General features: G+C 36.5%; 2 protein-coding genes across 2 annotated transcripts; one reads left to right on the top strand and one right to left on the bottom strand.

Moving 5' to 3' along the window:
• Positions 1–16,717: 16,717 nt before the first annotated feature.
• Positions 16,718–26,655, bottom strand: LOC114288419 (transcription factor MYB17). Its single transcript, XM_028231921.2, has 2 exons — positions 26,312–26,655; positions 16,718–17,425 (listed from the first exon to the last, which is right to left on the bottom strand). Exons 1-2 carry the CDS (start codon positions 26,572–26,574, stop codon positions 16,849–16,851), a joined length of 840 nt encoding a protein of 279 aa, XP_028087722.2. The 5' UTR covers positions 26,575–26,655; the 3' UTR covers positions 16,718–16,848.
• Positions 26,656–67,831: 41,176 nt separating this feature from the next.
• Positions 67,832–68,575, top strand: LOC145804642 (uncharacterized). Its single transcript, XM_082899338.1, has 2 exons — positions 67,832–68,380; positions 68,498–68,575. The coding sequence occupies exons 1-2, from the start codon at positions 67,832–67,834 to the stop codon at positions 68,573–68,575; spliced, it is 627 nt and encodes a 208-aa protein (XP_082755464.1).
• Positions 68,576–72,089: the final 3,514 nt, after the last annotated feature.

Below are 72,089 nucleotides of genomic sequence, written 5' to 3' on the forward strand. Positions count from 1 at the left end.
GAGTCATTGGCCCAATGCTTGTTACATGGGTTGATTAGAAAGCTTAATGGATCAAGACATTGCATAGTCTTTCCAAAAAAAAAAAAAAAAAAAAGCTTTTGAGAATCTTGGCTGCAACAGTTTAGTTTTTCTGTATATGTTGGATGTTATTATGAGTTACACTGGGTTATTATAGTGAACAGCTAACTAGTATGGAGATTGCACTTTACACTAAGGGTGCTAACGATGTGTCTACTAGCATTCACAAGTACAGGGGACTTCACTTGTGTATTAATTGAATTGTGGTTTTGGCTCGATAAATTCCTTTATGCTTGTCCACTGTGCCTTCGATGACTCATCATGTCTTAATATCACATTGTAGTGGCACATAAGTTGATTGCTAGGTAGAGTAGTGTGGTTAATTGTTGTTAGGCAGATATGAATATGTTGATGTATGTGGGTGTCATTTCTGGAAACCCTTACAAGATTATACTCGTCCACTTGGGGTAACCTTGTGGTTTACAGGCTTGTTGCATACGCTAAATGCAATCGTGATCCCTACTGTGGGAGCCAGAAAAAAAAATATATCAATTTATGGGGGTTAACCTAAACAAGGCCTACAATGGGTCCAGCCCAAACAAATATCACACCCCGCCATCTATATAAAAAGGGGGCATCCCAGAAGAATGGTGTGTTCTCTTTCCCTACACTACACACCAAGTACTCTACACTTTCTACACTTTCATTCGGCTTAACAGGTGACTGACTTCACCATCGGAGTGCCTCTGGCCGGCAACCCCGGTTGGGTGGCGCCGATCATGCTTATCTTTGCAGGTATACAAGAACCAAGTTCATCTCTTCGTTGGATCTCTACAATCCATGTGAGAGGATATTTCATGGCCTCACAATTGGCACCGTCTGTGGGAAAGACTGAATAAGATCAACGAAGAACACAACAAACATGTTACTGTAAGTAAACACTCTACAACACTTTGATGGTTATCACGAGCCACAGCTAAGCTTTGAATTTTCTCTCTGATGAAACTTATTATAAAATTACTGTAAAATCGATTCTTGAATTGTATACATATATCTTTGTGTACTGACGAACTCCATGGAATCTCTTTTCTTTTTTCATGGTAAATCTTGATGAAAAGTGTTATAATAAAATAGTGCTCATGGATTTACTTTTGCATCTTCATTTTCTCTCTCTAAAAATGGGTTTTAGATTATGTTTGTGGGAGCTTTGTTTCGGCATTATCAAAAACGTTGCTCAGCTAAACCCACCCCAAGATTGTTTATTTAGTTTTTGCCTCAAAGGAGTTTATTTTATAATTAATTCTTGAGATATACATATGTCTATACTAGTAATTTTTTATAGAATCCACAGTTGGGTCTTAACTTTCTCTCTCTAAAAGTTTATTAATCAGGATATTCGGCATCACTATCTTCTCAGCGGGATCGAAATGAGATCAGAGTAAGCTGTTAAAACTGAAAGGCTCATTTAATTCGGCACTTTATTTGGCTTGTCTATCAACCAACTCAGCAACAGTAACTCTTTATTGGGTTGTTTGTCAACTCTCTTATTATTCTAAAATCTCATTTCTGAATTTATGCTTATAGATTTGGTCCACTATATATTGATGCTCATAGATTTGGTCCAAACATTTGTTTAATATCTATCTCGACATTCTGAGAAGAGTAGTCAGCACATATTATGTGGATCTACTTTTACATTTTCATTCTCTCTAAAAGTGGATTTCATACTTTTCTTGATGATAGCATCTTTTCGGCATTACAAATGGGACTGCTCGGCCAAATTCATATGTAGTCTACCATTTATCTATTTATTCTTTGTTTCTCAACACTTGCCTTACAATTGATTGTTAGCGTAGCTGTGTACCTATGTTAAAAGCAAAATTGGTCTTCACTTTTTTACTTTTTCTTTCTCTAGATGAAACTAACATCAACAGGGCTGTGAGTTATTACAAAACAATTTTTAAGGTTTTTACTTCATAATTTGTGCTAGTCTGAGGCAATCTCTCTCTCTCTCTCTATATATATATATATGTATACATAAGAATTCATTTGTCATGAACGACTCATTTTGCTGCTGACCAAAATCTCGGCAAAACTGAACAAGTTGCATGCGTAAAGAAGTCTTGCCGACAGCCGGGTTGACACTAGAATCACTAGTATTCCAACAAAGGTTGTTTAGCAAACCATGTTCGGCAGCTCTTCCACCTTTCTCGGTATCACTACACTCCCTAAGTTGCCCATCGCTGCAACACAACTCGGCATCTCTTCAACCCAGTCTAGCCAAAGCGAACTTTGCAGAAGGCTACTCGGCATGACCACACATGGATCCTTGTACTAAACCATTCTGTGTTCACCGGCCGTTCCAATTAGATGTCCCTTTGTACGACGCCCTTTTGAACAACAATGCTGAGAAGACAACACCGAACACGCACCGCCAAACTCACGTAAAACTGGCACTTACACATCCTATCTGCTCGGCAACGCTGCCATCTCCATACCACGGCTTAAAGGCAACGTGCACCTCATGATTACAGTGGGTCTTTATTTCATCTATTAGCAAGGTTTTTGGCAAAGTAAAGCACCAAGAAATTACCCACCAAGATCGGGCCCCTCCACTTCGTTGAATGCAACAAGTTCGGCGCTGACGGAATTATAAGGGCCGACCCATACTTCAAACCAAACCCAAATTTTTGTCTCCTCGACATCGAGTTTTCTAAAAATGATGGGCCCATCAACTTGCTAGTTCATCTCTGCCTTCGAAGTTCGGCGTTAGCACTCCAATTAAATTATTTGGCAACATCAAATAGCCAATCGACCACGTTGCAAAAATAAAGAGACCAAGGTATAAAGAAATATTTTTAGCATGAGCAAAGAGCCAATGAGTGATCATTGCCAGCCAAGCTCTCGGCAAAGACAAAGAAGACAAGGCGACCAAATCATTTCAGCAAGAGTTATTCGGCATTTAAGCCATTGCATATGCACTTCGCCAATGTCAAGATTCATAGCAAATTTCCCGGCAATGCGACAAAGTTGCTCCGTGGTGCCATACCTCATACAAGGCTACTCGGCAATTCTTCAACCCTCTCAACATCACTCCAGCTCGGCTCAGTGGATCTGGTCACGAATACGGCCCGAATATTATGAGTTGTGCATATGCAACAACCGTACATCTTGTCTTTAGTCCACTTTAGGCAGTCCAACGGCATCCAAGACATGGTAAATTGCAGCGAATGAGTGACGAAATGAATACTAGGCCGTAAGACGAATCCAACGTTGCAAAAATGAGACGAATCGGACTTACAACGAGGAAGCTACAACCGTTCAAAGTCAAGGGCTTGAATTTAAACCTCTACTCATGTGCCGTCGAAACTGTAATTTTCGAAGTCATCATAATCTCATTTTGTTTCCACAAATGTGAAGTACTCATCGAGACAAATCCAACGCAAAAAATCACGTCGAAATCGGAGCTAAAACGTAGTCATACGAGCCGGTCAAAGATTCGCTCACAAAGTCGACGATTTTGCTGAAGAAGACGATCCAACAAAACCATGCAAGAGAGTTGTTCAGTGCTTCGTGGAGCAAAACTCTCAACTAATTTGCGCTGTTAGATCCATTTTGGGTAAAGCGACGCCATCCTGAGTCCGATTACAATGATCCAATAGTTGTTTCCAACAATTTCACGTTTTTTGAATACATCCGTACGGTCCAATTCTGCAAATTCTGAGTCTCGTATTGGGATCAATAAGCCACCCAATTGGGAACATTAAATGATAATTCACCAGTCAAATCGTGTCTGATCAACGTGCAATTTTGACAGCAGGCTCCTAGAGCTAGGTCATAATCATCCATCTTCACCGATCACTCACCCCAACTTGAATTTCTTTTACATTCGGCTATCACAACTATGCATATTCAGAAACCACCAACGAACCAACTTACATCCACAGGCCCAACGAACGATTTGGCAACTTATTGACTTATTTGGCTCACTGCTTACTCAGCAACACTACTCGGCCGCAAGACTAGTCAGCCGCCCATACGTCAGCATTGGACAATCCCGCCCCGTTATCTACGTTATTCGGCTCAAAACATTATATGTCAACTTATTCGGCAATAGAATTCATCGGCATTATGAACGCTGTATGCATATGATCAACTCAGCTTATAACTTAGCAAAAATTACACCGCAACATTTCTTATTCGGCACATTCTTTGACAAGTTTACAATATTATTCGGCAACAATATTCGGCAACTTTATGACTTATTTGGCACTAATAACTTGGCATAGAACTAGCATCTCGGCTCGCCGAAATCCACATCTGAACATACCACAGGATTCACATCGGCTCAAAGAGTCCAAACCCACCAACCCAAGAAGTCAAGAAGCAACCAAAGTATGCCGAAAAGTGTGATATGGCTCACATTTTTCGACAACTGAAATTTTTGAAGCAGTCAAACTCAAGTTTTGCCCATACCAACGTGAAACACTCATTGAGACGAGTCCAACGCAACAAACAGCATCAAAATTGGAGCTCAAACGAAGCCGTACGGGCCGCTCAAAGTTTGCCAGAAAATGAATTCTTTCGCTGGAGAAGACGATCCAACAAGATATGAAGAAATAATCATGTGCTTCGCGGTTGCATCACACCCTGTTGATCTGAGCCGTTAGATCCATTTTGGCTATAATTACGCCACCAGGAGTCTGATAATAGCGATCCAATAGTCCTTTCCAGCTATCTGACGCATTCTGGGTCCATCCGTACAATCAGAATTTGCAAATTCAGCTCCAAAAAAAAAAAACAAATATATAATAATAATAATAATAATAATAAATAAATAAATAAATTTGCAGATTTTATTCAAAAAATTGAGCGCAATGGCTCACTTCGCATATCACTAAGCACCCTACTTTGTCTCGACTTCATTCCAATTTCGCCACGGCACCAAACAGGGGCACGGAATCCGTTTCAAATTATTAATCGGCCTACTCGGCAATTTTGGCCCATGTCAATTTTATTCCTTCCTAATAAGCAATCTTATTCAAAAGCAATGGGGCAAATATACGTTGGACAAGAATCTCAACTTCAATAAATTGGCAACCATTGCCAACCAAGTTCTTAGCAAATCCAACTCCGAAGTGATGCCGACACACCGCGAAGCTAAGAAAACTTGCCGACCAAAAGATCAACACAGTCACCGACCCAAGTGTAGCTGACCAACTTTTCGGCACAATCATATTATTTATGAATGACACCGATGTTTTAACACTAGTTACTCGACAGTGCATCACCTTTACTCGGTAGTTTTGTATAAAAAAAATGGACGGTGAAACAATTAACGGTTGATAAAAAACTATTTTGTTCACATAGCTATCGATATCCGATCAACGTGATTTTTTACAGGCATATAGTACTCGACGAGTTCTACACATTGAACGGTTCAGATTATCAAAATGGGACCCGTGGTAGGCCCCCACGGGCCCAACAGCACGGTCCAGTCCGATCTTGGACTAGACCAAAGCCACTGCCATAGAAATAAGGGAGAAGAAGGGTGCTAGCAAAAGGGGTATTTTAGTCTCATTATAAATATAAAAAAAAAACATTTAGTTAAGACAACTTTTAATATTATGTTATTTTATATACAAATTGAAATAAATATATTCATTTAATTTTTAGGGCACATGTTAACAAAAGCCATTGAGTTCAAATTTTATATAAGTAATGCTAAAATGGTGTGTATCATATAGGGATGGCAATATCAACTTGGCCCGATGGGGACCCGGACCACCTCGTCCCGATAAATAGGTTTTTTCCCGAAAATTATTCCCCATAGGGCTGGGGCTAGTATTAAAAAAAATATCCCCGATGATTTTCGGACCGGGGACGAGGATTAGTTTCCCGGCCCCGGCCCCGGCCCCGCCTCGCCCCGACATTTCCCCGAAGCTTTCCCGCGTATATATACTACCTATTAGTTGTATTATAATTATATATCTTTTTCATACATCTCACACTCTCTCTCATCTCACTCTTTCACTCTCTAGTTCGTCTCTCTCTCACTCTCAACTCTCTCAGTCTCTCGTTCTTCTCTTCCTGACTCTCTCTCAACTCTCGTTATTCTCTCCGATACAGTGACACCACCACCACCGCTGGCCCCGACCCCCCTCTCTCTCTCTCTTATTCTCACCCCGATTTCTCTCTCTCTCTCTCTCTCTCTCTCTCCACTTCGTCTCTCTCTATTCCTTACGGCCACCGCTACCGCCACCGCCACCGCCGCAGAAGGTTTGTCTCTCTGTCACCACCACCGAACCCACTGCCACAGCCAGCCACTGTCGATCTCACGCCTGGTCACTGGCGTCGCTCAAATCTGCTAGATCTTGAGTCAGATCTGTTATGTGTGTGTGTGTGTGTGTGTACTCAGATCTGTCTCTCTGGTATTGTTGTTGAAATCAGATTTTTTTTTTCAGATTAATTTTTTTTTAAATTAAATCTGTGTGTGATCTGATGTGTACACATTGATTTATTGATGATGATGAAAACATATTGTTGTTAAAAACATATTATTATTTTTTTTAATTTTTTTTAATTTAAATCTGTGTATGATCTGATCTGTGTACACATTGATTTGTTGATGATGACAAAACATAGTGATATATATATGTGGATTTGTTGTTGTGTTGAACAAAATTCAAAAAAAAGCTTCGGGGATTTTTCGGATTTGGGGAAACCCGATCCCCGTTAGGGGACGGGGAGTTGACGGGTTCCCCCGCCAGGGATTGGGGGCGGGGACGGGGATTTTTGACCCTTCGGGGATCAGGGACGGGGAGTGTAGTCCCCGGCCGGTTGCCATTCCTAGTATCATATGCAAGTTATGACGCTTGTGGAGTTGATTACCACAAATGTCACCTCAATCTTGTGGGAGTAATAATTATAAAAAAGAAGAAGTTATAACCAAATATCACATAAGGTATAACTAAAGAATTTTTGGATCATAACTAATATCACAATAAATCATAACTAATATAGGAATGATAATGGGATGAACACTCAATACAAAGAACAACCATGAATTTGATTGAAAAAGAGATACTCTCTCTTGTATAATTTAATTTTCCAAAATAATCTGATTTTCCCTAAGGCTTATTATAACGCCCCAAAATAAATACAACATAGTGGGTGTTTGGGAAGTGGGTTTTTTTTTCGATTTTTTTAGTTGTAGGATATTATTAGAGAAATTTTTTTTTGTGTTTGGGAAGATAGTTGGGTTTTTTTGTAGTTGGATGTGATGTTTGTGAGAGAAAAAGTGAAATGATTATGGGGTTTGATGTGATATTTCGTTTGAATTTATTTATTTTTTTGCTTTTGTAAAACATTTGTCTTGTAGTGAAAAAAAAAAAAATCCCCAAAAACTAAGTTCCCAAACACCCCCATACTCATCTCATGAGCGAAAATATAATTAAATTAACATACCTTCATTCATTAGAGTTGATATACATGAGAGACATCACTACTACAAAAACAGATAAAGACCACACTTTTTTTGTGTGATGTATGCTATTTAATCACACCTTTTAAGTTTTATTAAAGTGTGATCAAAAGGGGTCATTTTTAATCACACCTTTTAAGTGTGATTAATAACATTTAGATCACACCTTTTAAGTGTAATTAAAAATATTTAAATCACACCTTTTAAGTGTGATTAAAAATATTTAGATCACAACTTTTAAGTGTGATTAAAAACATTTAGATATGAAAAAAAAAATATATATTACACTCACTAGCTCTTGTGGAGATTAGAACCATCAACCCTCTCACACCATAAACCTTATATAACACACTCTTTCCATTACACCTCTATAACACCATATGATTATATATGCAACATATATTATTTATATAGTACATAGACCCGTATTAATATAAAAGTATATATATAAAGATAATTATTTTTTATTGAACATAATTTATGTAAAAATAAATTATTTATTAGAAAAAAAAGAGACCACTTTTGGCGACTAAACATAATTTTAGTCGTCAATTCTATACTTTTGGCTACTAATTATTTTTTAGTCGTTAAAAAATTTAATTCTCAGGCTAAAATTACTACTTTTGGAGACTAAACTTCTTTTTAGTCGCCAAAAAGCCTCACTTTTGGCTACTAACCATCTTTTTAGTCTCCCAATGCCTCAGTTTTGGCTACTAAATTTTTTTTAATCACCAAAAAATCTCACTTTTGGCTACTAAAATTTTTTTAGTCGGTAAAAATCTCACTTTTGGCGACCAAACATCTTTTTAGTCACCCAATACCTCACTTTTGGCTACTAATTTTTTTTTAGTCGCCAAAAAGCCTTACTTTTGGCTACTAAAATTTTTTTAGTCGATAAAAGCCATATATGGGCAACCAAATAGATTTTTAGTCGCCAAAACCTATACTTTTGGCTACTAAATTTTTTTAGTCGCCAAAAATCTTTACTTTTGGCTACTAATGCTTTTTTAGTCGCCAAAACCTTACTTTTAGCGACCAAATGTGCTTTTTTAGTCGCCAAAGATGCTTTTTCTTATAGTGGAGTGTGATTAAATATATATATATATATATATAATTACACTTATTTAAAAAGTGTGATTAAAAAGTAGTAATGTATCTTATAGTGGAGTGTGATTAAATATATATATATATATATATATATAATTACACTTATTTAAAAAGTGTGATTAAAAAGTAGTAATGTATATATAATCACACTTTAATTAGAAGGTGTGATTAAAAAATATATAAATAATCACACTTTAATTAGAATGTGCGATTAAAAAATATATATATAATCACACTTATTCAAAAGTATGATTAAAAAGTAGTAATGTATATATAATCACACTTTAATTAGAAGGTGTGATTAAAAAATATATAAATAATCACACTTTAATTAGAATGTGTGATTAAAAAATATATATCTCATCACACTTATTTAAAAAGTGTGATTAAAAAGTAGTAGTGTATATATAATCACACTTTAATTAGAACGTGTGATTAAAAAAATATATATATAATCACACTTAATTGAAAAGTGACATAAAAAATGAATATTATCACACTCAATCAAATTAAGTGTGATTAAAATATCAATCTAATTTTTTTTAACACACTTCCAATAAAAGTGAGATTTTTTTTTTTTGTCAAAGTGTGATCTTTAACTATTTTTGTAGTAGTGCATATACGAGAAGGAATGAAAGTTATACATATAATCATTGCCTTAATGGCTTACATCGTTCCAAGTCACTGCTTGGTTACAACAAAAATGAGTTCAACTCAATCACAATTTAAAACCCTAGGCTATACAAAATACATACAACAAAAATAGAAACTCTCGCTCCAAATCCTTCCAAGCTACTGTCTTGTCGGAGGCATATCACCAACACTTGAAAATGGTTTTTCCCAAATAGGGTGAGCCAAAGTCCAGTAGAAATAATCTCGCACAATATATGAGGTTTAACAAAGATATAAGTAAAATGCACAGGTTCAATGCCAAACGACAAAATCTTTCACAACTCTTTTCCCAAAACCAAGTTATATCAAACTTACATCTTAATTCATTTTTATCCCAGTTCACTATTGTAACAACCCTCATACTGTTTACTGATTAATGACTGACCGATTACCGATAATCACCGATTACTGTTAAACGAAACTGATAATGACTGATAACTGACTGATAATCGAACTGAATGAAATACTGAACTGACTGACTGAAATTGAAACTGAATTGACTGAGTATATGTTAGTTAATTGCATTCTATCTGTTTGATTGTCTGATTATCTGTTCATGTTTATATGTTTAAACTGCTAATTGAAGGCCTTATCGGCGGCCGAACTAGAAACCGATTGATGTTCCGCGACCCTCATATTTAATGTGATTTTATGGTATAATTATCTGAAAATTGATTAGGTATGATTAAATTAGATTAAATAAGCTAATTGAAGAGTTGGACTTAATTACCGTTCCGCCACTTAGTGGCCACCACATCACACCTCTTGAGCCTTTTACACTCCACGTATGTGATCAAACCAAACATTTCTTCTCCTCTTCTTGCCTCAACCGACCTTAGAGAGAGAGAGACTTGAGGAGTTGGTTTTCATCTTGAATTGCTTGGAATTGTTTGAGAATTGAAGTGTGATTGCTACTTTGAGCTCCTAGACCTTGAATACAAGACTAAGGTAGGACATTCATCTTCTTGTTGTTGTTCTTGAGTTCATTCTTGCACAATTCATGCTTTAATTGTAGAGTTAAGCCATGTTTTGGTACATACATGTTGGATTGAAGCTCATCTCTTGCATGCATGTTAGTATTATTGCATTTTGAGGTTGATTACATGGACATTAGTACATGCATGCTCATATTGTTGTTATAGACCATGTTTTCATCTGGTTTTGGAAAGAAATGAGCTCATTTGAGCAAGCTTTGGAGCTTCAATTTGGTTTAAAACTCATTCATGCATGTTTGAATGTTGTTCTTGCAAATGGGTTTGAATGTGGGTCTAATTGACTCACCTTTGGGGCTTGAATTCACAAATTGAGCTTTGAAACTTGTTATACATTGAATTTAGTTATGTTTTCCAGAATTTGGGCCCAAGAGGTCGAGTTTGGAGTGGTAGAATGCTTGGTTTGAGCTTTGGAGGCGAATCTGGAAATTCCAGATTTGGCTTCCTCGCTCGAGCGAAGGATTCCCCGCTCGAGCGAGAACCTTTGTCCAGGGATCCGCTCGAGCGACCATCGAGCGACCATCGCGCGTAAAATCACAGCATCCAGTATTTTTACTGTTTTGCAGACCGCTCGAGCGAAGGATTCCTCGCTCGAGCGAAGCCTTTGATTTTGGACTTACGCTCGAGCGGAGAAAGTCTCGCTCGAGCGGAGCTCCTATTTTCAGCAAACTTTGCAAAATGTTTTCTAAGTGCATTTTTGCATCCTCATCCCATCCTAGGCATTCTTAGGCCTAGTTTAAGACATTTAGATGAGGATATCGTTGTAGAACACACCGAGGCAAATTAGGGATTAAGTTTTGAGATTTCCCAACTGTGTAGCTTAGTGTGTTCAACCTGTGAACTGTGTAGGGTTGGCAACTGGGGAGACACGCTCTAGCATACTGTAGCCCAGAACTCTGTGAGTAACGATTGTGTAAAGATATGTTCAACTGATATCTTTTGAATACTGAACTGAACTGTTTTACTGAACTGGTATTACTGAATGAATGTATGTCCTTTATTTCTGAACTGTACTGTGGCATCCTTAGTACTTACTGTTTACTGTTACTGTTACTGCGACAGAATTCTCTGTCGGTTCCCTCGTGGAACCACTACTGTTTACTGACTGATGGCCATCATTACTGTTCGGTCTTTTAAGACCTACTGTTACTGTTATGCTAATGGATGTACCACATATGACTGTTTACTGTACTGAACAACTGAAATACTGATTGAATTGAACTGTTTTCATTACTGTAAGGACATTCATTCTAAACCTCTTTATGCATTATGTTATTCACTGGGCTTTAGCTCACTGCTCATATATATATGTAGGTGTTCAGGCACCAGACCGCAGCTAGAGGCGTCAGGGTTACTCCAGTTTTGTCAAGCCAGCCTTTGTGCCTCACTGCGAGGTTCCGAGTTGCCATGCTATGGCTTGGGGGTGTTTTGTTTGTTTTTCCCCCTTCTGTACTGTTTTACTGTTCTGTATAGACCGAGTGTTACTGTACTGTTATCTAGGGTCGAGTCCCTAGTCTGAATGATTGTAAATATTGTGTGTACTGTTCTGTACTGTTTATGTATAAATGTATGAAAAGCCTTTTTGCATACAGACTGTCACAGCTCAATGGACACTATTTATTTACTGTATTGGCTTCCGCCAGGCCCTGTACTCTGTTTTACTGTATTACTGTTCTGCAGGCCTTCGGTAATCTCGGATTACTGGCCGGTTACGGTGCTAAACCCATAGGGCCGGGTTTGGGCTGTGACAACTATTTGTGCTCACTTCGCTTAATTAATCAAACAGAGGATACACCCCACAGGTCTCCAACCAGTATTAATATCATACAATTACATTCACTTGCCATTTTATGAAAATTTCATCCGCGGGAATCGACACACATGTATACGCGCGGTTTTCGGGACTTTCACCCTGGACACAGAGGCCAACTTAATTTAATGGAGTCCCATCCTATTTCTTCTCCCACATATGGAGTACATCTCATTTCTCCTCCCAAATATCATACATATACAATATATATAATTCATAATCATATTCAATGATAACGACCAAGAGATTAGTTTCAATACGCCTAATCCTCACTTAATTTCTACAATAATCATAGCTATCCTCTACCGATAGTCCAAACAGATATTTCTAAACAGATATATAATCTTTACAATAAATAAGTTATCCAAACTTCCATGGATGAGAGATTAAACAAATCCAACTACACCATTCATGTAAGCAACCTCTCAATTTCACACTTTCAATACCAATTTCATTATCTATACAAAATAATTATTCAAGACATTTTAGAGCAAAACTTCATTTTTCCTAACTTCATCCTAAACGCCAAAATCAATCATTTTAACACCACACAAGCTCATATCTACTCCCATAACCATTTCCAATACGTTCATTTGAAAACCCCTATTTCAATTTTGACCCAAAACCCTAAGTTTGTTCAAAATCACAACAAGTTCCAATATTTCTTACCCAACAACAAATAACTAAGTTAAAACTCATAGAAGAGTGTAGAAAATCCTTACCTCGAGTTTAGAAGACCAAAACAACAATGGAGTAACTTCGATGACGCCGAAATCAAATCTTGTTCGGACCAAAATGGAGCTCTAGAGACTCTCTTTCTTTTTAACAAAGGCACCCGAGTAGAGAACCCAATAGATCAAGGTAAAAAAGTAGAGAGAAGGTGAGTTCTAGAGAGAGAAGCTCAAGATCTCGGGTTTTGAAATATTTTAGAGAGAGAAAGAGATGAAAAAGTGATGAGAAATGTGGCTGTCACGAATTGATATACTCACAGTCCGCTCGAGTGTCAGACACAGTAAGTTGTTTCACTCGAGCGCAGAATACACACATCCAGTAGTTTTGCAGACAACAGACCAACACTCGAGCGCAAGAATGGCTGCTTGAGCGCGAAAAGAGCCGCATGAGCTTAGAATACACTCTCCCAATATTTTTGCAGACCTACATAAATACTGAGAGTTCGCAAAGCCCGCTCGAACGCAAGAAGTGCCGGTTGAACGGAAGAGCAAAAATCTGGGTAACAAAGATTTGAAAACTAAGCAACCAACTTGTTCCAAACTTGTTCCAACCAACTCAATAGCCAAACTCAAGTGAGAATAAAAGGGAAAAGTTATGAACAACATTTGGAAACCATAAAACCTGAGTCCGAAATATCAAATGGGTCAGATCAAAACTGGAATCGCTATAACTAAGCCGCTCTTATTTATAGAGAAATTAACCCTAATTACAATAGGAAATACGAGGCTTAGTCCATAAATTCATTTTGTGGACTTTTAAGGCTATAGAGTCAGGCGTGTTTTGTTTAGGTTCTTAAGGACACTATACGTTTATCTGTCATCTCCGTCTCCTCCTATGCACACTACTCTCTCTATCTCTCTTTCTCTCTCGTGTTTAAAGAAAGCTCAGACCTACAAATCCCCAATCTCCATCCGACGACGATTTAGGCTCTGAATTAGACTCTCCTCCCACAAATCCTCGCATCAAGCCTCTTGCTTCGAAACCCATGGAAAAAGATCCAAGGCTACTAAGAAACTTAGGTCTAAGTATGGTTCGGCAAAATCTGTCATGAAAGAAGAGCGAGAATAACAACAATTAGGCATCGAAGATGGTAAAAAAGAAGGCGGTGGATTCTGATTTGGTGAGGTTGAGGCTGAGGCTAAGATGAATGCAAGTTTCTCGGTGATGCATTGGCGAACTTTGAGAGCAATTTAGTAGGTGTTTGGCATGCACTAAAAAAGTGTACTTTTTTTTTTTTTTTTTTGCATATATACACTTATTTGGGTCACATCAATCAACATCTATCAACATTTCTTCTCTACTTTTCTACCCACTTTCTCTACTTTTCTACAATTTTTTTTATATAAAAAGTCAAAAAATGCACTTATTTAGAACATTCTAAACCACTCCTTAATCCATGGCGATAGTAGAGGTTAAAGAATGGTATGCGAATGTGATTTTGATTGTTTTGTGTATGCTTTTGATAATGGGTATTGTGAATTTTGATAGGTATGGTGGTGATGAAGATATATACATATATGGATATAGATGGGTTTACACGGACGAGGGGTGTGGAGATTAAAGTAGCCATTAATAGCGGTTGTGGAGAGAGAGAGAGAGAGAGAGTATGTGTGTTTGCACCGTATATGTCTATCTGTACAAATCCTATACAGATAATATAGATTGAATTTGTACAAATAAAAAAATTGGTATAGATAAAGAAAAAAATATTAGGACATATAGATTCGATTTGCACAGATAAGAAAAAAACCAGGACAAATATATTAAAATAATTGTAATAGATAAAAAAACTGGATAAAAAATTGTAACAAATATTTTGTAACAGATAAAATAAAAATTTGAACAGATATGTTAAAAAAAAAAATTGAACATATATGTGGCATTTATGAAACTAATTCTGTTAATAGACTTTTGACCAATAAATTCAAAAAAGTGGTCCTTATATCCTCAACAGATCCATCCCTTGTCCTCAATGACTTATAGGGTTGGGAATCTGGATTTATCAAGGATTTTTCCTAAGAAATAATTAGGAAAAGGTAAAACTTGCTTGTCAAAGCCTAAATCAAAGACAATACGAAATTTACCAAAAATAGAAATATTAGTTAAGCTGAAATCTAGAAACTAGAATAAAAATTACATATTCTAAAAAATCTAGCCTCAAATGGATTCTCCAAAACTAAGTAATTAGCAAAACAAATCTTTTCAAGAATGACAAAATCACAGATTTAGAGGCCTAAACAGTGAAGTTTAGATGAAATCCATCGTACACCATGGAAAAGCGATGGGTATTGATCGTGACGCCATTTTCCATGTCTCTACCAAATTCTACATCATTCCGAGCATGTGTTATCTCGTGTCTTTTGCCTTTGTTAGGAAATTAGGGAGCCCACAAGTGTACAACAACACTAAACTCCAAAGTCTACAAATGCCATATTAAGGCTCAACATATATTATTTAGAACTTGTCCTACTTAAAAGCTTAAGTGCTTAAGTCTATAAGTCGAGAGTCTATCTAATGTATATTAAGATACATTTCTTTTACTCTTTATCCGATGTACGACTTTACCTTCATATATGCTCCAACAATCTCTCTCTCACGTGCGAACAAAACATTGGCCTTTCCTTGCTATTCCTCGAGTCTTGATCTATCATCCGCAAGTTCATCATAGATCATATGCAGTCCCCCTTAGTCCTGACTTATAACTCTCCAACATCAAGTCCAATCCATGCCATCTATACATACTCAATCATAAGCCACCATACTTTATTAAGAGAGCCACATAGTCGCAGTCTAACCTCTATATATACCAGGAATTTTCTTTTTACTCCATCAAGAGTCACCATGGTTTTTTCTTACTTTATAAAGAGTTTTTGTGCAAGCCTAAGCCTAAGCCTAAGCCCAAGCCCACCAACTTCAATGGTCTAGAGGAGTCCATTAATAGATCATCTACTATCGACTCTGATACCATTTGTTAGGGAATTAGGAAGCTCACAAGCGCATAGCAACACTGACTCAATTCATTAGGAAGAAACTCCCAGAGTCCACTAATGCCCTATCAATGCTCAATCTATATTATTTGAAACTCACACCCACTTAAAAATTTAAGCCTACAAGTAGAGAGTCTATCTAATATATATTAAGATACATCTCTTTTACTCTTTATTCGATATGAGATTTTATATTCACACATATTCCAACAACCTTTGCCTTGTTTGTCCATGACTTCTAGAAACTTTACGGCCAAACACTCTACATCAATAACAAAAACCACAAAAATTGTAACTAAAGATGCATGCGTACCTTAAAATTTCCCTATTTATATGACCTTTGGCAATGAATAATTTTAGCCAAAAAAGTTAAAAAGTGACTATAAGTTATTATATCATTCTCTCTAATTTTCAACACGTCTTTTCTTAAAAAATCAAAAAGTCACTAAAATAGTCAATTCGTAAACGATTAATGTATTATAATAATATTGCGTACTTAAAAAAATATTGAAAAAGATATTTAAAATTTGAAGTAAATCAAATTTATTATAGGTGTAGCCCATCATACTAAATTTAAATTTACACTATAAATTTGGTTAATACATAACATATCTTTTATTTTATTTATCGTTTGGTGTCCAAAAGACATCCTTAATTACACGTTATCAACAACTTCTACAAATTTTGTTAATACATAACATATCTTTTACTTTATTTACCGTTTGGTGTCCTAAGACATCCTTAATTACACATTACCAACATCTTCTGCAACATCTTCACATGAGAAGGTACTACGATGCTATCATTGTAGTTTCCGTTAGGTGTCCAAAGACATCCTTAATTACACATTATTAACATCTTCTGCATCATCTTCACATGCGAAGGTACTACGATGTTATCAGAGTAGTTTCAACCACACATCTCTTTAGAGCGGGGTGGGCTTTTGGTACTTCATAATATACAACAAAATAGCTTCTGAACATTTCCAATGCTGAAGAGCTGTCACCTTCTTATTGGTTTATTGTGGGCTTAGTGATAAAGTGCAGGCTAATTAATGGTCGCATCCACTTCAAATGTGCTCATGTCTATGTTGAAACACTCCAAATCAAAATCAAAATCATTATAATCCAACAACCATGTAGAGTTACAATCCTCTGATGAAGATGAAGAAGAAGAAGAAGACAATCCAAACTCAGTGTAATCTTGATCTCCTCTCGAAGTATTAGCAAAGTTCCAGAATGCATCATCAAGAAATGTTTCAGATTGAATGCAACTCATTAATGGGTCGTCATCATCATCCTTTTGAGTTTCATAGCTGGTCAAATTTTTTCGCGGGAAGGTAAGGTTGTCATTGGAGGTTGTTTGGTTGTTGGCATTTTCAGGGGACTCCTGACCGGTACTGTAATTGAAATTTTCCGAATTCAGGCAATTATTATTATTATTATTAGAAGGTGAATGAGGCATTTGTTGAGAGATTATTATTGGGTCTGGTTCTTGATGGAGTGGTTCGTGTGTAATGGGATCAATGCCCATTTTAATGAGTTTTTTCTTTATGTGAGTGTTCCAGTGATTCTTGATCTCGTTATCTGTTCTTCCAGGCAACCTTGATGCTATCTTTGACCACCTAAAAAATAAACCCAAAATGTCATGTTATTTGTGGGAGAAAAATTTGAACATAGGGCAGGCCTAACCCAATTTGGGTTGGCATAACATAATTGGGTTAACTCAACTAAACTACCTACCAAAAAACTTTTTAATTAAAGCTTGGAAATACAGACCCTTAAAAAGAAGTATGTCTTAACTTTGCTCAGTTTTATTTTGCAGATCCATGCTGCATTACTACTCTTCACTTTGTTAAACACTTTATTATCGACTAGTTTTTCCCACCCATATTATTAAAAAATATAAATACTAATTAATCTAGTGCCATACTCAGAATTGCATCACTAAAAATAGTGAACATATATATACTCAATCCGTCCCAAAATATTAGTTATTTTTGGGGAATTCAACCTTTACAACTATTACATTTCAGAAATATTAACTTTACAAAATTATCCTTTGAACATCAATTATCATAATCAATGAATTTAAAAGAAAGGTAAAATAAGAAATTTGTATCATTTTAGTGCTTAATTTTTGAAAATGAACTAATATTTTTTTGGGACAACAAAAAATGAAACGATGGATTAATATTTTGGAATGGAAGAAGTACTCTTTACGTATCATCATCATTACCATCACCTCTATCAACAAATCGCCACCACTACTACCATCACTGTCAGCTTTGTTGCCACCAAACCACTTTTGCCACCGCTGCTACCACCTTCACCACTATCCCACCGCCACCACCATCTGACCACCTCCACCTTATTGCCATTACCACCGCCACCCCATCACCCCACTACCCCACTGCCTCCACCTTTACCTTGCCACCACCACACTACAAGAATTAACACTTTTGGCAGTAAAAAAATTGGTCGCTAAAAGTCAATTTTTGGTCAGCAAAAGTTATCCGTGACCAATTTTTTTGGTCGCTACTTTGGTCGCCAATTGAGGGTCGGCAAAATTAATTCGCGACCAAAATTTTGGTTGGTCGGCAAAAGTTGGATTTACCGACTAAATTTTTGGTCGCTAAATATTTAATTACCGCGACTAATTCATTTTGTCGCTAAAACACTTTGGTCGCGAAAAGTGATATTTTCCCGACCAAATTTCTTAGTCGCCAATTGTCACATTTCGCGACCAAAAAATTTGGTCGCCATTTGTTACTTTTCGCGACCAAAACTTTTGGTCGACAAAAGTAAGTTTCCACGACCAAGAGCTGTTTTGGTCGGCAATAGATGTATTTTTTGCGACCAAAACTCTTGGTCGGCAATTGTCATTTTTTGCGAAAAAAAATTATTTTTTTGTCGCGACTAATAAATTGGTCACCAAAGCAGGAAAACAATACACCTGTAATTCCTAATAATTCATTCAATCCATAACAAACCTATAATTTTAAAGTATCATTCAAATTAACTGAATCATTAACATTCGACACAATACATAATTCATTAACATTCGACACAATACAACTATTCTGAGTTTTCATTCACAAGTCACATCCATCTAGCATAACAATTTGAAATAATACATAATTCAGATTTACAGCATCAGGAAAATTGCTTAATTCACTAAGTTGCCTTGATAGCCAATCAAAAAGATCCTTGTGCCCTTCCGTGCCAAGCTTCGCATCCATCAAAGCAGTAGTAATGTAAGGCACCTAATAAAGAAACAGAATTGGAAAATTTATCAGAGAAGCATGATAAATATATAAAATTAATTAATGCATAAACGAAATAGAGAAATTGGAACCCAACCATTTTGTCGAGATGAACAGCAGCAAGCCAAGCATCTAAAGTAGTCAGAGTGCTTTCTCTCATATGTTTTTTATTGTCACCAAGGCATTTCAAAACATCTGATAGTATACACTTATTGGTTTTTCCTGTATCCCCTCCACCTGACAGGTTGATTTCCTGTATTCCCTCCACCTGCTCTTTAAGTGAGGCAATGGCTGCAACAACAATAGTCGGTGGACAATGCTCTTTACGTATGTGAATGTATTATAAATTTCTCACCTTTATTGGTTTTTCAAAACAATAGTCAAGGCAGGTTTTCTGGTACAGTACAGAACTCTCTGTGTCCATTTGGACTACCAGATGAGGTTCTACTGGTTCTGATCGATTCCCCTCTCCACATTGATCAACAAAAGAGAGATAATACCGGGAGCTGTTTGGTCTCACACAACCTTTTTTAACTTCTCTGCAGCAACTCTTAAACACTTGCACGGGTGGACAATACCGCTGACCAGGAACCTATTTAAAATGAATGTGAGGAAACTCCAATCAAATTTCATAAACCAAAGCAGATAACCAAGCTTAAATTCAAAAATATTATGATTGACTCATGAACACTATTAAATGATCTCAGGTATCACATAACAATTCAAGCTATCCCACTTGAAATTAATAAGAAAATGGCAAGAGCACAAAAGTTGTGCCACTTTCAGTATAATGCATTCTCTAAGTCAATTTTTACAATATAGAAAACCATCAATAAAGAATTGAAAACCCAAGCCATGGTTAACTCTCAATAAAAAATTAGAAAATCTAGAGAATCAAGATTTTTTTTATAAGCATTACCAGTAGCATTTTAACATATATACATGCATATATAAACAACAAACCCAAGGAACATGGTGAAGTCTTTATGTTGACCATCTTCATTAAGTTATTTTTGGGATTTCCAGCATCCTATATTTTGGGATTTCTAGCTAGATGCACTTCTAATTTAGTATATCATTTACTTTCTCAAAAGTGTGGAATGCACTTACCTCTTGTAACTCTGAGACCACAAAGAAGACAGAGCCAGTGTTAACCGTGTCATAAAGTCGAATTCGAACCAATTCTCTGCTACATGGTTCAGGCGAGTTCACAGATGGAGGGCCATGATCAACTCCCCTAGGAATAGAAAGTGTATCCTCCCAGTACCCTACATAACGCCGTTGGCTTGGTATTGAGACCTGTCCAATACATGTAGATCAATGAACTTCTAAACAAAATACTCATAACTACCGAAAGTCAAGACTGGCTAATGAATCCAATACCATCCTTTAATTTGTTCAATTTATTAACGTATAGATAGTTCAATATTAAGTAGCCCTAACCAAGCCAAGGTTTCTTGGTTTGATTCTGCTAGTTGCCCACCCAAACCAAACCGACCCATACACATCCCTGTTCCTTAGTGAAGCAATTTGTAAACTGAAAATGTGCAAACTGCTAAATTGCATTTCATTGTCATTTACTTCACAAAGTCCTACATGATAGCCTTTTATACATAATATGACTTACTCCTTCATTATTGGTAGTCCGTTTATGTCATACACTTGAAGAGCCTCCTCAGAATCCCAGTTTTGGCGCCATATGTATTCCAAATTCTTAGAGAAAGCCAGTTCCTTTTTCAAATCATAATGGGTCCTCTGTATAAGCACGTTCTCAAAGCCCATGCGACGAAGAAGATATGCCATGGTAGATGAATAACCAAACAGAAAATTAAGATTCTATGCACATGACAAATAGGAAACATCATCTGATTTCACATTCTGACATGGGTTATCAAATTTCCATGGAAGGCTCAATTTTCCATCAGAAGGGTAGAAGCACGAGGGTGCCCAAAAATGTTAGGAAAGATGATGTACTTAGTAACAAGGATCAAAAACCTTTGGTGAGACTACATACCAAACACAAGGTTAAAAAAAATATATATATATATCTCAACGTCATATACTCGTATACCACTTAAAAGCTTGTGTTTGGTATGTAAAGCAATCTACAATTCATATACTCGTCATATACTCGTATAGGGGACAATCAGACCAACATAATCATTTCTATTAATAATCTCCTCATGCAAAGCAATCTACATAGCCTACTTTAGTTAAAAGCACCATAAGGCCTTAGATCAAAAAACTATATGTAGATTGTTCAATGCATTAACTACTCAATTTAGATACCAAAAATTTTATGTCTATACAAAACCTATGAAGAGGGAGTTCAATACCTGTTCAATGATAGCAAAATAATGTGAATTAGCCTGCAAAAAGTTGTCTCAAATTTAGTAAGTCAAGCTTGTTCAATATACAATTGCCCAACAATCCTGAGAGAACAAATGAAAGATCAGTTCCTTTAGCCCTTGGCATAAGTCTAAGATTATGCAAATAACTTCATTCAATCTTAGTATTATGATTTTCAGATGTATAATTCCAGTCAGAGACAAAGACATTGAATAAAGTTTTCATAAATTGCAGTCAGAGCACTAGGAGTTAGTACATCAGAGAAAGAATATAGCACAATAGTGGCAATTTTTTAGTGCCCCACAAGCATGGCAATGCACATTCTCTGATTGATTTGAAGATGGTGATGAATTAGCTTGCACAAAACAATAGCCAATAGAACTGCATTTCATGAAATTGCATTCAAACCCACACCCTAAATAAATTTATAAGGAAGCCTAGAGGTGAAAAACGCAAGTTCAAACTATCCACATGTTTGCGGATTTTACCTCATCATTCATCACCCACCCACCTCAAACAATTTCTAACTCTGCATTCTTCACTAGATTGATGAAAGATTCTTTTTTAGTTTCTGAGGCATCCTTCCACCATCTTTCCAAATAAGACATCTCCTCCCATATAAATTTGCGGCGAGGATCCTACAAATCCAAGTTCAAAGAATGTTAATTAGTATAGCATTCAACATTAATAACTTTTTGCCATAGACTAGGCAAAGATAATATCAATAAACTAGCAATCCAACCCCAATTAAGTTCAAGGCAATTGACACACACCATAATTGAGAGAGAGAGAGAGAGAGAGAAAACCTGTTAGTGAGCATTTCACTTCTTAGGTTCATTAGTAGTTTTCAAAGCCAACAAGTATGCATATTTTCTCATCCAATAAACTAAATGCTTGAGTCCCCAAAAAATCATTTGTTAAACTACTAGATTGAACATTCTTGAGAGAGAGAGCATTTGGTAACGGAAACCTGCTAGTGAGCCTCTCACCTTTTAGTTCCATTAGTAGTTTTCAAAGCCAACAAGTTTGCATATATTTTCTCATCCAATAAACTAAATGCCTGAGTATCTAAAAAATCATTTGTGAAATTACTCTACTATATATTACAGACGTTTTTTTCATCACTTACATCCAATTCACTTGGTCCAATAATTGATGAAATATATAATTTGTCAAAATTCAACCAAAAATGTGAATTTGTGTGGAAGTATCTTATTCCGTAATGAAGACCATTAGATTCTTTTGCATGAAGTATAATTTTTTTCTCAGTAAGTTTACCGGCACTATAGTTAAGCTAGATCAAAAGCAGAATCATTGTTCATCAATAATCAAGATCAGTAAAACCCAACAAAATTAAGATCAAGCAACTACTGCTAACTAATTAAACTCTCAGTTCACAAACAGAACCCAACTGAATTCAGATCAATAAAGAACATTTCAAACCCAAAATTAAACCCAGATCACCTTTGAAATCAGTAAAACCCAACAAAATTAAGATCAAGCAACTAGTACTAACTAATTAAACTCAGTTTACAAACAGAACCCAACTGAATTCAGATCAAGGAACAACATTTCAAACCCCAAAATTAAACCTAGATCACCTTCGAAAGAGCCATGACGATGGTATCAAGAATATGCTTCGACTGTCGATCATAATACTCCTCAACAGTGAGCTTCCAACCCGGGTCATTATGCGAATGGAGGACCACAAAAACCTTCAAGGTCTCCGAATCCCACTCGTTCCCTTCGTATCTCACCCTCCAACCCTGCTTCCACGGCCCAGAAATGAGGAGTCCATTAGACAGAGGGCGATGTCGATGGCGATGTGCGACGGACGTGAGCAATGGTGGTAAGGGACTTCGGTGAGCTAGAGAGAGTGGGCATCGATTGAGAGAGAGAACACAGAAAGAGAGAGGGGCGGGCCAACATAGAGAGACACAGATTAGGGCTTTTTTTAGATAGAGACAAGGGAGATCAGGCTTTAATTTTTTTTTTCTGAAATTCAATTCCCGCCCCACGTTTCAAATTTCCCCCCAAACTTTTGGCGACCAAAAGATCAAATTAGTCGCAAAAACAGGTACTTTCGCCGACAAAAATTTTTAGTAGCCAAATCTCAATCAACGGCGACTAAAATATTAGTCGCTAAAAGTACTAATTTGTCGACTAATTTTTTTTGGTTGCTGAAAATAAGTTTTTCGCAACTAAATTTTTGGTCGCCAAAAAATATGTGACCTTCCGCGACCAAATTTATAGTTGGTCTGCAAAAGTATACCACTTTCTGCGACCAACTCATTTTTTGGTCGCCAAAATATAACCTTCTACGACCAATAATATTTGGTCGCCAAAAATAATGATCATTCGTGACTAATTAATATTTGGTCGCTAAATGTAATTTTTTTGCGACCAAAATTTTTTTAGTCGGTAAAAGTGGTCGCAAAATGTGAAAATTCTTGTAGTGCCACCATCAATAAAACTATTAGTGCATTAGTTTTAAAGACGGAATTAAACATAAAAAAAGGGGTTATTTTGTAGAGAAAAGAAAAGAAAAGAAAAGAAAAAGAAACAGAGCTTTAAAGAAATATTAATTGATGAGTCTCAAGCTAAGTTTGGGAAGTTTGGATAATAATTAAAAAGTTAAAAAATTATACAAAAAAAGTCAAAAATTTTATTTCCTCTACTTTTGTACATTTTTTTTTGTTGTAAAAAGTCAAAAAATATCTCAAACATACTAATTTTTTTCAGAACATCTTTTAATCAAAAAGTAAAAAAATTATTAAAATAGTCTATTCCCAAAACAACCCTCAATATCACTTAAATGGAACAAACAAGAGTAACTAAAGAAATAAGATCCATGGGAACGTGCACAAGAAACTTCAATATATGTCAATCATTTGTGCTAAAATAGCTATGCCTACACTTTTGTGCCATTAAAATCTTCAGCTCTGCTACAGAGCCCGAAAGGGTTTCGAGCCAAATTTGGCTCGAATTTGAGAAGAAGAAGAAGAAGAAGAAGAGAAGGAGAAGCATAATTGGAGGGGGCCCTAAAAATAGGGCTGGAGGTGGAGGCGGAGGGAGGCAGAGGTGGAGGCGGGCAGAGGCAGAGGCGACGATCGGCCGACGACCGACGAGCTGCGACGATTGGCCAACTACTGACGACGAGCTCCCACCTCTCCCCTCTGTTTCTCTCTCTCGCCTCTGCTTCTTAGGTTCAAAACGAAGAAGAAGAAGAAGAAAAGAAAGAAGAGGAAGGAAGAAGAAGAAAAAAAAAAAAAAAAATCAAAACCCAAAACGACGTCGTTTTGGGTTTTGAGCCAAATTCGAGCCACTAATTTCGGGCCCTCAAACATTATTCTAAAATATTTTTCCCATAAATAATTTGCAAATTGAATTTTTATAAAATAAAAAATAAAAATCATCCAGACTAATGTTGCAAAATATTTTCAAAAAGATTTGGATAATTTGGGCTCTTAGGGCACTTATTAAGTAATGCATAATGCATGAACAAATGTATAATCATTTTAAAATTTGCTAATCATACTCTCAAATACACTTGTCAATCTACAAATTATAAATTCTTGTAATAAGACTTGTTTCATAATCATTTCGTTTTCAGTTTGTATCTATAAAAATTTTAAAAACTGTCATAAAAACTTATTTGATAATTTTTTTTAGTTTATAAATGGCTGTCTTAGTTTATAAATTTGAGAAAAAAACGTAAACTCAAAAAATGAGTTTACGTTGTTTATTAAACAGAAATTTAAAAATTTGACTAATAATTTTTTTTCCAATTAATTTTTTTAATTAATTTTTTTTTTCAATTATAATGTGTATGATCTTATTGTCATAAATAATAAATAATAAATATAAATATTTTAGGCTAAACAAACATATTTTTTAGTTTATGTTTTTAAAAATTTTCAAATATTTTATTTAAATCAAACGCATTTGTAGTTTATGTTTTTTTTTTAAAAATAAACAAAAATCAGTTTATAAAATTTTTATAAAAATAAACCAACAACGTAAACGGTATCAAACGCTATCTAAGTGTTTTAATTTAAAATCAAATGAGAACAAACATTCTCATGATTTAAAAATTATGAACAAAAATTGAGAATCTCTCAACAAAAATTATATAGAAAAATTGAGTTTGTATAACAGTACTTAAATATTGAGGGAACAATCGGCAGTTCTACAAACCCAAAAATAAAATTAAAATATTACCCAAATTTATAATCTATAACCAAGATTCATCTATAATCGAGCCTTACGATGACAAAATCAAATCAAATAATTTATAGACACAGAAGATGTGCCAAATTTTGATGCAGAGTAAGATTTTGTGGTGAAGATTAGGCCTCGTTTGGGAGTAAGATATTTTAGTAACTTTTTGATTTTTTAGGAAAAGATGTACAAAAAAGTAGAAAAAGTGATGTAACAATTTATAGTAACTTTTTTGAATAAACTAAAGGTGGACAAACGAGACCTAAATTAGTACAATGTGTGGTCATGTATAAAATAAATATGAATCATAAATTGATAAGTCCGTAAAATTCTCACTAAAAATTCTAAATTTGTAAAATTCTGAAATCAAATCCACATCCCCCATGCAAATCTCTAAATAAGTTTTTGTTTTGTTTTATTTTATTTTTTGTTTTCTTGGTTGATAGAGTTTATGGTGAGAAAAGAATAAATAATATAAACTCACTTATCTATTCAGAAATTATTCAAAATTATTATTTATCTAAATATTACTTAAAATTATAATCTTATAATTTAAATTTATTCCACACATAATTTCATTCCGAATTTACATAATTTCATTCCGAGTAAATTCTAGAAAGTAAAAGTGTGGTACATATAAAATTATTCAAAAGAATAATGAAAGAGAAATGAGACCTATTGCCGAGGCGGGCATGAAGATCAATGACCAACTTCTCTTCCTCCTCGTTGAGTAGGCCACGCTTCAAGTCAGGGCGGAGGTAGTTAGTCCAGCGGAGGCGGCAGCTCTTGCCGCAGCGGCGGAGGCCAGCGAGCTTCGGAACGGCACGCCAGCAGCAGTGGCCATTGGTGAGGATGAAACTGACGAGTTTGGCGTCTTCCTCAGCTGTCCATGGTCCTTTCTTCACCACAAATTTGTCACAGCAAGGTTTCCTTCCCATCAGCTGCTTTATTTAAAAAAAAAAACAAAGAAAAGAAAAAGAGAGGGAGAAACCACCCAAGTTACAAAAGTAAGAAGTAGTGATCACGGGAGCGGTTAGATGCCAATAAAGCCCCACTCACCCACCTTCCTTTATATACAGCCAAAGAATGAGTGATGGTGGGTCACTTTGCCTTTTTCTTTTGACATAAATTCATTTGTTATTATTACAAGTTATTTTTAGTCTCACCCTAATTTCAGCGGTTAATATTGAGTATAATAAGTTGTTAATTTAATTCATTAATTATTTTTTATTAGTCACATTGTTTCCATTTAATCTTTGTTTTTTTTGCTCCGTAAAATGTTGACAATTTAACTAGTTAAGTCAATGTAAGTTCAAACATCAAATCTTTCTGTAGGAATTAGAAATACAACTACTTTAATTAATGGCCATTAGTCCAAAAGTTTAAATTTTAATTTTATTTCCTCAAAGGTTTAGGCATTGAAATATTTTGTCCAAAAAGACAAATTTAAGAATAATGACCAACATATCCTTCCTTATATATATATCATATATACAGTCCAAAACCGAACAAATCACACTTCATCTCTCTCTCTCTCTCTCTCTCTCTCTATATATATATATATATGTATTTCCTCTACTCTCTCACTCTTTCTCTCTCTCCTCCACTGTGCCACTGCCATTGCTGCAACATTGGAGTTGCCGTCGACCTTGCATTGCCGCTTCATACCTCGATGTGAGCTGTAGATCTGAGCTTCTCTGTTACCGCTCTGTCTTCCGTCGATTCTTCGTCGTCGACTCTACCATCTGCTCTACCTTCGTTGCCACCCTCCCTCTCTCTCTCTCTCTCTCTCTCTCTCTCTCTCTCTCTCTCTCTCCAAGTTGCCACCACCTTCTCTGTCGCCTCTTCCCATCATCTTCCATCATTCGTTGCTGCCGCCATGGCCCAAAAGCCACACTACAACAAAAGTAACCTATGGTGACGAAAAGTAGTGAAGAAAATAAATTTCGTCGCTAAATAAGAACAATTCGTGACAAATTATAAAATTTTGTCACATATAATAAAAAAATAAAAATAATAGGCGACAAAATTTATTTTCATCAATAAATGCTTCTTTTAGGTGAGAAAAAATTAAGTTTCGTCGTTGAAAGTTTTTCTGGTAATTTTTTTTGGTGGCGCCAAAATTTTGAGACTTTCGGTGAGAAAAAAATTTGTTATTAATTATAAAATTATTAGTGAGGAATATATTTTCGTCACCAATAATTTTATATTTTAAAAAAAAACACTTGATTTTAAATATTTTAAGATTATTTGGTGAGAAATATGTTTTCGTCATTAGAAATTTTTAATATTTTGAGACCTTTTAGTGAGGAAATTATTTCGTCACTAATTTTGGAAGGAAAATCTTGACAAATTAAGCAGTAATGAAAAAAAATAGACTACTAATTTTTTGCGCTCTTTTTTTTTTTTTTTTTTTTTTGTTTATCAGTTTTCCCCTCATCTCTCTCTCTGCAATAAATTACAAATTTGAACTAAAAAATTTCATAAAACACACAGATTTATTTTTTAGTGGGAATAGTTTCACATTACCTCCCAATTTATGAATTATGATTTATTTTTATTTTTTTTTCATATTTTTCTGTCTTTACATACCCAAAACGAAGACGTCAAAAAAAAATTCTGATTTAGCGCCTAAATTGAATAATATCAAAATTTCAGTACCAAAAAAACTTTTCAACTCCCTTTGTGCCCTAATGTATCTGTAGTTCTTTCACAAAGCTGTAAGAACCTCCGTGAGTTCATACTCCACCGTGAGGACAGTTCATCCACCACCGTGAGTTCATCCTCCACCGTGAGGACGGTTCATCCTCCACACCGTGAGTTTATCCTGCACCGACATCAAGCTACAGCACCATCGTGAGTTTTAGGTCAGTTTGTTGTCTCTGTTTCTCTTTCTCTACCCCTCTCTCTCTCTCCCTCTTCAGGTCTCTGGGTTTCTCATTCTCTACCTTCACTCTGTCTTCGGACGTTTTTGCGTAAATGGAATTCATTGTTAAGATGAGATTAAAGTCATTCCGTTTGTTAATTCTAACCTCTCCAAAACTTCTCTACTTTAAAGGGTTCCATGAACAACTTGAATGATTTTAATTTGGGAAAAAAATATAGAAAACATAATGCTTAATATGTTATGTATTTTGATTATGATATTCATATTCTACCCAATATAATCATTGAAGTGAATGAATTGTTGGTGATTCTACATACAGTAAAGTCTCATGCTTCTGATTATGGATCTGCTAGCTGTTTGATAAAATGCCACAATGGCTAGTTTTTTCTTTATTGTTTTGTTTTGTTTGTTTGTTTGTTTGTTTGTTTGTTTGTTTGTTTGTTTGTTTGTTTTTTTTTTTTTTTTTTTTTTTTTTTTTTTTTTTTTTTTAAGGAGCAGCAGGATTGGACAATTATAAAATCTGATTCACCTTCCCCCCCCAATCACAAAGTTATTGTAATGATAATGACTGATAAATTACAATGATGTCCTTGTTTTGCATTTCACATCCTTGGTTCTTGTAATGAATGATGAATGATAATGATGTCCCTGCTAGACATGGTCTAAATTCATCCCAGAATTGCTAATTTGCTAAGTAACAGAAATTCCCTTTCTTTTGTTAGATGTCCTGTATTTTAATGCATTATCTTGTATCTCCCACATGCAGTCAACTCCTCCCTTAAGAAAATTTAAGCAACATTGTAGGTAATTCTGTAATGAGTTTTGTTAATTTGTAGGATTTGAATTATTTGAAATTATTGACGCCATTCTTTTTTCAATTGACAACAATTCACATAACTATTTTAGTAATCCACGATAATGTTTCTCTTTATATGTACTATTCATTAGGCAAACCTTTCTTTGGTGTCTGATGCACAAGTCAGTAGAAATTTTCATTCGTCAATGCTTGTGCTCATAGAATCCCCGTCTGTTTCAATCTAGTAAAAAGTGATGGTTTTTGCAAACTAGTTACTCCTAGTATCTTCAATCACAAAGCTATTTTCTCCTATGTTGAATGAACCACTTCATTTTGTGCGTAACTTTGTGGCAGAGAAAAAAATTCAAGATCGTGTTCACTTTATCAACAAAACCCTTAATGTAGCTCCTTATCTTGCGTCCATTGATGTTCTTGTTCAGAACTCCCAGGTACTTTCGTTGAATTATTGTGCGTAACTTTGTGGCAGAGAAAAAAATTCAAGATCGTGTTCACTTTATCAACAAAACCCTTAATGTAGCTCCTTATCTTGCGTCCATTGATGTTCTTGTTCAGAACTCCCAGGTACTTTCGTTGAATTACGGTGTCAGTTCACATTGCAAGCATTACTTTATTTATTCATTTTTCTATTTTTTCCAGGAGTCATAGTTTATAAAAGTAAATTCAGTAAAGGAGTGTCACCTTTATACACTTATCTTTTCTTTCAGTTTGACATTCTACTTATTCGTTTTAGTAGGATTCATTTATCTTTTAACTAATATCACTCCTTTGCCTTTTTTTACTTCAGTCGTCTTTATTCATGCTTACTAGTAGCATGACAAGTGATCTATGAGTTGACAGAAGAAAGAACTATCTGGGTCATTTAATTCAAATTCTAACCTTCTCGGATTTTTTCATGATCTTGGAAAATGCTGAGAGGTTCATAAAGCTGGTTCATTCATTTGCAAAACAAGTATATAATAATTGACAAGTCAGAAGGGAAAATGTGAAAATGAGAAATAAAAATAAAAATAAAAAACCATGAACATCTTTCCACAACCGAATTCATTGACCATGTTCGGTTTATTACCTGTAATTCTTTAGGAGAAAAAGCTTCTGATAGAATTCGATAAATTCAAGTTTCAACCTTTCTTCAACTTTTCTTAGCTCCTCTTTATTAAAACTCAAATCCTTTTCCTTGGAACCCTTCAGAACACCTTTTATAGTTGATATTGGACTTTCAAGTGTATCGTTAATCTTCACATGATCAAGGATTTCTAGAGGATATGGTTTGTAATAACTGGCATTCACCTCCTCTTCGCAAACATTAGTAGAATCCGGAGTGACAATGGTATAGACCTTTAGAGAAGTATACTCATCTTGTTGACAATTAGCATCCATGTTCATTCCATGTGTAAAATCCATATTCTCCCTTCTTGCATAGGTGGCATGTAATAATGAAATTTAAGGATAAAGTGATGCTTTGAGTGGAAGAAGTTTATTATGATATGAATTAGAACTGCATCACCACTTGGAGATCAGTAGACTCTTGTAGCCAACATTTATTATTCTTCTGAACTTCTCGTCTCACATCCATATGACCTATTCCTGCACATTTGGCATGGAAATATGAATGGAGATTTTAGAGGGAAGCCAACAGCGGCTAAATCTCATAAAATATAGGTAAATTACCAATAGGTCCTACTTTTGGAACGTATTGCCCATTAAATCTTATTAATAAATTTATCATCAATCTCTTATTTTTATAACTAAATTTACAGTGATAAATTTATCGATAGATAAATAAGTCTAGTTAAGTGCTCCTAAAAATATCAAACAGGAGACAAAAAAAAAAAAACACAAACAAACAAACTGATTCCAAATTTTCAGATTTAACTGCCTTAAACTTCATTACATTTGGCATGTTTGGATGTCTAGAAAAATAAATAAATCAATAAATCCTTTCCAGTCTTCCATATACCAAGAAAGACCCCTTTTTCTGTAGGTTAATATATATTTTTATTGAATTTCTTAATGAAAATAGATAAATGATTTAAATTGGGGGAGGGGGTGGGGAAATGATTTAAATGATAGAAATACAGTGTTCCTTAAGATATGGGACTTATGCTAAATATTCAAAACAGAGAAAAAACCAAATAAATTACAGGAGTTAGAGTAAGTGGGGGAAAAATGTGAAACAAAAAGCCTGGCCCACTACATAAATTTGTTGTCTAGTGTCTACAGGGATTAGGATACGTCTTTGCTGGTGTTAGGGAACTTGGGCTTGCATGAGTTCCAAATGAAACCAATTGTTATCATTTAGGATAGGAAAGAAAAACAGTAGCTGAAATTAATAGCAGTTTTCTGTAGTGTTCTTACTTCACCAAGATTTGATCTTTGTTATTGGTGAATAAGTGAAATTGAAGCTATCTAAATGCCTATAGGCTGTAACTATTAGTAGCTCTCTTGCAATTGTTTCACAAAAATGTGATATAAAACCTCCATGTGATAGGAAACATATTTGTTGCCTTTAGATGCACTTAAATGGAAGAAATATTTTTTGTTAAACAACCTAATGGGATGGAACTTTTATTGATCGTGGTACCAAGTAATGTTTTGACTGGGATTTAATTTTGATGATACTTAACTCTTTTTTTTTTTTTTGGTTATGTATTTTTATTAATAAGAGATAGATTTACAAAAGGTGCTAAAAGTGGATACAACTCGTGTAGACATTTCAAGGGAAGCACATGTTATCATCCCATACAAGTACAAGAATCTAGCTAAATCTAAGAAGCATGGATTCTTCTAAAAAGGTTCCATGTCCATGTTGGACATGTGTTACACATGCCCAGGCATGTGTTGGGCACCCATTCAGACGTGCCGTATTATATTTTTACACATGCCCAGGCATCTCGTAGACACACATAAACACAATGTTAGTTTGGATTTGATATCCCTTTACAAGGAAAAAATACTTACAATCTCCAATCAATTGTGTGTACTAGTACTTGACCTCAAAACCTCCAAACTTGGAGGTTACCTCTTGCAGAATTCTGAGTTTGAACAAGTTCTCCCTCAAGAGCAACCCTATCCCTCTCTTCTGGCAGCCTACGTTCATTCCAAAATCTGACCCTATATGTCCTCTGACAATTACATTATATGTTCAAGGAACGTCTTTCATTTCTTTCCTATTATCTTTAGATGCACCAAGATCATTAGAGAGTTACACAATAGCTTGTTATACATTATTGGGTCCATTCCCTTGTAGCTTAAGTTTTTCTGCGTGTGGTTGTCTAACATGGTGAGGCAATTTTTGACCTGGTTCTCATCAAGAATGTACATGCCATCATTTTGGGTGGTGGTTGTTTATATTAAAAGATTAAAATTATAGTTTCTTTTATAATACATGCTCTTTGCTTGGTACTTTATAAATCCTATTTGCTTGGTACTGATTTTGTTGATCTTATTATATACTTATTTGGCCATGTGAGATGCAGGGTCTTGGAGGTTCATAGATTCCACAAATAGCTCCTCTAGGTTTCTAGATTTCAGGAAATCCAATGGAAATTCCATCTTTGAGTTAGTTACTACACCAACAAAAATAAATGGTGTACAGTATGTTCAGGTGAGCCATTCCACTGGTTGTTTATGGCCACATAAGCCTTTTTTTAATTATTATTTTTGTAATAATATTTGTCACATGAATAATACTTCGAGTGAAAAAAATATCTTATTACTACATCTTATTGGGATGTGCTCTTTCTATTGCTCTTTACTTTTCTTTTTTCCCTCATGTATTAAATGATTATTAATTTTTGGCATCTTCGGTTAACCATGTTGCTTTATCATCAGGATTACCTTAACTCCTTGAAGTTTTGGATTGTTATATGTATTTCTACTAAATTGGTTTATAAAATAAAATTACTTATATATGAGTTTAGATGTAATTGATAATATATTAATGTTTCCCTTGTTTATTTTCTTTACAGATTGATTTTTGATGACTTTTGGAAGTGTACTTGCAAATCAAGATCAAGTGTTGAATTTTTTTTTCCTGAACTAATACTTAGTTCTAGTTGCAAATCAAGATTGAGTGTTATTTTTTTTGTGGACTCCACATTAGTTCATTTTGGAATTTGCTATGATGGTTTTTGTTTTATTTTATTATACTTAATGGATTATTATTAAATTTGTTTGATGGATATATTTTCATTTATTACATAAATTGTTTAGTGAATTTTTTTGTGGAGTGGTGTATAATAGCAAGTGGATTTCTTAGTAAATTTAAAATGCTATTGGGATATGAGTAGGGATATTTGTGAAATAATAATTGAAATTGAAATATAAAATATGGAACAAGTTCAGTGACGAATTGTTTTCGTCATTTGTACTTGTTATTATGACAAAGTAATTATTTGTCACTAATAAATATTTTGTGACAATTTAGTGCAGCTTATATATGAAAGATTTCATTGATTTTGTGATTAAAAATTTCGTCACGTATATATATTTTTGTCACGAAATATATTTCGTCACCCATGTATGACTTTTGGAGACGAAAATTTTTGTCACGTATATATATATATATATTTGCGACGAAATATATTTCGTCAACCATGTATGACTTTTGAAGATGAAAAATTTCGTCATGTATATATATATATTTGTGACGAAATATATTTCGTCACCCATGTATGACTTTTGAAGACGAAAAATTTCGTCACCTTTATATCTTACTATGACGAAATTATTTCCTCACCAATAATCAGCATGTGTGACAAATTTATTCGTCAACTAAAGTTATAAGTATGGTACTGAATAACTATTTGGTGACAAAAATGAGAATTTTTGGCGACAAAATGTTGTTTTATTGGTGACAAAAAATTTCGTCACTGAAGTAATTTCATTGGTGACGAAATTATTTTTCGTCACGGTGGTTTTTAGTGACAAACATTCAATGACCAAACCAGTGACGAAAATATTTCCTCACAAATATCTATAGTGACGAAATTAGCTCTTTAGAGACAAAAAAATTTTGTCATTTAAGACCCAACATGTTGTAGTGCCACATAGATCTATAAATTGATCTCTCCCTCTCAAATCTACAGATTCGTCGACATTTGTTCTCCACTCTACCGTCGGCCAGATCTGCAGATCTTTTATCATCGTGTTAATGAGATGGAATAGAGCACAACATATCTACATATCTTTAATTACAAAGGTGAGATCCCTACCAAATCTACATCGGCGAAGGCGAGGTCGCCCAGTCAGAGCTCCGATTGGATTGTTCGCCAAGTCTGAAGACGATCTCCCTCCTCCACCTTCTTCAGTCGGCGATCTTCCTCTATCGATCTTCTGCCGACCTAGTAGCGGTGGAGATTTTAATGTTACGATTCAAACTTCGTAATATATTTTTCATTTTGATTTTTTTTTCTTTTTTCAGTAGATTTGAAAGGTATAGCGATTCTGGTTTAGACTCAACCCATTTGATGTTTTGGATCCGGGTTTCATTGTCTTATTTGATTGTTCATGTCTTGTTTCCCCTAATTCCTCTTTGAGTTTGGCTATTGGAATGTGTTGGTTACATTTGGAACATGTTGGTTGCTTGTTTTTCAAACTGTTGTTGCCCAAAATTTTGCTTCTTCGCTTGAGCGACACTTCTTGCACTCGAGCGGTCTTCGAGAACTCTCAGTACTTTTGCAGGCCTGCAAAACTACTAGGAGTTGGCATTCTTCACTTGAGTGATCATTCTTGCGCTTGAGCGGTGTTGGCTCTAACGGTCTTTCGCGAGCTCAAGCGATGGTTGTCTGTTTGTAAAACTTTGAGAGTTTGTATTCTTCGCTTGAACGGTCACTTTTTGAGTTCGAGTGATCACACTTATTGTGTCTGGTCACTCGAGTGACACTTCTTGCGCTCGAGCGGTCTACGCGTATATCAGTCTGTAAAAGTCACTTTTTAGATCACTTTTTCATATCTATCTCTCTCTCTAAACAATCTAGAAACCCTAGATCTACACCATCTCTCTCTAAACCTCTACTTCTATCTACAAATACACCTAGATCTGTCGAGTTCTTCACCTATGTCCTTTTGTTAAAAAGGTAGAGCACGTCGTGGGCTTCTTTTTGATCAGAACAAAGTTGGGTTTGGGCGTTGTTGAAGTTCCTCCACTTTTTCTCTCATCTTCTTAGCTTCAGGTAAGGATTTTTCGCATTTTCTTATGATTTTTAACTTATATATTTGTCTTTATAAAACAACATTGTGATTTGGAGGAGTTTTGGATAAACCTAGGGTTTGGCTTGATTTCAAAAGAAGGGTTTTCAAATGCCTTGTTCGAAATGATTAAGAGAATGTATTTATTGTTGAGTTATGATGAATTAGTGGATTTTTACCTTTGAAATTGGTTTATAAAGGAATGAGGGTTTTACCCTAAATGTATCAAATATTGGTTTTTAAAGGATAAATGAAATTGAATTTGGAAATGTGGAATTGGGTTGATATTGACAAGGATTGTGGAGTTGGATATATATTATCACTCACATCTTGAAATTTGAAAAGTTTATCCTTATTGAAAATTGTTTATATGTTTAGAAATATCTGTTTTGGACTATCGGTGGAGGATAGCTATGATTGTTGTAGAAATTGCATGAGAATTAGTAGAATTGAAACTATTGTCTCATCTATTTTCATCAAGTATTTTTTCATTTTTATGCATTGGAAATGTTTATCGTTTTGAGAAAAATGTGTGAATCTAGAAAGCATGTATTATCACGTTAAAATAAGTTGGTCTGAGTGTCTATGGTGAAAGTCCTAAAAATCGCACATATACATGGGTGTCAATCCTGCGAACAAAATTTTCAAGAAATGGCAATAGTAGTGCTTGTAGAGCCTACGTTTACATGGGTGCCGGTTTACGGTTTCCCACGGACGAAATTTCTATGAAAGGTTGGAATTGTTTGAAATTCCCAAAGTGTGATTCACTGCCCTGTCTTCTATTGTAAAGGAAATGATTTCATAATTGTGATAACCTTGGCATGGCATGGTTTTGGGAGAGTGATATAAAATGTTTTGACACAAGTATTGCATATGCATATCATTTTATATATTTGTTAAGATTCGTATACTGTGTTGGATTATTTCTACTGGGCTTTGGCTCACCCTATGTAGAAAAAACATGTTTAGGTGCTGATGAAATGCATTCGCTAAGGCAATAGCTTGTGAGGACTTGGAGTAGGAGCTTCATTTTGTTTGATTGTTGTATATGTTTTGTACAAGCCAAGGGCCTTTAACTGTATTGGATTTAAATCTACTTTTGTTGTAACCAAGCACCGTCTTGGAAAGTTATAAGCGTTTAGGGCATTGATTATGTTTTACTTTCATATCATATCTTTGGTTGTAACACATGTTACAGATTTAGGTTTAGAGCTTGTGAATATGTCAATGTATGTGTTATCTCTTATATAATTCAAATCATATATGAATGAAAAGGATATTCATCTTGGAAGTGCACTATCTCATTTGGTTATACGTCATGAGCTATCGATATATCTCTAGGGCACTACAAGAGGAGTATGGTTAGATAAGGAAACATCTTGACGTTTGGATTCATTGTGAAATGAAGATTTGTGTAATTTGATGTGGTTTTTGACCTTCAAAGTCATTTTAATAGAAACGGTAGATCTAGGAAAAATAATAGACAACTATGCATTTCAAAATAACGTTTTATAGAGAGTAAATAAATTGTTTAGTTTTTCTTATTATATTTTGTTATTGTTGTTGTTGATGATGATAATGATAATGATGGTGATCATTAAATAGGAGGAATGAGAGAGAGAGAGATAAAAAAATATTGAACATGTGGGGTTTGTTTGCCTTGGTATTTTAACAAATATGGGTCAGTTTGGGTATCTATTTCAGCAAATAGGATTTGGTTTGCTTGGCATTTTAACATATAGAACAAATTTGAACAAATAAGAGATAAAATTGAATAGATAGTTAAAATTTTTGAACAGATAGACAAAAAATTTGAATAATTTGAACAGATAGTCAAAAAAATCAACAAAAAAATTAAGGGTAAAATTGGAAACAAATGTCCTCCCAAAACAACAAAAGGACTTCTCATTCAATTACTATAGTAATTTTTAAAAAATATTAGTGAAAAATTTCATATTAGCAACTTATGACATATTTGGTCTTATTGACATTCTTCGGGCTAATTGCACTTTACCTCCTCAACTATCATCATTTTTCACTTTATTCTCTCAAATTAAAAATTGATGTAATGTATCATTTTCATCTTTTGAAAAATTTCAATCTAACTCTTATTTCTTCATTCTGTTAACAAAACTAACAAAAAGGTGCATGCAATGTGCACATGTCATATTTATGACAAAAACACCTATTAAAAATTTGTCATAAATATCACATGTGCACATTACACTCAAGGGGAAAAATATACATAAGGAGGGAAAATTCAGGTATCAGAGAAAATCAATCAAGGCACATAAGTTAATGTTACTATAATTGTGGTCAGAAAAATTTGGATTACAGAGAAAATTCATTACAAGGATAGAAATGAACCAGTGATAATCAAACAAGCAATATAAATTGAAATCTGAGAGAAAATTCATCTCATTCAATCAAGGCATATAAGTTAATGTAATTATAATTGTAGTCAGAGAAATTTTGATTTCATATAAAATTCATCACAATGAGGGAAACAAACTAGTGGTCAGAAAAAATTTGGAATTTCACTAAGACTTGAGTGGCGATAGAAATCTAACCTATGGAAGTGCAAGAGATTGGATTAGCGTCTTCTGCAACTGTTTGGTCAAGCTTTGTAGGTTCCACTTGGCACATTTTGGGAATTCAGTTGTGTTACTGTCTTCACAGTCGATGATATTTGCATGTTCGCATAGCTAATACTGTCATGGAAATTGAAATATTTAAATTTTACTAAATACACAAATTTGCAAGTATTATAAGTGTAAATGTAAATGGAAACTCTACTTACCGGCAATGGAATGACATCCCCCGTAACTTTCTCTGGATTTTTGTGCAATGCTCTTATAGAATCAATCAATGTTGTTGTTATTACTTCTGGCCAATCATACTTCTTCATTAATTTAAGCAGTTCTACATACTTGATAAAAACCCACCCTATTGAGTTCCCACTTCTTGAAAAAATAGAGAGAGACACAAGTACAACATAATAATGATTGCTATGTCTTTGAAGTCATTTGGTTGCTTTCGTTTTATTGCTTTGATCAATGCCTTCTTCAGTACAAGACCAATTAGCCTTATTTCCTTTGGGGATTTTCTCCTTAGGAATGGTATGTTTGGTTTCTTTGAGTATGTTAATGACCTGGCACCTTTACCACCTTCCAAGGCAAAAATCAAGGTCATGTCATTGGTTGTAAAGGACAAATTCTTCTTACCAATTTGAATGCTTTGCCTTTTTCATTGTATCATCGGATGATTGCAACTACATTATCATCTGACTTCTTAAATTTCCTTGGGTCCATTCTTCCCATGGTGAGAGCTTGGATCAAACACCAAAATGGAGTCTTTTGAAGCTCTACAACTTGGTTTGAATTGAATTGAAGTGTTTGTAAAAATGACACAACGGATAAGAGGTTTGATTGGTATTGAATGCTGTAATTAGCTCTCTTCCTTTGAAGTTTCACAAGTCTTTTTCCCTTTGAGTTTGAGGCGTTTGGAGTTGGTGTCTTCTTTTTTATGCTTGTTGCCTCTTGGACTTGGACTTCTTTTTTTTGGTGTGGAGTTTGTGGTGTTTTACTGCTACTGCTGGGTTTTGATCTCAGATCATAAGTGGCAAACTCAGAAACTTTCTGTTTCTTTTTTTGTGTTTCTGGTGTTTTACCGCCATTGCATTTTCCATTTTTTTAGACAATGAAAACATAAAGATGTCAAAATTAAATTCTAGAGAAATTACAGTTATAAGCACACAACTAGCCAGAGAAAATAAAAAAAGCAACATAAATTAATGTGGTCAGATAAAATTAAACATGCCAGACAAAATTAAACATGCTAGAGAAAATTATACATGCCAGAGAAAATTAAATATGCCAGAGAAAATTACACATGCCAGAGCAAATTAGACATGGCAGACAAAATTAAACATGCTAGAGAAAATTACACACACGAGTGTTAAGTGATTTTTAACAAAATAAATTAAATATGGTAGAGAAAATTACACACACATAAGAGAGTACTATGCGTTTTTTAACCAAAATTTGAATGAATTAAACTTGAATCAAATGTGAAGTCAAAAGAGGTTGGTGAATATTAAAAAATGTAAGGGAGCAGAGAAATTCAAAAACCACAGAGAAATTTTTAATAGAAAATCAATTGCACAAGAGCTAAAATCAATTCCACAATAAATTCTACCAAATTAACATGCCAGAGAAAATGAATTCCACATTAAATTAACAAAATAAATAAATGTAGCCACAGAAAAATTCAAAGAAATTTTCAATAATTGAGAAAACTACACATAGAAGTAGAAAATAGCCAGAGAAAATTGAAGTAGTTACATAAATAGAAATAAATGGGTGAATAAACATGCCAGAAAAAATTACACATGGTAAAGAAAATTAAACGTGCCAGACAAAATTACTCATCTAGATAAAATTACACATGGAAGACAAAATTAAGTATGCTAGAGAAAATTACACACACGAGAGTGTTAAGTGGTTTTTAACAAAATAAATCAAACATGGCAGAGAAAATTATGCATGCCAAAGGAAATACACACACGTACAAGAGAGTAGTAAGCGTTTTTTAACCAAAATTTCCATTCCTAGAGAAATTTTCAATAACTGAGAAAATTAAACATACAAGTACACAACTAGCCAAAGAAAATCTACAAAGCAACATCAATTAATGTAGTCAGAGAAAATTACACAATACAGAAATTGGAATGAATTGAACTTGAAAATTACACAAAGAAATATAGAGAAATTACACATGGTAGAGAAAATAAGGGAATAAACAGAAATAAATGGGGGAATAAACATGTTAAAGAAAATTCAAAAAAGAAATATAGATCAAGCAAATGCCAAAGAAATTCAAATTCTAGAAATTTATAGACATAATCACACAACAAGCTTCAAGAATAAGCTCAAAATGCAGAGAAATAACATTTTTCAAATTTATGTGACTTTTATTATGAAATTGAAACCCTAATTAATGGAAGGCTTACATAAAATGCAATTAACTGTGTTTCCAAAGAAAAACTAGTCGGCTTGTACAAAAAATTACCAGAGTGAGGATGGAACCCTAATTATGAACTGATGCACTTTGAGATCAAGATGCACTGTGATGAAGATGAACTGAGATGACGATGAACAGTGAAAATGCGTCAGAGAGGTTTGTAAGGAAGGAATCAAAAAGATTTTCGTTGAAGATAATGAAACCCTAATGTTGATTGTGAAGATAATTGTGGAACCCTAATGTCACTCTTTTCTTGCTCGTGAAGATGATCGGCTATCAGGATTGGAACTCAGGTTGTTGGAATCCAATTGTGTTTTCTTAGTTGATTGTGAATGGTATTTTGGTCCAAGAAATGAATAAAAAGCGTGTGTGTTTTGGTTGAGGGACTTGAGGCATCATCCATTTTTTTAGTGTCCTTTATCCTCTAAATTGCTATTACTAGGGACCTTAGAAAAAGTTTTTTTATTTTTTATTTTTTATAAGGACAAAATGTTAAGAAAATACTATAATTTTTTATTGTTTTTATTTAAATGAGAAATACTTTTTTTTTTTTGGAAAAATTATCTGTGAGTGGTAATTTAAAAGAATTATTACATAGGAGTATGCAAAAAAAAAAAATATCATTTTAATTATTAATATCAATAAAATTTATCATTAATTTATAATTATTTTTCAAATTTTACACTGAAATTCATCATTTTCTCGGGCTATTTTATCAAATCAATTGTTAGAGTTGAGTTTAAAAATTATGTATTTTGTAATTGCTTTTGATTATTGGTCAACATATTTATATAGAAGATAAAATATCTTGTTACTTATCCAAATATTAACTGAAAAATCTTGTCCAACATTTTTTAATTGAGAAACTGTAATCTTGTTACAGCTTTTTTCAAATGTTTTTCTTCTTCTGACTAGGAAAGTATACAAAGAAGTGTGCATTTCAGACTATTTGGTGTTATTTTTAGCACTGTCATGGCCGGCTGCTTTTAGAGGCGCAACGAAACATGTTTTGTCCGCGAAGCGCTTGAACTCTACATGGGTCAAGTTCGCCTAAACTCTCCTTAATCATCAAGTATTGAATCTTAATCTGTTTGTCAAATGAAAGTTCTAACTAGCAAGAACTAACTCCTATAAGGAAGTTCTAGCTTTTCTGCCACAAGTGGACTCGATGTCCGCAAGTGTATCATGCACGTCTCATGTTGGTTCATGGCACCAAACTTGTCTTTGAACAAGGCACTTGCGCAACCGAGGTCTAACCCAATCAAGGCATCACGTGTCAGTATTATTTATAATTGACCCAACACAATTCACACCAACAAGAGACCCCATTCAAGAAAGAAAGTTTTGAAATGTCATGTCACATTATGTATAGTATTCCAAAACTAATAATGTCACAAAACATTTTTATAGATGGACTATACCGACTCACTTTTACTAAATAATTGAGAGATAAAAGCTTACATACTTATGTATGTTGTAATTTTTCATATGTTAATAGTAACACGTGGTATTTCAAAAGTATCAAGTAATTATCGACAAATTGATGTTGGTTGTAAGATAAACCATTATTTTGATTGACTCAAAGTGATTTTTTTTTAAAAAAATATATATATATATATATCTATATAAAGCAAATCTTTCTTAAATTTAAAATTGAATAAAAATCACTCAAAGTACCATACATTTATTGACCCAAATTTATACCAAAATTAAGTTCTACTTAACTTTTTACTCAAATAAAGGGGAACTCAAATATCTACTTAAATTTGGGCAAATTACATATACCCCCTCGAGGTTTAGCAAAATTTCAGATACCCCTGAGGTTTGAGAAATTACAGATACCCCCTTGAAGGTTATATTTACATAACAAATTAGGGGACAATTTGTTATGAAAGTATAAAGCTCATGGGGCAATTTGTTATGAAAATATAAACCTCAGGGAGGTATCTGTAATTTTCAAAACCTCAAGGAGGTATCTATAATTTAGTTAAACCTCAAGGGAGGTATATATAATTTGCCCCTTAAATTTCAAGGCTATGTTTTGTCTCTCAATTTTAATATTGTGCCATTAGTGAATCTTTACTTGAATTTATGTTTAAGTTTAAGTTTATCTATTACAACGATATATATGAAATTAAGCTTTTATCCAGTTTCTTTGTTTAAAAATAATAAAAATTCGAATAAAAACTTGGAGATCACTTTATGATACAAAAATGTTGAATAAATTATTTATTTATTCATTTACTTGGATTAGTACACGAATGTGGAAGTTTTCTATTTTTTTACTTTCTCCAAAATTTTGAAAATAATATAGTATTTCTTATAGTTTTTACATGATTATATTTGATTTTTTCAATATTTTAAATCAGACAATAGTTGACCTTTTTTTCATCAATAATTAATTTTTCATATGTATGAAAAAATAATATTGTCATATTTTTTTATACTAAATTGTATATTTTTCTTGTTTACCCTTGTGTTTTCACAATATTTGTATTATTTTTTACCCCTTTAATTTTACTGAAAGAAAGATATCGGTGTAATTATACTAAAATTATGAGACTTCTTGTATTTACTTAAAACTTTATGGAAGTCAGTGTAATTTTTTATTTTTTATTTTTTATTTTTTGTGGTCTGAGATTTTTATTTATTAATTTATTTTTTTGAGTGAGAATGTTGAACTTGTAAATGGAGCATTGACACGTAGGTCCTATCTACACAATTCAAAACTCATCTAATCTCAAAACAAAATACTTGTACCAATTAATGCAACATATTTTTAATTGTTATCAAAAAAGTCTTATTTAAAAAAAAAAGATTAAGGATGCTACACATCTCACTACCATCGGATTTTCGCCAAACTTCCATCTGATAGTCACTGGAGGCTTACCGAAATGTTCAACATCTTCGGGAAGTCTCCAGAGTATTTTTAGAGTGTTCTAGACATAAAGAATGTCATCGAAGACTCATTGGAATGTTTAGAATATTACCAAAAAAAGAATAAATGGACAAATTAGAGCAAAAAAAAAAAAAAAAAAAACAAAATCTGCTAAATTTGACAATCGAAAAAAAAAAAAAAAAAAACAGAGAGAAGCGTAACAACAAGAAACCACAACAATAGGAAAAAAAAACATAAATTATTTTTCAATTTTTGTAGGGTTTAAACATATAATTTCCAAATTGAAAAGTATTCTTTGAAATTGTAAAATTTTGCAATAAAAGCATGTTATGAAATTGCAAAATTTTACAGTTTTAAAGCATGTTATGAAAAGCGCATACTCCTTTGCTCGAGCGACCATACAACATCGAATGCATTTTTTCATTTTGCTTCGAGGGCGCTACCCGTCAACCCTGCTGTGGCGCTGCCCTACACCCGCCAAGGGGCGTTGCCCCTTAGATCCCCGCGAGCTGATTGGGCAGCTCGATCCCGGTCATAGCCAGCGAAGTGACAAACTCGAAAGAATTACCATTACAAACTTCTCTGCAAGGCACAATTCGAGTTGGATTCGCATCTAAAAACTTGTAACCTTACTGAAATAAAAGTGCGAAAACAAGTACAAATTTTGCAATTTTAAAGCATGATTCATGTCAATTTCAAAAAAATTGTAACTGGAAAGTTTTATAGTTTTCACCATCTGTAAGTAAAGCTCGAAAAAAATTGTTCTTAATTTGAAAATTTTCTCTATTAAAACAATAAAATAGAAGTATATAGTAGAGAAAAGAAGAAAAATAAGAGATCAAATGAGAGAGATAGATATAGAGCAATGATTGTACTCCGACAACCATTTTTTATTTAGATCTAGTTATATTTGATGTAAATCTACTCCAAATCTGAACAATCCGGTGAGTTTTATCTCATGATCTTGGCCAGATCTAAGTAGATTTATGTTAAGAATATCATCAAAAACTCATCTCCTTCGCCCTCAGTGAGGGTGAAGCAAGGAGTCGATGGTTGCCGATGAACCTTAATCGATGGTGGTCACTGGTGAGTATAGAAAGAGAATGAGAATGAGAAGAAAAAGGACGTGGTTGCCAGTCGCTAGTGAGTATATTAGAAAGAAGGAGAAAGAGAAAGAACAAAGACATGTCTCAAGATTTTTTGGACTACAAAAAAGATTGTGGAACTCAATAGACTACACATATTTCAAAGGGGACATGTGGGTAATTTTTTGCTTTTGGGTTTGGATTTAGCATGGTTTATTAATGGGCCTCGTGTTTTGAATTTGTTTAAGCTAGAGAGAACTAATCATTATGCAGGCCCAGTTTGTTCCAAATTGGGTTGGGTGACATAAAGTTTGGAAAAATAAATACGTATTTACGGGCCAAACATGCCAAACAAAATTCAAGATAGGCACAATTTCTTATTTTCCATTCAGATTATTCTGCACCTAAAATTGACAGACTCAAGAGAGAAATAATGGGTCTCCAAAAAATTTGTCAACTAGAAAAGTAAGAGCCAAAGAAAACCGATCGATTTATTTATTTTTTGTCAGTGTGCTTTTCATACCGTATTGTTTGTTATGATTTTGAAAAATTTTGTACTGATTTGTGGAAGCAAAAATTGTCCCACATATATTAATCGAGAGATCAACAAAGAATTGATCCACACCGTTCCGAATCTACAAAAAAAATATATATATATATATAGTTATTGCCTTTCGACTTAATGCCTCCCGATCGGCGGTTACCAGTCTGGGGGCAATCCGACGATCAAGTTAGATAACATATATCTAAATGAAATTGAATAAGAAAAAAGATTGGTTTGGGTATACCTCCCTCAGAGTTGAAGATTACATTCCTTGATATAGGTTAACTTGCTTCTCATTTTGTCCAATAAGCTTAAGCGACTAATTTGGTCCAATGAAAATGAGTCACTTGTATGGCCTAAAACCCCTCTAATGCATGTATGCCAGAGCAATTTGGTAAGTTATATTGCAATGTAATATTTTATTACCTTAATTCTATTTCCATGTAGGCATTTAGTGGGCCCACCTCATATGGGTTAATTTTTGTCCCTCCACAATTGCCCCCAAGTTTTCACTTCAATCAATCGAAGTGAGAAGAAGTGGAAACTTCTCTTATATCTGATAGACTACTTTATCTTTGTTACTTCTGTAATCGAAAGAGTTTTTTGCCATGTACTTGTCATAAACTGACTTTATTTTCCTTTGACTTGTATAATCTGAACATTTTTCACTTGCCCTTTGATCTTTGTATGTGATGCCTCTAATTTTGCAATAATTTTGACATTGTCACTTATTTACTGTATGTTATCTTTCTTGTTTTGCCAATATACTGCTTGTGATAACCCCACCACGTATAATAATTAGCATTTAATTAATTAAGAAAATTCAAATTTTAATTGCCCATTATTCTAATTTAATTTGAGATTTATGAAAATTGTGGAGACTGATTTGTATATGATTCTATTGAGGATTTATTTTGCAATTAGGAATTGAAAGCCTAAGTGGCTCAAGAGAGTATAATTGGTGACTTGAATTATTTTAATTTCGAGTATCGAACCATATGAGAGTTTAATTAAATATTTAATTCAGCTTAGTAAAAATTAAGATTCGATTAATTGGGTCTGAATTGGAATTCATTAAGTTGTGGGGATTGGAAATAATTAAGATTATTATGAATTAAATTTATTTATGAGGTGTTCAATTTGAGTATGTAAATTATTGACGGAGATTTTGAGTTTGATCTGAATTTGAGGCATTAAAGATTTGGGAAACCAAAATTGATGATGGTAATAAGTTTAATTTGATATTTGGAACATTTTTGGAGTTTGATTAAAAAGCTGATTCAGATTGATAAATTTTAAATATAATTAATTGGGTCTTAATGGAAGTCAAATTAGACGCTTCAATTATGTAGAATTTGTAATTAGATATGATTAATTGAGTTAATTAGCATGAGAATTATACAAAACTAATTAAAATTTAGAGATAATTAATTACACTAATGGGTAATTATGTATTAAGTTAATTCCATTTATGATTCAAATTATAGAATTGTTTAGAAGGTGTAAGTGTGTACACGTGTTGTATTGTCAAGAATTGAGGTGCATGTGGATGTATATCTGATGAGTTCAAGAGTATTGAGTTATTCATTTGTTGTGCTGGAAAACTTTGAGAGTCTAGAGAGAGGGAATGAGAAACCCAAAGGATTGAAGAAGTAGAGAAATCAAGGGAAAGTCAAGAAATTGAAAGAGAAGGAGAAGACCCAAGGGAAATCAACTATAATTTCTGAAATTAAAACTTAAGGTAAGAAAATTTATGCTCAATTTATATAGAATCTTTATCTTATACTTGAAATTAAGAAGAGTTTAAGATTACTTTATAGAATTTGTAAGAAATTGAGCTACACGCATGTTCATGGAATATAATTTGTAGTTTCATCAATTGAGTTTGATTTTGAAAGTTATAGTTAAATTAAGCCTTATAAATTACATGCATGATGAAGTTTTTAGGAATTGAGCCATGCAATTTCAGATTTTGAAGAGAAGAAGGACGAATTTTTAGAAAAATCAAGTTTATGGAAATTTGGAGTTAATCTTAAAATTATATGAGGACGACCGAAGGTGGAAAGTCATCTGGGCAGCCGACCGGTAAAGGGACACCTTGTCCAGCGGGGTGATCAATCGTGAAGGTGGCCAACCAACTAGATGACCGACCGTAAAGGTGGCTGACCGACCAGGCGACCGACTGTGAAGGTGGCCAATCGACCACTTGGCCGATCATAAGGGTGATCGACCGTGGAGGTGGCTGACTATGGATATGGCTGACCGACCAGGCGATTGACTGTGAGGGTGGCCGACCAACTAGGTGGCCGACCATGAGGGTGGCTGACTATGGATGGGGTGGGTTGGCTCTTACGGCATTGATGACGCGTGGGGCTCGAGGGGCAAGAGGGCGCGTGATGATGTGACAGGGGACAGACGTGAAGGAAAAGAGAGAGTTAGTGGTAAGGAAAGTAATCGGGGCTGTCCATGTGGCACAGCCTGGGTTGTTGATAGGGATTTTGAACCATTTGTTGGAGGTGAAAAGGCTGGATATGTTGTATGATTTCTGGTATTTGTCTTTTGCATTTCCTCCACACTTGGCGAAATTGTTTTCAAACAAGCAAATTTCAACCACGACCCTTGGAATACAAGAAAACCTTGGGCGTTTGGACTTGTGCAATTTGCATACCTGATTGGGAAAAATCAATTTATTCCAGATTTCACCTTGTTTCTCGCAACGATTCCCCTCTCTTTCACTTTGCTAACTTCCTTGCCCCTGCAACTAAAGCCATCTACAAGAACATGAGGGAAATGGCGCAAGACAAAGCTCCTGCCATGGCATCTGATGTGTTGGGAGAGGACGACGGAGTGGCTCTGGGTGAGAAATACATAGTAGAAAGGTTAATGGAGAGGAGAGGGAGCGACCATCCCAACCCATTCCGTCGACGATGATCTTGGCCACCCAGCCAATTAGCCAAGTGGCGTCTAACCATTGGCATACCAAGGAAGACAAGTCTATTTTAACGGTTGAGGATTTGGAGGAAGTACGCAGTAAATATCAGGTTCCAATGGATATGGTGTTGAGACTTCCAACAGCAATGGAGAGGGCGTCCAATGCGAGACCAATGGAGTTCGCGCTGTATAAAGAAGCACTCCATGGGAGTCTGAGATTGCCACTTCCACAACTAGCCATCGACGTGTTAAATCGATTAGAGGTGGCTTCAGGCCAATTAATGCCGCACGCATGGAAGATCCTGTTTGCATGTGCGATCTCGTGGTCGCGGGTGACCGATGGCGAGGTGATGTCTGTGGACGAGTTTTTCTCGTGCTACAAAGCTTTAGGCCAATCATTTTTCGTGGAGGGAAAAGGGTTAGTAGCAAGGCTGTTCTCATCTGTTAAGGGCTCGCGAACAAAATGGTTTTTCGTATCGGCGAACGGTAAGGAGCGAGTCCGTACGATTTGGAAGACTCCCACCAAGTCATTGGAGCCAAAGTTAGATGTGGCGATTGAGAGAAGGGTGAGGAAAGTGAAGGAGTATAGAGAGAAAGAGGGGGTCAGATGGGATGACATGTTCAAGCCTTCGGCCATGTTTGCCTTGAAATTAGGACCTGAGCCCACAAAGGGAGATCCTGCTCCTGAAAAGGTGGAGGCAATGAGGAAGGCCTAAGAGGCGGAAGACCAACGGGTGTTGGCGGCGGCAGAGAAGTACAAAAAGAAGGAGTTGGGCCCTGCTCCTAAGCTGTTCACAAAGAGGTTTATTCAGCCATTCCCAAAGGCTTGGCGAAATGGGATCGAGAGGCATTTGTATCGCTGAAAGTGCTTGTGGACCCTATCAAGGAGAGGCGCAAGGCAGAGGTGAAACAAGTCTTGAAGAAAAGGGGGCCGCCAAATGAGGGTGGGGAGGAGAGGAAGTCAAATGGGTAAGGGAGTAGGATCAACAGTGGAGGAGGTGAGAGTGACAAGGCCTGGGATGGCAACTGAAAGAGGTGAGGTAGACCATTCAGTTGCAGAGATGGTAGACTTGAGGGGAAAGAAAGTGCAGCAGACTATTGATCGCCCCCTAGAACAAGAAGTAGAGGTGGGTAGAATGGAGCCAATAGTAGGCGCCCCTACAACAGAGGAAGAGGGGGTGGCAGAGTAGGAGGTGGAAAGGAGGCACCCCTCCCTAGCACAAGAAGGTGGTCCTGGAGTAAGTCCAACCTGGGGATGATGGGCACCGTCGTTCACCACCTAAGTGTAGTGGCTGGTCGATCATTGGCCGAAGGGGGGGAGTCGGCCAAAATGACATGGACTGTGCGAGTGGCGGCAGAGCGCTTGTTGGGAACCATAAAAGATGCCGCTGTAAGGGATGTCTCCAGGTTTGGGGAGATTGAGCTTATGAGGGCCTTTTACTCATCGCAAATGGAGTCCCTAACACTAGTGGTTGCTCTTCTAGGCAAGGAGGTGAGCATAAGAATGAAGGTAGAGCCCCTGAAGGCGCAGTTAGAGGGAGCTAGAGTATAGAATGGGCAGTGGCAGAAAGTGACAGAAAGTGGCACAAAGTGCCTGTGCTAACAACTTTATGCATGTTGAGCGAGCCAAAAAGATGAAAGTGCTGGGTGTGGTACAAGGGTTCATAGCTGAGCCAGCCATGGTGGATAAAATAGAAATGGCTATTGAGTTAGCAAGCGTGAGGTTAAAACTGAATTAGAAGCTGTGCGCCATAAGGTAGTGTCGTTGGAGTTCAAAGTGGCAGCTAAGCAGAAGAAAGGTGAGGAAGTGGAGTAGGCTTGCACTACTGCCAATGGTAGACTGCAAGAGGGCCTAACTAACAATGAAGAGCTACGTGAGGCAACACTAAAAGACAAGGATGAGGCCGACGCATTGGTTGCGGAGTTAGAATAGGCACTCAGCGCAGAAAGGAGAGTTGTAGAGGAGGAGAAGGTCAAAGTTAGAGTGCTAGCCAGAATCATGGCTTCTGAGAGGGCAACCTACCCCAACCTCTATCGTGTGGCAGTGAAGTAGTTCAAGCAATCAACTGAGTTCCAAATAGCAGTGGACATTGTTGTGACTAGGAACATAGCAATGGAGGGGGAGGCAGGCCATCGAGTGTAGGTGCTACCGAATTGGTGGAGGGGCAAATGAAGTCATAAGTAATCTAGAACTTCCAATAGTCGGACTATTACCAGCATCTGTTAAGGGTGTAGTGGGATAGCTGGTGGGCGAGTTTGAAGGAAAAGGCAGAAAAGACCTTCCCAGGCATCGACTTCAACCTTGTGAAGCCAGGAGATGGAGACATCGCCAGCACTCTACTGGACGAGGGCATTGATGAAGAAGATCTGGTGTCTAGTGAGGAAGAAGGAGATGGAGGGGATGGGAGCTGAGTTTTTGGGAGTGTAGTGTTGTGTTATTTGGTTTGTTTTGTTTTAATTTGTCCTTGTAAAAATGTATGAAAATTACAATTCGTAAGGGTGATAATAAAGAAGTGTGTTTTTCAATTTTTGTTGAAGTTGCAATTTGTGAAAAATTTAAACATTTGATTATCCCTTAAGCAGACTAATCTAGCATAATGAGGCTATCTAAAATAATAACTGGAGAGCCGACATAATGACTGAAGAACCTTCATAAGAATCCACTGATAGTGGAAGAGGAATTGAACCAAAAACAACCAGTATTTAGGGCAATATATAGGCTAGTACTTAGGCCAATTTTTGGGCTCAGTCTGGCTGAGGGTTTGCATGCTCAGTCTAATTAAGGCCTTGAGAGCTCAGTCTGGTTGAGGGTTTGAGGGCTCAGTCTGGCTAAGCTCTTCATGTTCAGTCTGGCTGAAGCTTTGAGGGCTCTGTCTGGCTGAGGCTCTTCATACTCAGTCTGGCTGAGGCTCTTCATGCTCAGTCTGGTTGAGGTTTCGAGGGCTCAGTTTGGCTAGGCTCTTCATGCTCAGTCTGGCTGAGGCTCTTCATGCTCAGTCTGGTTGAGGTTTCGAGGGCTCAGTCTGGCTGGGCTCTTCATGCTCAATCTGGCTGAGGCTTTGAGGGCTCAGGACTTGAAAAATATGAACACAAATAGCAGAAATAGGATGTCTTTTTCATTAAAACAAAAGGCTTCCAAGGACAGGTTTAGACATTTTGTCATGACCCAAACCCGCCCCTATAGGTTTAGCGTCGTAATCAGCCAGTAATCCGTAGATTACTTACGGCCTCAAAGACAAATTTCAAAAAATTTAATTTTATCGGGGCCTGAAGCGGAAGCAAAACAAAAATGATGATGATGATGTCCATTGAGCTATGCGTACATGATCAACTGCAGTAATTAAAATATTCTTAACACACTTTCATATATACATGTACGGAGACATATTTTATATCTCACACACTACATGAAGGACTTAACAAAATACAAAGATTAACCCAAGCCTGACAAAATAAAACAGAGCCTCTACAAAGAGGCACTTCTTGGGTGGCTGGACAAAAAGGTGGACTCCGGGCAAACTCTAATGTTGATCCTCCAATTGCTTGTCTACACATATATTTTAAGAGTGAGTTAATGCCCAGTGAATAACCCCAAAGTAAAGAGGTTATACGAATGAGATTTTTAATTAAGTAATTCATATTTATACTTGATACATGTAAATCCAACTCAGAATGATTTCAAGTCCAATCCATCATGTTCAAGGTATATCAGAGGGCCAGAACGACCTCGGGTCCAAAGTACTCATTCACATAGAATGACCTCCAAAATACTCATTCATACAGAATGACCTCGAGTCCAAAATAATTGTCCAATGATATTACAGAACGGCCTTAGGCCCAATCATGACATAGAACGACCTCGGGCCCAATCACATTACAAAACGACCTCAAGTCCATCATTTCCATATTCATATCTATGGGCATATTCATATTCATGATCATGATCACATTCGTATTCAACAACCTTAGGCCTATTTCGTGTCCTTGATACACATATCAAACGGCCTTAGGCCCATTTCATATCCTTACAGAACGACCTTTGGTCCATGTAATCAAATATACAGAACGACCTTTAGGCCCATTTCATATTCATTCAGAACGACCTTTGGTCCATTCAGGTGATTTCATACTTATCAATTTCATTATAGTCTTGCACAATCAGACAAATAGAATGCTCATTCATAATTCAAATTCACAAGCCCAGAACACTTACACATGAGCAGTATTTAAAAATAGCGTATATGAACATATCTTTACTAAAATGTTACTCACAGTGTTCAGATGTCTGGTTCACCCTTGTAGTTGACCCTACACAATTCATAATACACATAGAAATCGGGTCACAATACAATTTATTCCGTTCTTAACTTGTTTAGTTCTCTTAGACTTCTTTCTTACTCTTTTAATTCATTTATAATGCTCAACGTATACCTAAGAGTGCTTAGAAATAAAAGAGAACGGAAATCGGGACATGAAACAACTTTTCAAACTTTACTGAAACAGGGTTCCTTGCTCGAGCACAACATTGGTCGCTCGAGTGGACCCCTTGGTTTGCAAAAATACCGGTTGCTTGCATTTTACGCTAGAGCGGCAACTTCTCTGCTCGAGTGATGAAGTCGATTTATGGGTTTTCTAGAATGTTGTTTGTGCTTCAAAACATAACTTTAAATGATACAACTTACATGTTTTGTCCTATATATCAACCATACAACTTGTAACATGATATAATGCCAATTCTACAAGATTTGAAGCTCAAATCTCTAAGGATTCATCATACAAGCCCAAACAATTTCAAATTCATTTCCATAACTTCATAACTCATGCACATAATTTCTACATTTTCATGGATTGTGGATGCATGTGAAATGTAGACTCTAATTTCATCTCAAATGGAAGAAATTACACTCAAATTCATGAGATTCAACAAAATTATGCATGCATGTGTGATTTGGTGCCAAATTCTCCATATTTCAAAAATCATCTTTCTTTATTTTATGAAACATAAATTGAAGCAATAAAGCTCTTTCAAAAATATTTGCATGTATGAAATTTAATTCAAAATCAAACTAATCTTTGATTCTCAAATATAAATTATAATTTATTTCCATATTTGTCTAAATTTAAATTTAATTCATGTTCTTCATATCAAGGCTTATTTCAAACCCACAAATTCTAAAACATGAATTGAACTTTCAAAATATAATCTCAAAACTTAGGTTCATACATAACTTTTCTAAAACCACACAAACTCTTAATTAATTAAGAAAATATGATCAATTTTAAATCATTTATATCAAAACTCCTTTAATTTACAAATTGAACTCATTTGTTCATAAATTCCTTTAATTTAAATCTATGATGCATGTACAATTAAAGTATTAAGACTTATAGGATTTGTCCATGCATGTAGAAATTAGATTCAATTCATGCATGATATTCCAAAATCAAACCCAAAATAATTAATGTCTAAATTAATTTCCATAATCATGAATCTAATTTAATTTCATCACCTTCTTACTAATTTCTTTTCAATTACATGAAATTGAACCTAAAACTTTCTTAATTCATGAACATAACTTCAAAACTCTCTTGATTTCAAGGTGTAGGGAGATTAATCCTTTAAATTAAACTTAGAATCCTTACCTATAATTTTGATTTTGTAGAATTTCTTGAGCTCCTCTTACAATTGCTCTTCCTTCTTCCAATCTTTCACCCAAATATGGGTTTCTCTCTCTACACTCTTTGAGCTCTCTCTCTCTTTCTAAGCTCTCTAGCATCCTTCACAAGCCAAACCCTCTCTTTTTGACAAAAAGGCTCAACACAAGACACATATACACACACTCTCACTTCTTGTAACACGTGCACACACATGCACATTTCTTTGAGCTCCAACACAACACTCACATGCACACACACATTTCTCAGCATGCACACACCCACATATTCTCAAATTCTAAATCATTCTATAATTCAATTTATGATTAAGATCAATTTAATTAAATAATACTTATCCTTAATAAATCTTGATTAGCATATAATTAAATTAATCATAACTAATCACAAATCCCACATAAGTTAATCAGTCTAATTTGACTTCCATTATAGTCCAATTAATTATATTTAAATTTATCATTTTGAATCAAATTTTTAATCAAACTCCCAAAAGGCTCCAAATATTAAATTAAACTTATTTCCATCCTCAATTTTGGCTTCCTAAATCATTAAGGCCTTCAATTTCAGATTAAACTTCAAAATCTTCGCCAATAAATTACATACTCAATTGAATACATCAATTGAATACCTCATAAATAAATTTAATTCATAATAACCTTAATTCCCAATTCTCAATTCAGACCCAATTAATCAAATCTCAATTTTACAAATCTGAATCGAATATTTAATTAAACTCCCATACAGTCCGATACTCGAAATTAAAGTAATTCAATTCCCCTATTATACTCTCTTGAGCCATTTAGGCTTTGAATTTCAAATTCCAAAATAAATCCTTATTAAAATCAAATACGAATCAGACTCCGAAATTCTCATAAATCTCAAATTACCTTAGAATAACAACTAATTAGAATCTAAATCTCCTTAATCAATTAAACATAAAATCACATACATAATGAGATTGGCTTAATCTAAGGTGTATGCTAATTAAGCTCAATTAATTCATTACGAATCGTAATTTTGCCAAATTTCACCGTAGGCTCTAAAAATCATGCTAAACACAGATATGAAATCGGTTTTGGTTTCTGGCATCTCTAAGGCTATAAATTTTCAGTTCAAGGTTCCAATTGCAACAGATTTTTTTTTCTACACCCAACAGTTATAAATTCATAATCATATAAGAACTCACATAATTAAACATACAAATTCTTATCAAACACATGATCACATGCGTAATTAAGTTTATTATAGGTTGGGTTATTATACATTTGCTTGCATTTGGAAATGACAAAATACAACAAGTAACTGGAATTGAGTAAGATGGGGGAACAAACGAAGAATCATTTTAGTAGTAATATTGCTTCAAGTGTTCGGCGTTCCATGAATGGTGAAGATCTCTACCCTCCGTGTCTTGCAAACGGTAAGTACCTCGGCATGGTTTATATTTGACGATGTAAGGTCCTTCCCGCTTAGTTGCTCGCTTGCCTTCTGCTGGGTTTTTAGCAGCCAAAGTTGCTTCTCTTAGGACCAGGTCTCCTACGACAAAAACTATAGGTCGAACTTTGCTGTTATAGTGTCGTCGCATCTGTTGCTGGTAAGAAGCTAATTTTACTGCGGCTATCTCTCGAACTTCTTCGATGAGGTCGAGGTCGACCCTTCATAGCTCTTCATTGAGTTCTGGGTTCCAATGCATGATTCAAGGGGTCGACAGGCCGATCTCCACAGGAATGACTGTTTCGGCACCATATGTTAAGCAGAAGGGGGTCTCCCCTATGGGGGTTCGTGCCGTCATCCGATATGCCTAGAGTATATTCAGCAACTCTTCTGCCTAGAGACCTTTGATAGCTTCTAGCTTGGTCTTAATGATTTTTAACAAAGAACGGTTGGTGACTTCAACCTAGCCGTTAGTTTGGGGATGATCGGGGAAGGAAAAACAAGTTTTAATGTTGAGCTCTTCACAAAATTCTCTGAATTTGGCATTGTCAAACTATTTACCATTGTCTGAGACGATTGCCTGAAGGACCCCGAATCGGCACGCAATAGATTGCCAAATGAATCTAGTGGTATTACGCTCTGTAATCTTGGCAAGGGGTTCTGCTTCCACCCACTTAGTGAAGTAGTCAATGGTGACCACGACGAACTTAACTTGGCCTTTGCCGATCGACAAGGGGCCTACCAGGTCAATTCCCCATTTGGTGAAGGGATAAGAACTGCTAAGCGTGATCAACTCTGTTGGGGAAGCATGAGGTATGTTGGTGAAGCGATAGCATTTGTCTCACTTAAGTACAAATTTAATGGCATCTTGGTTGAGCATAAGCCAAAAGTAACTTGTGCGACGGATCTTATGAGCCACTGATCGTCCCCTAAAATGGTTGCTACAAACCCCTTCATGTATTTCTCTCATAACATAGGTGGCCTGGGTAGTGTTTAAACACCGGACGTATGGTCGTGATAACCCTCGCTTGTATAAGATGCCCTCAATGATGATGTAGTTGGCCGACCGAGCTCTGACTTTGTCTGCGTCCTTCTTATCTCCTGGTAATGTTCCTTGCTTAAGGAATTACATAATGTCTTGTGCCCATGGGATATGTTTGTTCTCAAGTAGGTGGAGCTCTTGCGGATCACTTGTGATGGCTGGGTGTGTTAAGTAGTCTATTCTAACTCCGCGACTGAGGTCTGACATGTCTGTCGAGGCCAATTAGGCCATTTCGTTTGCCTGAGAATTCTCTAGCCGTGGGATGTGTTTGATGTGGAAGCTATTGAAAACACGTGTGAGGGGTAAGGCGATAGCCCTATACAATTTCATTTTTTCATCCTTTGTGTCGAAATCTCCATTTATTAGCCCAATGACCATTTGGGAATCACTAAATACTTGGATGTGATCCACCCCAATGTCTTTGGCTAACCTAAGGCCTGCTATCAAAGCTTCGTACTCTGGCTCATTATTACTGGCTGCGAATTGGAAACGGAGGGCACACTTGAGATCTTCCTCTTCTGGGGTGGTGAGGATTAGCCCAGCCCTGTTTCCCTCTTTTCTGGATGAGCCATCAACGTTTAAAGTCCAGGAATGAGGGTCGATTTTGTCAAGAGTTGTGCTGACCAGAGGGAAAGGCTTAAGAGGGTCGACATTGGTGAACTTTAGGATAAAATCCACAACGGCTTGTCCTTTGATAGCTATGCGGAGTCCGTAGGAGATTTCATACTAGCTGAGTTCGATAGACCACTACATAAGTCTCCTAGAGGATTTCGGCTGCTGCATGACTTTTCTTCAAGGGTTGGTCAATGAGAATGGCTATGGAGTGGGCTTGAAAGTATGGTCGAAGGCGCCTTAAGGCGATGCCTAGGGCGAGTACTAATTTCTCCAATAGGGAGTATTTCTGTTCTGCTCCCCTGAGCGCGTGGCTGATGTAGTAAACCGGGCATTGGACCGAGTCTTCTTCCCTAATTAGGGCGGCACTGAACGCAGTATGGGAAACGGCCAAATAGAGGAAGAGAGTTTTCCCTAGAAGTGCTTGAGAGAGGAGAGATGAGAGAGGAGTTGGCCATATACTGTTTCAGTTGTTGGAATGCCTCTTTACATTCGGCATTCCAAATGAAAGCCTTCCTAAGCACCTTAAAGAATGGGAGGCACTTGTCAGTCGCTCTTGAGATTAAACGGTTAAGAGTGGCTACTCACTCTGCCAGTGAGCCGTTGAACCTCCCTGACAGTTGTGGAAGACCGCATTTCGGTTAAGGCATTAATTTTCTCTAGATTGGCTTCGATTCCCCTGTGGCTGACCATAAAACCCAAGAATTTTCCAGATCCAACACCAAAGGCACATTTCTCTGGGTTCAGCGTCATTTGGTACCTACGCAAGGTCTTGAAGGTTTTACGTAGATCTTATAGGTGATTTAAAGTTAACTTGATTTTAACGAGCATGTCATCGACGTAGACCTCAACATTCCGGCCGATCAGCTCTTTGAACATAGCGTTGACCAAACGCTGGTAGGTGGCCCTCACGTTCTTTAGCCCAAATGGCATCACGTGGTAATGATAAGTTCCCCTGTTTGTAATGAAAGACGTGTTTTCTTGGTTGGCTGCATGCATTAGGATCTAATTATAGCCCAAAAAGGTGTCCATAAAGCTAAGCATTTTATAGCTCACCATCGTATCGACTAAAAGATCTATCCGGGGTAACGGGTAGCTATCCTTAGGACAAGCATGGTTGAGGTCGGAGTAATCCATGTAGAGTCTCTATTTGCCATTGTACTTGTAAACCAAAACCACATTGGATAACCATTTCAAATAGTCCACATTTTGAACAAACTTGGCCTACAACAATTTATCCACTTTGTTAGTGATGAGGTTGTTGAGCTCTAGATGAAAAATGCGTTGCTTTTGGAGGATCGGTCGGAATTGGGGCTCGATGCTGAGGCGGTGAGTGATAGTAGACGGGTCGATACCAGGCACATCGGCGTGGGTCCAGGCGAAGACATCCTTGTGTTCAGTGAGGAGAGCTATAAGGTTGGCTTTGGCTTGAGGGCTCAGCTATCTGCTGATTTTAGTTGTTTTCGTTGGGTCTGAGGAGGAAATAGGTACTTCAGCTAACTCCTCCATTAGTTCCCCCTGAGTCAGTTTCTCTTCGTCCCTAATGTCAAAGCCCTCAATGATCATAGCCTCCCTTGTCTTGACCTTTTCTAATGAGCCTACGTAACACTCTATGGCTATCGTCTGCTCGCCTCTCACAATGTCGACCCCTTGGTCAGTTGGAAACTTCACGACCAAATGGTAGGTAGACGTCACAGCTTAGAGGGCATTGAGAGCTGTGCGTCCAAGTATGATATTGTAAGCCGAAAGACAGTCAACAATAAGGAAGGTGAGGAGTTTGGTGGACTGTCGTGGATACCCACCGATGGTGATTAGGAGGTCAATGGAGCCTATGAAGGTCACCTGATCCCCAATGAAGCCGACCAAAGGGGTTTTTAGGGGCGACAACATTTTTTTCCTGACCATGAGTTATCTGATGGCGTTGAGGAAGATAATGTTTGATGAACTACCATTATCGACAAGTACATGCCTGACTTTGTATTTTGGTAGGAGAGTAGAAATGACCAAAGGGTTATCATATGGGTAGCAGATTCCTGTGTAGTCCGCATCCGTGAAGGTGATCGACTTCGACCATTGTTTGGGTTGCTTGTGGGGCCGGTCTACCATCGTCACTTCTTTATGCGAACCTTGCTTGATCTCTATAAGCTCGGCTCGCTGTACAGATTGAGATGGTCCACCGTACGCGAGGCCCCCTACAATAACCCTGATGTCTCCCAATGAGGGTGCGGGCCCTCCTTGGGCTTGAGGTTGTTGTTAGGACCTGTCATCATTCCGTCTAGGTTGTTTAGGCTACCTAGGGAGAGTGCGTCTGTCATGCTGCCTTGGGGGGTCAACCCCGGTTCTTTGGTTGGGAAAGGTTGTGGTGAATCAGTTTAGGCGCCTTTGATGGATCAGTTCCTCAACATGGTCCTTAAGATTGATGCACTCTTCAGTGTTATGGTCGTAGTCTCGATGGAAACTATAGTATTTGGATTGGTCTCGTCGGACAGAAAGGGGTCTTGATGGTTATGGCCATTTTAAGTTATAGTCACGTTGAATTTGGTTCAGGACTTGTTCCATGGAAAAGTTAAGAGAGGTGTATTGTTCAACCCGACTAGGTGGACAGGTAGGAGTCGGACGATCGGATTGTAGGGGTTGGTCCGTATATCGAGGATGTCAGTAAGTGTATTGTGAATGTCTGGGCTTAGCTTCTTTTCTCTTTTTTTTGAATTGTGGGGGTGTAAATGTGGAATCTCGGCATGTCGCCAAAAAGTCTTCGATGTTCACGTATTTTTGGGCTTTGGTGAGGTGGGTGGCCATGATGATCGGATGATTTTTTGAAAGGGAAAGGAGAAAATCCAATGGGCACAAGCCGGCCATGAAGACTATTAGAATGACCTTGTCATCGTTCTCTTCAACCTGCAGGGTCTCTATATTGAAACGGGTGACAAAGCTGCGCAGCGATTCCCCTTTCGTTTATCGAATATTTAGCAACTGAGTTGCTAGATGCCGCTGCCGCTGAGCACCAATGAAATGGCTTAAGAAAGATTCGCTAAGCTAGTGAAAGGAAATGACAGAGTCTGGTTGAATCTGACTAAACTAGAGTCACACCGACCGCTTCAACGTGATGGGAAAAATGTGACATATGATTTTGTCTGGAAAGGCGTGGAGGATCATGAGTGTCCTATATGCTTCTATGTGGTCGACCGAATAAGTTATACTGTCAAAGTTGTCAATCGACGACATTTTGAATTTGGGGGGTAGAGGTTTGGCTTTGATAAAAGCGGTGAAGGGGAAGTTGACGGTGAAAAAAGGTTTGCTTTGCATATTTTTCATGACCCCTTAGAGCTGGAGCTTCATGGCTTGTAGTTCTTCATCCCAAATAGGAGCATGGTCCCCTCTAGCATGGAGCAGAGATTGAACGTTGCTAGTTTCTCCCTCATGAATAACAATGCAGTGCTGTAGAGGGTGATTGTGGAAGAGTGGGGATTGCTCTTGGTGAAGCTACGAGTTCGGAGGAGGGGCGTGCAGACCTTCAAGATTCGATAGTTGAGCTTGTGGTACAAAATGTGGAAACGACCCTTGGGACACATGTGGGTGGAAAGGGTGATGATTATGGGCTTGTTTTGGGTTCTAGGGGATTTCTTGTGGTGGTGGAGGAGGAGGGATAGGTAAGTCACACTGGAGCAAGGTGTTAATCAAGGCTTGGTTTTGTTCGGTTAATCGGTTGATGCTATTTGTGAGTTTTGCAAAATACGGAGATGGGTTGTTTGGGTTGGATGACTCAGCTTGAGGGTTACAAGCATTGTGTTGTGAAGCCATGGATCTCGTCGTAACCATCCACTCTGACGTAGAGGATGCGTGATAGTGGAATTTCCTCCGGTAACAATGAACACAACTGTCAATCCGGGGTTTCCCACAGATGGCGTATAGCGATTCCGGTATTCCCTTTACTGTTCAGTTGCATTCCGGACTCGGTTCCGTGGAGTTGGTAGTTGTGTCTACCTTGTTGTCGTCCTTTAATTCCATTTTGATTGAGTTTTAGGATGTGTTGGGCATGTTTCGAGCAGGTGGATTGAGCCTTGGTCTAATTTCTTGTTACCAGGTTTTTTTGGTCCTTCCGCTCGAGCGGGTCTTCTAGCGCTCGAGCGGATATTGCACACTCCCAGTATTTTCGTGCTCTGCAAAACTTCTGCAGGTGTGATTTCTACGCTCGAGCGGGTCGCGCTCGAGCGAGCCTGTTGGCGCTCGAGCGGGTAGTACATTTTTTGGTGTAAGTTCTGGGAGGGGGAAATCTACGCTCGAGCGGACTGGTTTTCGCACTCGAGCGGATGTACTTTATTCTTGTGTCTTGGCGCTCGAGCGGGCCTTATTCCGCTCGAGCATGTCTAGATTTTGTGCGTAACGTTCGAGCGTTCTGTTCTCCCCTCGAGCGGACCTGTCGTATATTAGAAGGCAGTTGGGCATTTTCAAGTCACTTTTTCACATCTCTTCTCTCTCTTACTTTTCCAAAAACTCTATTGTTGAGCCTCTCTCTCTAGAACCTTACCTTCTCTCTAGGTATTGATCTAGTAGGAGTTGTCTCCTCACCTTTGGCCTTTACAAAAAAGTTGTTGATCGTCGAGCGCTATCTTTTGATCCAAGAATCTCGGGATTTGGAGCATTTCCGTTTTCTTCATCTTCTTCATTGGGTGTTATCTGTTGAGGTAGGGATTCCTACTCACTATTATGGGTTTTAACCTAGATTATTGGGCATTTTGTTAAATGGTTTGATTTTGGGATCTAGGGTTTGAAAATGTTGAAAGAGAGTTTTGTTATTTTGATTCTAAAATGTGTAATTTGGGTTTCAAAATAATGGTATTGATGTTGGTTGTTGATATTTGGACCATTGGGTCATTATTGGAAAGAGGGGTAGAAAACCCTAATTTGTTGTATAAATTAATTGGTATAATTAATTTGGAAAAAGTGGTGTTATTTGGAATTGAGTTAAAAATAATGAAATTGGCTCATTATATTGTAAAATGGTGGAGTTTGATTTATTAATCGCTCGCTTTTGAAAACATTGATTTTTATCTGTTAGAGCTTTTATTATCCGTTTAGAAATAATTGCTTGAGCTACCGGTGGAGGGTAGTTTTGATTGTTGTAGACAGTGCATGATGATTAGGCAAACTAAAACTAATCAATTGGATATGTCATAGAGCATGACGGTTACTAGAATACATTAATGTTATGTATTGATTGATTATGTATATGACTTAAGTGTATATACGTTATGTGTGTGGGAGGAAATAGGGGATGTACTCCACGGTTTAAGGGAAGATAGGGGATGGACCTCTAAACCGGATGTTGTTTGGGAGGAGATAAGGGATGGACTCCGCTGATACAACTCATATGCTTGTCAGTTAATGTGTTGATATAGCTCATATGCTTATCAATGGAAGTGTTGATATAGCTCATATGCTTATCTATTAAAATGTTGATACAGCTTGTATGCTTATCTGTTGAGATGTTGATGTAGCTTATATGTTTATCGGATAAAATGTTGATATAGCTTGTATGCTTATCTAATGTGAAATGGGAGAAGTTTATCACGAGTCTCTATCTCATGTAAATGGTTGGCCAGGTTCTGAGCCGTTGATGAAAATTGTGAAATTGATAAGAAATGGAAAATGAAATGAAACATGGACATAGTGGTCACGTAATGGAAATGGGTTATGAATTGATTTATGGGAATAGAACATTTATCAATTGCTAATATTTTAGTTACTGCTCATACTGTGTTTAGCATATCTCTACTGGGCGTTGGCTCACCCTATATAGGACATTATTTTTCAGGTACAGGTAGCATGCCACCTCCAAGGACATAGTTTGGGTGATGATGAGAGTTGAAGACTCTTTTTGTTTATTTTGATTGTATTACATGTATATCAAGCCAATGACTTATTTTGTATAGAGTTAATACTCTTCTTTTGTGTAACCAAGTGTTGACTTGGAAAGCTGTAAGCCCGTAGGGCATTTGCTTTTGTTGTTAACATGTAATACTGTTGTAAGAAATGCTCTGATGAATAGAAATGGTTGGTTTCTTTTATATCAATGCATGTCTAAGGTGATGGGTTTTATGTATTATTTTGAGGGTGTTACACGGCGCCAATTGATAATACAATACAATCAATGGAATATGGGTTGGATTGATCCACGTGCTCCACAGGTTTGCTGATCTTCGTTTTCTTGATGCGCGCCTGCAAAAGTCCAATGGAGAGGTACCTAGATTGGAGAGGTTTCATTTTAAACCCAAATGAGAAACGATTGAAAAAGATCATTGAATGTGGTGTAAGTCTTTAAGTACTAACATATGAATTTAGTGGCACGGAATTCTTTGTACCCAAAATTTTATTCATTGAAATGAATACGGAGTCATTACTGTGACACCCCTGCTGTGCTCTATGTTGTGCCTAAAACGGCACACTTTCACCCTCTTTTCTTTTTTTTCTTTTTGTCATGTTCTCACTATGTTTTTTGGAATGATAATTTACACCTTGCCCCTATATTTGGTCACTTTTTTACTTTAATTCTTAAAATTTGTTTTTGTTTTATTGTTTTTTTTTTTTTTGTTGATCTTTTAAGTTTTAGATTTTTTTTCAGTTTAGAGAAAGAAAAAAAAAAGAGTATTTTTGTCTAATTTTGAACAGAAATTAACTGAAAAAATTTTGAAACATAAAAGATTAAAATAAAATAAAAAATTTAAGAATTAAAATAAAAAAGTGACCAAATGTAGGGGCAAAGTGTAATTTATCATGCCAAAAAACATAGTGAGAACATGACCCAAAAAAAAAAAAAAAAAAAAAAAAAAAAAAGGGTGAAACTTTGCTGTGACCTCCCTGCTGTGCCTAAAACGACACAGTTTCACCCTCTTTTCATTTTTCTCTCTTTTTTTTTTTCCTTTTTTTTTTTTTTTGGTCATGTTCTCACTATATTTTTTAGCATGATAAATTACACTTTGCCCCTATATTTGGTCACGTTTTTACTTTAATTTTTTTAATTTTTTTTTAATCTTTCATGTTTCAGAATTTTTTAAGTTAATTTATGTTCAAAATTAGACAAAAATGCTCTTCTTTTTTTTTTTGTCTAAACTAAAAAAATCTAAAACATAAAAGATCAAAATTAGGGGGAAAAAAACAAATTTTAGGAATTAAAGTAAAAAAGTGGCCAAATATAGGGGCAAAGTGTAATTTATCATGCCAAAAAACATAGTTACAAGAAAAAAAGAAAAAAAGAAGAAGAATAAGGTAAAACTGTGCCATTTTAGGCACAACAGGGGTCACAGCAGTGACCCCATGCCCTTTTGAAACATAGAAATGAACGATAAATAAGAATTTTGATAATAAAGAATCGATGACCATATATATATAAGAATATAAAAGGCTATTGACAATCACCATTTTCAAGGTTCTGAGATAGGCTTTGGTGGCATTTTCAGGAGACCAGCAAGCCATATTTCTCTCTCTCTCTATATATATATATATATTGCACTAATGCTTCGTAGCTTGAAAATTACAACACTCTCTCTTTCCCCCTTGTTTTGTATCTCTCTTTCTCTTTCTCTTTCTCAGACCCAATATTCTCTTCAAAACTTTCTCTTGCTCATCCCTCTATCATCACTCTCGTCTTTGTGTTGGGTGGAGAAGTCAGGGCTGACTTTCTCTCGCTCATCCCTCTGTCAAACCCTCTCGCCGCCTCCGATCTCCGATTCTTCTCTACCGCCCGGCCTCCGATCTCCGTGTATACACACAGAGGAGATGGTGCACATAGATCTGTGTATGATGATGATGTGTTGAAAAAAAAAATCAGATTCTACTTTTTCTTTTTCTTTTTCTTTTTTTTTTTTTTGATTGTTGGTTGTTGTTGATGAAAGTAAAAAAAAAATTGTTGATGATTGTTGGTTGTTGTTGATGATGATGTAATGTTGAAATTTTTCTAGATTCTACATTTTTTTTTTTTGGTTGATCTCTATGGTGGGTTTGATTTTTGGTTGATCTCTATGTGTGATGATGACGATGTGTTGGGTGAGTTGTATTTTTGGTTGATGATGATTCTCTCTCTCTCTCTCTCTCTCTTTGTGTGTTGTGTTGATGATGATATGTTGATTTTTGGTAGATGATAATGATTCTCTCTCGCTCTCTCTGCTCCTCTTCTCTTCTCTTCTCTTCTCTTCTTTCTTCTTCTTCTTTGTTCTTCTTCTGCAAGTTCTTCTGCAAGTTATGGAAAAAAAGAAAAAGAAAAAACCAAAACGACGTCGTTTTGGGATTTTGGGCCATTCGAGCCTATAATCTTTCGAGTTACGTAGCGGGACTCTATATATTGTGTGTGTGTCTCTCTATGTTCTGATTCAAACGTTGAGAGGTAGGGAAGTCCTTCAACCTTATCTATAAGGGTACATACTATGGCTTCACCAATTGGAATCATATATAAGCAAACAAAAACAAGTGAATTTATGGTGTAAATTTCAATTTCAATTTATGAGTGCATAATAAGAAAAGTGCACAGAATTTATGGTTTAATTTGTTAAATTTGGTGTGATATGAATTACATCTAAAATAAATTTAATCCTTATCAAATTCTTGATAATTTTCTAGATATATATATTTTTAGTACGTAGCATTGTAAAATAAGAAATGCATCAAGCAATGAAACAAGAAGAAATCAACTATAGGTTGACAACTTTTGTTGAATTTGCTCCACATCAGCTAAAGGATCAGTACACCATTTTTAATTATTGGTAGACACTTAAATTATAATTTAACACAACATCTATTATACAGCAATATATACAACATCTCTTGAATATTCATTTAAATCAAATAGCTGTAATGTTGTGTGTCAGAGGGACAGGTCAACTAAAAAATTTTACAAGACAGACAAAAAATCTGCAGCAATTTTTATATATTTTGGTTGGGATTTCTTGGAGAGAAAACAAATGAAGCCCATGTTAGATCTGCCAGCACTCAACAAACTTGTCTTGGTTATGGATTTAGAACATAAAAGCATATGCTAATACGTATTCATTGGTATTGTGTACAGTCTGTTTGAATAAAAGTTGTTCTTTACACTACTAATTAGGCAAATAATCTTGGCAGAATGTAAGTATTCGGATGAATAAATTGTCATTTGTAAGAATCAATAACATTAGAATTAGAGGAATTAATTAATTGTTATTCCTAAGAATCAATCATAGCTATGCACAAAAATAAGCTAAAATGGATACTAGTAAATCTATTCGCACAGAAATCATTCATGCACAAGAAAAAAGAATTTAGACCCACAACCTTCTGTCTTGTCAGCGATTTGGTGAATAGTTTCGGTGTATATTTGTGTCCAGTCATTTTGTGTGCTATTTGTTTGAAATGTATTTAAGATGTGTTCATAAAGTAGTTAGGGCAAAAATATTTCAACAAGTGCTTATTTAATTTGTCTCTGGTATGTTACACAGTATATAAAGGGAAAAAAAAAAAAAAAAAAAAAAAAAAACTTATCTATATCCTAACGCTCCGTTTCTGCAAAAAATAATTTTTTTCAAATTTTTTTATATTTTCATTGGTGTTGGTAGTACTAAGACGGAGGTGGAGGTGGAAATGAAGGTGGAGATGGTTAACATAGTGGTGAGGTAGTGGCAATGGTCATAATGGTGGTGGTGACGGCAGCAGTTTAGTGACATTAATAACATGTTAGTTCGGAAAATATTTTTAACCTTTTAAAAATGAAAAAGTATTTTCTATCCAAACTGATTTTTTTTGGGACAACCAAAAATAAAAATAAAAAAACTTAAGGTTCGATCCTTATAACAAAATTAACTCCTGAATTTTCAATTTTATCAATTTAAATCTCAATATTTAATTTTTTAATTTAAACTATTTGCCTATTTTCTTTAACTAAAACCAACCAAAAAAAAATTTATTTTAATCATTAAACTCAAAGTTATACATCTAACGTCTAAAATTTCTATTTTTTATTGAGTTTAATAACTAAAATACTAATTATTTTGTCTATTTTACTTAACGAAAATAGACAAATTGTTCAAATTGAAAACATATCAAAAGTTTAGAGTTTAAATTAAAAAAATTAAAAACTCACGGTTTATTTTATTGCAAGAGTCAAATCCTTAGATTTTTTTTTTTTGGTTGTGATTTTCCCTTTATTTATTTGTTGACTTTCATTTTTCATTGTATCAATTGTCAAAAAATACATAAAATATTTTTCATCTAAACAAGAGCGTGAGACTATCATAGTTAATTAACATAAAATTAAGCATAATAAACCTTTTTAGCCCAGCCTTGTCTTAATCATAGAAAGTCATTTGGTGATCTTGGGATAAATTGATATGATATCCCAATTTAATTTTTATTGGTCAATATAGTGAGACTCTCAGTACTTTTTGTTTGGTTTACGAGAAATAAATATGACAAGTGTCATATATTTAATGATGTACAGTATTGCTAAAAAAACACCATGTTGAAAGATACAAGTGTTGCCTAGTATGCCACAAAGAAGTCTTGTTTTACAAACAATTAATAGCAGAGGAAAATACTATTTATAGATGATTTTTATAAACAATTTGTTAGGTGGCATTTCTGTTGGGATTTCTAAAATTAATTGGTTAGTTTTTTGTCTTTGGAATTCAAGATGAAAACAGGAATAAAAAAAAATGAAAAATTAAACACTTACGAAGAATAAAGATTTACGCTATTCATTTAAAAAATAGGAGCACGTCTATTACACTGATGTCTACTATTATTATATATTTTTCACTATGATCAAATAATTTTAGATACAAAGATATTTTTCTCCCCCTCAACTATAAATAGATGGAAATTAAGACAATAGGATACGAGTGCAAAAATACAAAAATATCTTTACTCTAAATTTAGGTGCGGTTGATTAGTATTTATGAGGATACCACACTACCTTAACATTTGGGCACTTTCAAAACCTTTCTAGTTTGCCATGGAAAGCTTGAAACAATTGGTGCTTTAACTTTCGAAGATCCCTCCTTGGCTGGGAGGCGGATGAGGTGATTCGGTTGCAAAATATGCTGGGATCGGGGCCTTGCCTGCACAATGGCCAGAAGGACTCCATTAGTTGGAAGGCTCACCAATCAGGAGTGTTTAAAGTTGGAGATGCCTACGATTGGTATGTGCAAAGTCTTGGCCGTGTGCATAGTGTAACAGATTTAGTGTGGAAGAACTTTGCACCTCCAAAGGCCCAATTCATCACTTGGCTTGCTTGGAAGGGTAGGCTGAAAACCTCTTCATTTCTTAGCAGAATAGGAGTCTTAACAGAGTCTGAATGTGTGCTGTGCAAAGCTGAGGAGGAAACTGCCAGCCATCTCCTTCTGTTCTGTCCCTTTTCGTGGAATGTTTGGTCTAAAATCATGGTCTGGTGGGGAATTCAGTGGGTAATTCCAGGCTCGGTTGATGATCTGATGCATTGGTGGTTGGGGTGGAAATTTAGGAAAAAGGCAAAGCAAGTCTGGAGAGCTATCTTCGTCTCTGTGATTTGGTCTCTGTGGAGATACAGAAATGACTGCACGTTTAACAACACCCAACCTGATATTGATGAGTTGTGTGAGGTAATAAAGGTAAGAGTGGCCATATGGGTAAAGTACTATGGGATGGGATGTGAATACTCTATTCATGAGATTATTGCAAATATCAAATGGGTGAGCCAACATATTTAAGGGTGATAGTTTGTATAGCATTGGGTTGCTGTTGGGGGAGTTGCTGCTGTCTGCTGGGGAGCTACTGTTGGGTGTGGTGTGTTTGCTGCTGTCTGATGGGGAGTGTGGATGTATCTAGCTACTGTTGGAGTATTTGGCTTAAGTCTGTTTTGGGTATTGGTTGTCTCTCTGCTGGCCGAGGTTTACTGCTCTGGAGTGTCATGCTGCTGTGTGGTCATTATGGTGCACATGCTCATTCTCACATTTCTGCTGATATCTATTGGATGTCTGGTGGATCCCCCATCTGCTCTGCAGAATTTGTTTCCATCTGTTATGCTTGGCTTTCATGGTTGGGTAGTGTTGGGATCTGGGATCCCGCCCAAGACCTTATAGAAATCATTGCAAGCAGAAAAACACACCCACACACAAGGAGACACAATATTTTACGTGGTTCGGCCCAATGCCTACGTCCACGGGAGAGTAACCGGTTATCACTATACCAATGAGGAGATTACAGAAAGATTACAATAGAGGAGGAGCTCACACTCTCCTCACTCAGCCACTCACCCGTCTCCCTCGCTCACACCGAGGGTGACGGTCTCTCCGCCTCACATCTCTCGCACTCTTTGTTGTCTCACGGTTTGCTCACATTTTGCTCTCTCCTCTCAACCTCCATTTATAGGTGAGGGAGTAGGTGGGAGAGCCTTTGGGCAGCCTCCATCCTTGACTCTTCAAGATGGTTGGTGGCCTTCCATTGTTGACCAAGGTGTGTTCCCATGGAAGAGCATCACCTCCTTCACATGGGGTGAATTCAACAAATCACCCCCTCAACCCATGTGAGGTGATACACTGCACACACTGCTGCTAATCTTGTCACGCCCAAATTCAACATAGTCTGCATCTCTTCACTGAGACGTTGCATCCCCTGAAGCTAGAGATAAAACACCAGAGATACAAGAGGAGGAGGGAATCCGACATCCTCAACTCAACTCACACCACTCTCTGATTTGGAGAGAGCCACTGCTCCTATCTCCCACAGATCTCTTCCATGCTTCCTGTCTCGGATGTCTATACCTGCTATCCTTGAACTTGCGCAACCAAGATATCCGACACCCCCTGATTGGATGTCCTGCACCCCCTGCTTGGATGCCCTTGACTATCATGCAACTCCTTGCATGATGAACACTGGAGCAACTAGAAAACTTCAGAGTTTGACACATCAACATCCTCAAGTTTCCTTGCTCGGAGCTTATTTCTGAACAACCAGCCTTTGTCCTTCTGCACTTCTGAACAACCTCCTGGCGTTTCCACATACGCTTGTTGTCTGTGCTGCAATCCCTGATGTTCGGTTCTGTCTCACTTGTCCGTACTGATGTTTGACAGTTAGCCCTTCTGTCAAGACAACTTCCACCGGTCTGTACAAGTTACCACTATGCAACTCCGTGCATAGTGCTCGCACCCATGGCTTCTGGTCTCCCTGCGTCAAGCTTGCTTGAGAGATCTACATCAACTCTATCATCTGCTGCCATGGAACTAAAGAAACCACCATAGAGAAATAAGACTTGCCACTCCTTGGCACGCACTCTTGCGTTTTACCTGTCTCAATTTCTCTGTCTGGAAGTTCCTGTGAACTGTCAACAACCCGCTGCTGCACACTCTTCTCGCGCCTCTGTACGACACTCTAGCGTACCCTTGCACTGTTGCACGTCTGCAATTGTACTTCTGCGCTTAGTATGCTCCTCTGCAACTATTGTTCTACATGTCCACATACCATTAGTACCTTCTCGTATACAGTAGCTCCAACAGCCACAGTATTTCCCTGAGCCTGTACTGGTTGCCAAATCATCTATCCGTCGATGAATGGTCTTCTCTTTTGATTGAACCAGATCCTCCGATCACCTCAACAACCAGGAAAGTTCCCAGGAAAGACTGGTGGGGTCACAACCGGTCCCACTTAAGAACCAGTCTCCTTAGACAGTGTCTTTTTGACAGAACTTTCCTAGACCTTTGATCTTGAGATAATCATGTCTGCAATCCTCTGATCGCCCCTTACCAATCCTGATCTCCCTCGATCTGCCATTTGATCAAGCCTGATCTCCTCTGGTCTTCAATGATCTATCTCAATCTGTATCTGGTTGTCCAATCGGGTCAGAATCTGCCCATTCTAACCTCTTCAGTGAATCCGCAGCGTTCCACAATATCCGGCAACCTTCCTTCGAGTATTGAAGATGGCAAACACCCATGTTTTGACAATCTTTCCAAACCGTTCAGAATTTCACTATTCTGACCTCGCGGTTGCGTCCGGAGCGGTCCGTTTAGCTAGGACCAACCTTCGCTGCATTTCCAGGGACCTCACTGAAAACTATCCCCGAAAGCTGGGCCACACCACAATTTTCTGAAAATGTTGGGCCAAATTGCAATTTTCAGAAGTTCAGGAAATATTCCGTGTACCAACAGAATATTCCGTCCACTGTCTCTAACGCCGTCTGCCACTCTAACCTGCCTTCTTTTTACAGAAACTCCGTCTCCAAAATCTGACCGTACGGATGTGTCCGGAATACTCCAAATAGTCGGAAACCACTATTGGATCACCAAAAACGGACTCCAAATGGCTTAGATCTAGCCAAAACATTTTGTACGCCTCAGATCTGCGGCTGCACCGTAGCCGCGAAACACAGGATGCTTCCTCCTGCGGATGACGTGGCTGCTGACGTGTCTGCTGACGTGGCACGCGCGTGCCACACACGCGCCTCCCCCCACTCGTCTTCTTCCTTCTTCCGCGCGTGGAGCGCGTGCTGGAGACTGGGACCACGCGCCGGTTGCCTGAACGGCGCGTGGCGGCGCGTGCAGCGACTGGGCCTCACTCTCCTTCTTCAAGTAGCGCGTGAGGGCGCGTGGATGCTCCTATGGATGTCTGCTTTATATGGTTGGACTCCTCTTCTCGAGCCCTTACTCCTGGTATGCTCAAAATCGGATTTCGAGCAACTTGATTTCTGGGCAGTTTCGGACAACACGCTGTTTTTGTTCCGAAACGCCACCGACGAGGCTCTGATACCACTTGTTGGGATCTGGGATCCCGCCCAAGACCTTATAGAAATCATTGCAAGCAGAAAAACACACCCACACACAAGGAGACACAATATTTTACGTGGTTCGGCCCAATGCCTACGTCCACGGGAGAGTAACCGGTTATCACTATACCAATGAGGAGATTACAGAAAGATTACAATAGAGGAGGAGCTCACACTCTCCTCACTCAGCCACTCACCCGTCTCCCTCGCTCACACCGAGGGTGACGGTCTCTCTGCCTCACATCTCTCGCACTCTTTGTTGTCTCACGGTTTGCTCACATTTTGCTCTCTCCTCTCAACCTCCATTTATAGGTGAGGGAGTAGGTGGGAGAGCCTTTGGGCAGCCTCCATCCTTGACTCTTCAAGATGGTTGGTGGCCTTCCATTGTTGACCAAGGTGTGTTCCCATGGAAGAGCATCACCTCCTTCACATGGGGTGAATTCAACAGGTAGGAGTAATTTCAGTAGGCTATGTTTAGTTTTGCAGAAGGCTGTGTTTAGCTCTTGGTTTTGTTTACCCTGTATGTTTGGTTTCTCACCAAACATACATTAAGCCTTTTG

This window comes from Camellia sinensis, chromosome 1 (genome assembly GCF_055761805.1).
Source record: "Camellia sinensis isolate YWXY chromosome 1, ASM5576180v1, whole genome shotgun sequence".
Taxonomy (NCBI): Eukaryota; Viridiplantae; Streptophyta; class Magnoliopsida; order Ericales; family Theaceae; genus Camellia; species Camellia sinensis.

Excerpts from the sequence above, each read along its gene's own strand:
- LOC114288419 (XM_028231921.2), bottom strand. The coding sequence starts at position 26,574 with ATGGGAAGGAAACCTTGCTGTGACAAATTTGTGGTGAAGAAAGGACCA. Across the intron at positions 17,426-26,311 it reads CATGCCCGCCTCGGCAATAG|GTGGTCAAAGATAGCATCAA; the intron begins GTCTCATTTCTC and ends TTTATTTTTTAG.
- LOC145804642 (XM_082899338.1), top strand. The coding sequence starts at position 67,832 with ATGCTGGGATCGGGGCCTTGCCTGCACAATGGCCAGAAGGACTCCATT. Across the intron at positions 68,381-68,497 it reads AGTTGTGTGAGGTAATAAAG|CATTGGGTTGCTGTTGGGGG; the intron begins GTAAGAGTGGCC and ends TAGTTTGTATAG.